This window comes from Oncorhynchus mykiss, chromosome 14 (genome assembly GCF_013265735.2).
Source record: "Oncorhynchus mykiss isolate Arlee chromosome 14, USDA_OmykA_1.1, whole genome shotgun sequence".
Lineage (NCBI taxonomy): Eukaryota > Metazoa > Chordata > Actinopteri > Salmoniformes > Salmonidae > Oncorhynchus > Oncorhynchus mykiss.
In genome coordinates, this window is record NC_048578.1 from 19883088 (window position 1) to 19955176 (window position 72089).

Sequence of the window (72089 nt, forward strand, 5' to 3'; positions counted from 1 at the left end):
ACGTCTGACTGCTACGCCATCTTGGAAGTATAAGGAGTGAAAGAAAGTGGAGTCTGGTTGTTTTTTGGCCTTCCCTGCTTTATTTTCCCTTGTGGGTTTTAGTCCAGTGCTTGTCTTGTTTGATGTCTTTCCTGAGTGTGTCCCATCCATTACGCTGCTGATGGCCTCCCATTTTATTTTCTTCCACAGGCCATGATTTAGTTTTGTCACCATGTCCTCAGAATGTAATATGTGGAGTTGTTGATGAAGACTTGTAGTTTATTGATTAGGGGTTGTGTGGATTTCCATGTTTTGCAGATACTGTATAAATAACTGATTTTACATGTGTGTTGAAGTTGTGAAAGTGCCTAAATATTATCAGGAAATCTTTTATAACATATTTATGTAAGAAGTGAGACAGGATTTCCCTTAAAAAAACACAATTTAGAATGAAACAATATAACCATCATGTAGAAATGTGACCTCGTAGAGAATGTCACTGTATGTTAGGACTTTACAAACGTAATTTTTCCGTGTCATACCTCATAAGAATTTTTGGTTCATAGGTCTTATCAAATGCTCAAATTGGTAGTGATAGTTCTAGACAATGATTAATCTGTGTGTGTGTGTGTGTGTGTGTGTGTGTGTGTGTCATCTCTCAGTATGGCACAGGCCAGGGGCTCTGAACACACGTTCCTTCTCTCTTTCCCTCACAGCCTTGTCAGCGATGTCATGGCTGCCAATCCAAATGCCTCTCTCCTGCATCAGAGCGGTGGGATATCACTCATCAGCGTCGACGTGTGTTGGCAGACAGACTGCTTGCAAGAGACCCGGGTCACAGCAGGAAAAAGGGAGGAGGAGTGGAGAGAGGCGATGGATTGGTGGAGCAGAAGAGAGCTAAAACGAAGGGATGGAGTGGTGAAGAGGTGGAGGAGAGGGATGGAGGAGTGGAGAGATGGAGGGTAGAGGGATGAGGAGTGGAGAGGTGGAGTAGAGGGATGGAGGGAAGGGATGGATTGAGGGTAGAGGAATGAGGAGTGGAGAGGTGGAGTAGAGGTGGAGGGGTGAAGGAAAGGGAGGGCGGGTAGAGGGATGGAGGAGTGGAGAGGTGGAATAGAGAGGTGGAGGAAAGGGATGGAGGTGTGGAGGGGTGGAGTGGTAGAGGGATGGAGGAGTGGAGAGGTGGAGTAGAAGGATGGAGGGTTGGAGAGGTGGAGTGGTAGAGTGATGGAGGAGTGGAGAGGTGGAAGAAAGTGTTGGAGGAGTGGAGAGATAGAGGACAGGGTGGGAAGGGTAGAGGGATCGAGGAGTGGAGAGGTGGAGTAGAGAGGTGGAGGAAAGGGATGAGGGGTAGAGGGATGGAGGAGAGGAGTGATGGAGGGGTAGAGAGGCTAATGGACTCCTGACAGGGCAGGATTATTGGAAAGTGGAGGTGGGTGACGACCTTCCACTAGGTGGGAGATCTATAGCCACGTGACCTCTTCATCTCCAGTCTTTAATTAAGCATGATTTAATCTACAGTACATGTATGTGGTCCATTTTAGCTATATGCATGAATAAACCAACTTAAAATAATTATGTAAAGCCTATTCAAAAAACACACAGTGCCTTGCGAAAGTATTCGCCCCCCTTGAACTTTGCGACCTTTTGCCACATTTCAGGCTTCAAACATAAAGATATAAAACTGTATTTTTTTGTGAAGAATCAACAACAAGTGGGACACAATCATGAAGTGGAACGACATTTATTGGATATTTCAAACTTTTTTAACAAATCAAAAACTGAAAAATTGGGCGTGCAAAATTATTCAGCCCCTTTACTTTCAGTGCAGCAAACTCTCTCCAGAAGTTCAGTGAGGATCTCTGAATGATCCAATGTTGACCTAAATGACTAATGATGATAAATACAATCCACCTGTGTGTAATCAAGTCTCCGTATAAATGCACCTGAACTGTGATAGTCTCAGAGGTCCGTTAAAAGCGCAGAGAGCATCATGAAGAACAAGGAACACACCAGGCAAGTCCGAGATACTGTTGTGAAGAAGTTTAATGCCGGATTTGGATACAAAAATATTTCCCAAGCTTTAAACATCCCAAGGAGCACTGTGCAAGCGATAATATTGAAATGGAAGGAGTATCAGACCACTGCAAATCTACCAAGACCTGGCCGTCCCTCTAAACTTTCAGCTCATACAAGGAGAAGACTAATCAGTGATGCAGCCAAGAGGCCCATGATCACTCTGGATGAACTGCAGAGATCTACAGCTGAGGTGGGAGACTCTGTCCATAGGACAACAATCAGTCGTATATTGCACAAATCTGGCCTTTATGGAAGAGTGGCAAGAAGAAAGCCATTTCTTAAAGATATCCATAAAAAGTGTTGTTTAAAGTTTGCCACAAGCCACCTGGGAGACACACCAAACATGTGGAAGAAGGTGCTCTGGTCAGATGAAACCAAAATTGAACTTTTTGGCAACAATGCAAAACGTTATGTTTGGCGTAAAAGCAACACAGCTCATCACCCTGAACACACCATCCCCACTGTCAAACATGGTGGTGGCAGCATCATGGTTTGGGCCTGCTTTTCTTCAGCAGGGACAGGGAAGATGGTTAAAATTGATGGGAAGATGGATGGAGCCAAATACAGGACCATTCTGGAAGAAAACCTGATGGAGTCTGCAAAAGACCTGAGACTGGGACGGAGATTTGTCTTCCAACAAGACAATGATCCAAAACATAAAGCAAAATCTACAATGGAATGGTTCAAAAATAAACATATCCAGGTGTTAGAATGGCCAAGTCAAAGTCCAGACCTGAATCCAATTGAGAATCTGTGGAAAGAACTGAAAACTGCTGTTCACAAATGCTCTCCATCCAACCTCATTGAGCTCGAGCTGTTTTGCAAGGAGGAATGGGAAAAAATGTCAGTCTCTCGATGTGCAAAACTGATAGAGACATACCCCAAGCGACTTACAGCTGTAATCGCAGAAAAAGGTGGCGCTACAAAGTATTAACTTAAGGGGGCTGAATAATTTTGCACGCCCAATTTTTCAGTTTTTGATTTGTTAAAAAAGTTTGAAATATCCAATAAATGTCGTTCCACTTCATGATTGTGTCCCACTTGTTGTTGATTCTTCACAAAAAATACAGTTTTATATCTTTATGTTTGAAGCCTGAAATGTGGCAAAAGGTTGCAAAGTTCAAGGGGGCCGAATACTTTCGCAAGGCACTGTATATATATATATATATATATATATATATACACACTGTCGCTGCAGTTTGTGTTCATCTGTTTCACACCATCTGTTCCTTCCTGCCTTTATTGCAGGTCATTGAGGGATACCATTGAATTTGAACTCGATTTTTATCCACCGTGACCTAATTGCGATATCGGCACACTTACTCAGTCATAATAAACATTCTAAAACATGGTTGTCAAACATGGCTGTTTGTTGAACGCGGTTATTAGTGTGGACAGGACTAGGCTATACAACTTGGCTGCACTGATCCAACACTTACACAGGCTGCATCGCAAATGGCTCCCTATTCCCTATGGCCCATGGTCAACCAAGGTATCATCATGCTGTATGGTTGTGTGCAAGGACACACTGGGTGATTTAAAATGCTTATAGCTGCGATCCAGAAACAGCGAACCATTCATCAGCTACATCAGCATTTCTCATGCTGTTTTTACATTGGGTAATTACACTATCGATCGCCTGATAACATCAAGCAGTACATTATTTCCATAAAACCTCATCAACTATAGATGGTCTTTAAATTAAATTCATTATGTGGTGATGGGAGAGACTATTTAGTGCTGGTAGTCTTTCTGATTTTTAACTCGTTGTGCTCTTTTCTTAATGAAAGTTATTTTTCAAAGCTTGTGTCTGAGCTTGTGAGGCACCTTCTTGTGTGTGGAAGCACAGGCTTGCATTCATCAGGTGAGCAGTATCAGGGATGTTTTCATTAGCCACCAAACGGACGAAAACTGACTGAAAAAAAATGGAGGGACTACCTGGACTTGTCCAATAAGAAACGTTCATTTTCGTTTTCCGTTGCAAAATATTTTGCTACAGTGTTCCCTAATGAACATGACCCAGATGTGCCTCTGCATAACATAAAGAGAGCGCAGAGGGAGTAGACACAAACCTGTCATCTAAAATTGACAGGACAATCACACACGTTGACAAGACAATTGGAAAAATATGACTGAAGAACTAAAGCAATCGACAGGGTAGGAGGCTACTAACTGCATAAGCCACAGAGATAATGCTTGTCTGTTGCTCTCACCTCTTTGCCATAAAGATACAAAAGGAGTGTCTAGAGACATCTAGTGGCCAACGTGAAGCGTGTTTCCAGAATTCCTTGCACTAATGCCAAAGGTGTATTTGGATGAGGAAAGGCCATTTGCATTGTCAATACATACAATCAAATATTACTTATGTTCTCCTACTATTACTTTGTGATCTTGAGCTGATGACTATCAACAGAGATGTTAAAAAACACTGTCTGAAGATAGTGAGTTCTGCAGACAAGAGACAAACAGGGGAGAGCAGTACGAACGGGTTCAAGTTCACTTTTGCATGAATAGACTGTTCTCTCTGCTTCCGCACGGCAAGCGGTAACGGTGCATCAAGTCTGACACGAACAGGCTCCTGAACAGCTTCTATTCCCAAGCCATGACTGCTAAATTGCTAACCGAATGGCTACACAGACAGTGTAGCCTTGTATTGAATTTTTGCGCTGTCTATATGCACACTCACAGGACTCTACACAAACACGCACACTGACACTCCATCACACACAAACATTTATCCTGACTCTACATACAAGTATACACTCACTCTATCATCATTTATGCTGCTGCTACTGTGTTGTATATCCTAGTCACCTTACCGCTATACATATCTACCTCCGTCACTCCAGTATCCCTGCCCATTTTAAATATGATACTGACCATGTATATAGCTTCTGACTTACCTGTGTTTAAAAAAAAGAAGTTTTTTGCTGTTCTAACTTGTATTTTTGTTAGTACTACATCGATATAACGGCATTGTTGGGTCTGGAGCTGGAAATAAAGGCATTTCACTGTACTTGTGCACGTGACATTAAAACTTGAAACTTGAATTAATGATAGAGTACTCATTCATGTATTAATCTTTGCATGGATCAATGATCCAAAGAGCCATGTGCCCATTAATCAACAAAACAATTTGTCCACTGTCAGTAAACAGATATGTACAGAAAAAGCATAGCCACGTTTGTTGCAAGATATGTTTCAGAGTGATCTGTTGTTTTCTTTCATTTGGTCATTAGTAGACTCTAGGGAGAGCTGTAGCAGTAGACTCCAGGGAGGGCTGTAGCATTAGACTCCAGGGAGGACTGTAGCAGTAGACTCCAGGGAGGGCTGTAGCATTAGACTCCAGGGAGGACTGTAGCAGTAGACTCCAGGGAGGACTGTAAGCAGTAGACTCCAGGGAGGGCTGTAGCATTAGACTCCAGGGAGGACTGTAGCAGTAGACTCCAGGGAGGGCTGTAGCAGTAGACTCCAGGGAGGGCTTGACTGACCTTCATGTCTTAAAGGAATGACACTCCAGACTTGATTGTCCTTGACCAGCACAAAAACATCCTGTGGCGTTCAGCATTAGCATCAAATAGCCCCCGCGATATGCAACTCTTCAGGGAAGTCAGGAGCCAATATAGTCAGTCAGTTAGGAAAGCTAAGGCTAGCTTTCCTAACTGTAAAGTCCCCCCCCCCCCTCTTCTCCTTCACCCAAATCCAAACAGCTGATGTTCTGAAAGAGCTGAAAAATATGGATCGCTACAAATCAGCTGGGCTAGACAATCTGGACCCTCTCTTTCTAAAATGATCTGCCGAAATTGTTGCAACCCCTATGCAGAGGAAGATTGCAGAGGGCCTCAAAAGAGTCCGGACAACAGAAGTTTTGTGTTTTGAACTTCTCAGTGGAGCACCCTTCAAAGGAGTCATCTCAAGGGTGATGACGGGTGTTCAGGTTAAATACCTGAAGAGAATTCCTGGTGTGGGTGGTGCCCGGTGTCCTAACCGCTGGGTGAATGGAGAAGAATAAGAAAGTCTGTTGGTGCTGTTGTGTTTTGATAAAGAGCAAATACCTACGCATGTGAAGCTTGGTTATGTAAGATACGCCTTAAGAGCTTTCGTCCCCAAACTACTGCAGTGTAAGAATTGTGAGGGATTTTGCCATATTTCAAGTGTGTGCAGACGAACAGCTTATACTGAAGAATGGTGTGTAGAAGGATGACAGTGATGTAATTGTGGTGAGGATCATGAATCTGAGTTTCTGGAGTGCCCTGTAAGTGTGAAGTAGATTGAGGTGACAAAAGTTAGTGGTCAATCGAATCTCATATGCGATTTTAAAATAATTGAGAAAACAAGTGAAGCTAGTGAAGACATTGCAGTGGATACACCACAGCCTGTAGTAAATGTTTGCTGCCAGACAAAAGATAAAAGGTGGATTTTGTTGCGTTCATTGCCACAGTTATAAATTGTACAGCACAAGTCTCAAAGAGGTCTAAGAAACAGGACATTATTGTGGCTGCGGCAGAAAACATTTTGGGACTTAAGAATTTTACTCTGAAGACTTGCAAGAGGTACTGCCACCGGAAGACCAGCCCTCCCAGGTTCCCCTTGAGCCTGTGTAGGGATCAGATCTGTTTTACTTTTTTAACAAGAAAGTTGTTTGATTTAGTTTATTTTATAAATTTCTTGGTCGTTTTTTGATAGTTTGTTCAGTTTTTTGGGGGACTCCTGTTTCCATCCCGCATAGTAGGTAACGGGATGCACATTAAATTATGTGATCGCCAATATTCCATAGAAGTAGATGGGATTGACAGGAAATCAGTTGAGAGATGGATTGAGTAGCCTAGCCTCCACTCTTTTGGCAGACCTATTTGTGTTTTCATATTGGTATAATATTTGTCACAATCAAATTAACATAATATAACCTGCTTGGGCTGGCCGAACCAGGAGTCGAAACAGAGCCTGGAACCTGGTAAGTAGCCTATCTACACCATTCCAACTTCAGAGGGTATATTAGTGGTCAGTGGTTCTGATAAATAATGTAATTATTGTCAATTTTTGCACATGCTCTGTTCTACTTCCGGTCTGCGGCAGCATTGGTCCCGTATTGCAAGGCTGATTAGCTAGGACAAACAGGTGTGAAACAGAAGAAAGGAGTGAAGTTGAAGAAGTAATGGTAGTAGGAGTAGAGACACAAGATGATGTTCCTTGTCAGAGGGATCCTGACGTGCTGCAGGTTAAGAAGGTGGACTTTCTAGCATTTATTATTTTGGTTAACTGCACAGAGCAAATGAAGAAGAAATTGAGAAAATAGGCAACGTTGTGAGCGTTTTTTGTGACTCAGGAACTTTTCTGCAGAAGTCTTACAAGGAATCCTGTCGATGAATGCTCTGTCCTCACAGGCACCTGATCCTGTGTAGGGACGTGATTTGAACTGTAACTGAAGGAGTGGGATGTTTGATTTATTTTAGTATTTTGTATTTTCCTCCTTCCCGCAATGAAATGTATTATTTTTATTTTGTTTCAAAAACGTTGGTCCGCTTACATGCTAAAAACAGACATTGAGGTTAGCCTACATACCAGTCAGGCAGCCCTCGGACCCACAGACAGTGATATTAGGTTCATCAGTAGGCTGGACAGTTAGATTTGTATTGAACTGTGATCAAATTGAACTCGATGTGCAGATTGATACTGTGACACAGAGATCAATCGTATTTTGGTCAGCATACCTTCACAATTTGTCTTGCTGTTAGCAATACGTCAAAACAATTCTAACCTATCATTAGGTTATTTGAAGCAATTACAAAATTGCCTGAATACTCTCCGATCTACAGTAGTTGCCTACATGACGTAATATGAAGTTAATTAGAATTGATTGTCCTTATGTGTAGTGCGTATTGTCATGTGTACATACAGTTAATTCGGAAAGTATTCAGACCCCTTGACCTTAACCTCATTTTGATACATTAGCCTTAATTCTAAAATGGATTAAGAAAAAAGTATCCTCATCTACACACAATACCCCATAATGACAAAGCAAAAACAGGTTTTTCAATTTCTTTGCAAAACTATATATTTTTTTATAGAAATGTAACATTTACATATAGTACCAGTCAAAACTTTCGACACCTATCAGGACACAAGGCGAGACCCAGATGCAGACACATGAGGTAGATGGTTGGAGTCTTAGATGTGTATTGATCCAAAAAGGAGTAGAGCGACATCATTACATCATTGATATATACAGAGAAAAGAGCCCTGTGGCACCCCCATAGAGACTGCCAGAGGTCCGGACAACAAGCCCTCCGATTTGAAACACTGAACGCTATCTGAGAAGTAGTTGGTGAACCAGGCGAGGCAGTCATTTGAGAAGCCAAGGCTATTGAGTCTGCCGATAAGAATGGGTGATTGCCAGAGTCGAAAGCCTTGGCCAGGTCGATGATGACGGCGGCACAGGAATGTATTTTATCGATGGAGGTTATGATATCGTTTAGGACCTTGAGTGTGGCTGAGGTGCACCCATGACCAGCTCGCAAACCAGATTGCATAGTGGAGAAGGTACGGTGGGATTCGAAATGGTCGGTGTTCTGTTTATTAACTTGGCTTTCGAAGAGTGTCTCCCCCTTTGAAGAGGGGGGATAACCGCAGCAGCTTTCCAATCTTTGGGGATCTCAGACGATACAAAAGAGAGGATGAATAGGCTAGTAATAGGGGAGGCCCTCTGCAATCTTCCTCTGCTCTTCAGAAATGCATTTCATCAAAATAAGATAATTCCGAGTCACTCTGACTCCACTTTTCCAAACGCATACTTCACCATTTTCAACACTTTAAGCGGGTGTCCCACATTTGCATCCTTACTCAACAAACAAATCCCAACAAGAAGCGATTCAGTATCATTCACACACTTATCCTCCACTCCAATTTTAGTGGAGGATACGTCCTCTGCCCTCTCTCTCTCCCCTGTCCTCCGTGACCCAGAAACCTGTAGGTGGTCGAGTGGTCGAGGAGAGTATGGCCTTTTCTCAACTGGATTTGCTCAACTCCTGCGTACTCTCCCCTCCATTATCTCCGAACCTACTTTTTGAAAAAGATCAAAAGTAATCGATGAGAGAAGATGAGGAGAGGGGAAGTGGATTAAAATGCGCTTGTCTGCAATGAGGCCTTTTCTCATTTGGGCAAAAGCATGTCCTCCGTCCTCTCTCCGCTGTCTTCCATGACCCGGAAACTGAGTGGTCGAGGAGTGTGTCAATTCGTTAATAGGCAAATGAAAGACGGTCTTCCCCTCTGCCACACCCCCTTTGAATCAGATGTTGTATTGTCAGTTGAGAAAAGCACACACACATTTGAAAACAATATGCTACTTATCCTTTTATCTATAAAATGTCCTGCACAACTAACTTAATTTAAAAGTTGTCTGAGATGAATATAGACTATTTTGAGGAAGTGTACTTATCATGGCGCCGGAGAAGATGTCTGACGTATTACGTGCTCCTAACCGAATGTGTTTTTGTTAGTTTTTTTGCGTTGTTTGTAACTTGTTTTTTTACTTATTCTGTACATAATGTTGCTGCTACCGTCTCTAATGACCGAAAATTGTTTCTGGACATCAGAACAGCGATTACTCACCACAAACTAGCAGAAGCTTTTTTTTCCTTTAACAAATCGTACGAGCCCGACATGAAGGACATACTGCTTTCCCAGGAACAGGCCCAAATACCCGTCATTTGCGTGAAGAGAAGACAGAGAAAAAGAGGACGGAGGTCGGGCTGCATTCTGAGAATTCGAAGGCGATCCCCACCCATTGTCTTCCATTATACTATCTAACATGCAATCATTGGACAATAAAATCAACGACCAACAAGGAAGATTAAACTACCAACTGGACATTAAAAGCTGCAATATCTTATGCTTCACGGAGTTGTGGCTGAACAACAACATTATCAACATACAGCTGACTGGTTATATGCTGCATCGGCAGGATAGACAGCAGCGTCTGATAAGACAAGGGGGGCGGAATATGTATATTTGTAAACAACAGCTGGTGCACGATATCTAAGGAAGTCTCAAGATTTTGCTCTCATGATAAGCTGTAGACCACACTAACTACCTAGAGAGTTTTCATCTGCATTTTTTTGTAGCTGTCTACATACCACCACAGACCGATGCTGGCACTAAGACCGCACTCAATGAGCTGTATTCCGCCATAAGCAAACAGGAAAATGTTCATCCAGAGGCGGCGCTCCTAGTGGCCGGGGACTTTAATGCAGGGAAACTTAAATCTGTTTTACTACATTTCTATCAGCATGTTAAATGTGCAACCGGAGGGAAAAAAACTCTAGACCACCTTTACTCCACACACAGAGACGCGTACAAAGTTCTCCCTCGCCGGAAGCACCAGTGACTCGGTCAATTAAAAAGTGCATTGATGATGTCGTCCCCACAGTGACCGTACGTACATACCTCAACCAGAGGCCATGGATTACAGGCAACATCCTGACTGAGCTATAGGCTAGAGCTGCCACTTTCAAGGAGCGGGACTCTAACCTGGAAGCTTATAAGAAATCCCGATATGTCCTCCGATGAACCATCAAACAGGCAAAGCGTCAATACAGGACTAAGATCGAATCGTACTACACCGGCTCCGACACTCATCGGATGTGGCAAGGCTTGCAAACCATTACAGACGACAAAGGGAAGCACAGCCGAGAGCTGCCCAGCGACCCGTAGCACTCATGTCTGTAACCATGAAGTGCTTTGGAAGGCTGGTCATGGCTCACATCAACACCATTATCCCAGAAAACCTAGACCCACTCCAATTTGCATTACGCCCAAACAGATCGACAGATGATGCCAACTCTATTGCACACCACACGGCCCTTTCCCACCTGGACAAAAGGAACACCTACATGAGAATGCTATTCATTGACTACAGCTCAGCATTCAACACCATAGTGCCTTCAAAGCTCATCAATAAGCTGAGGACCCTGGGACTAAACACCTCCCTCTGCAACCGGATACTGGACTTCCTGATGCCCCGCCCCCAAGGGGTAAGGGTAGGCAACAACACATCCGCCACACTGATCCTCAACACAGGGACCCCTCAGGGGTGCGTGCTCCCTGTTCACTCATGACTGCACGGCCAGGCACAACTCCATCACCATCATTAAGTTTGCCACAACAGTGGTAGACCTGATCACCGACAATGACGAGACAGCCTATAGGGAGGTCAGAGACCTGGTTGTGTGGTGCCAGGACAACAACCTCTCCCTCAACGTGATCAAGACAAAGGAGATGATTGTGGACTACAGGAAAAGGAGGATCTAGCACGCCCCCATTCTCATCGACAGGGCTATAGTGGAGCAGGTTGAGAGCTTCAAGTTCCTTGGTGTCCACATCACCAACAAACTAACATGGTCCAAGCACACCAAGACAGTCGTGAAGAGGGCATGACAACACCTAGTCCCCCGCAGGATACTAAAAATATTTGACATGAGTCCTCAGATCCTCAAAAGGTTCTACAGCTGCACCATCGAGAGCATCCTGGCTGGTATACCAACTGCTCGGCCTCCGACCGCAAGGCACTACAGGGGGTTGTGCGTACGGCCCAGTACATCACTGGGGCCAAGCTTCCTGCCATCCAGGACCTCTATTCCAGGCGGTGTCAGAGGAAGGCCCTAAAAATTGTCAAAGACTCCAGCCACCTTAGTCATAGACTGTTCTCTCTGCTACCGCACGGAAAGCGATACCGGAGCCCCAAGTCTAGGTCCAAGAGGCTTCTAAACAGCTTCTACCCCAAAGCCATAAGACTCTTGAACATCTAATCAAATGGCTACCCAGAGTATTTGCATTGCCCCCACCCCCTCTTTGACGCCGCTGCTACTCTCTGTTATTATCTATGCATCGTCACTTTAATAACTCTACCTACATGTGCATATTACCTCAATTACCTCAACTAACCGGCACATTGACTCTGTACCGTTACCCACTGTATATAGTCTCGCTATTGTTATTTTACTGCTGCTCTTTAATTACTTGTTCCTTTTATTTGTTATTCTTAATCAGATTTTTTTAACTGCATTGTTGGTTAGGGGCTTGTAAGTTAACAATACCTGTTGTATTTGGCGCATGTGACTAATACAATTTGATTAGATTTGTTGCTATGCCGTTTCAAGAGGCACAAACAGTTATATTGCTGTATTTTGGAGAAGAAGCTTCTCATTTAATTTGAGCGCATTTTCTGCCACAATCACTCTTCTCGCTGCCTCTCTTCGATTACCTTTGACCTTTTTCAAAAGGAGGCAAGAGAGGATGGAGGAGAGGATGCAGTTGAGCAAAACTTATTGAGAAAAGAACTGAGTTGTTTGTTTTCTGAATTGTCATGATTATATCTAACCACTAGGTGGAGGCACCTGACACGGCCACACAATACTCAACGCTTTTAGACAAATTACCAAAACTCAGAGTTCAAAATGGGAAACCCACATCCTCAGATCCCAGTCTCACACCCACACACATAGTTAGATACAGTACAATGGTACATCCAAGGGTGAAAGGTTCTACCTGGAACTTAAAAGGGCTCTCCTACAGGAACAGTCGAAGAACCTGTTGGTTCTAGGTAGTCTAAAGTGTAGCCTTTGATGACATCATTGTTGTTACAAGGCTCTACCCAATTAAGCATTATTACAGCCTGCTGTATCTGGTCTCAGCTATTAACTGATTAGAAACTCAGAAATTATGTAAGTCTATAAATGGTTATCAACCCCTGTCCCTGGGACTCTTTATTAGAGACATAGAGATAACAGATGATCAAACAATGAGACAATTCTTATATTTCCAGTTAAATAAAAGAACATTGGAACATCAAACATTTGCTGAGGATGTCAGGGACATGAATGCTATCAGTTGTTGACAGTCGTTATGAATTCACGAGACTTTGTTAATGGCTACATCCTGCTCTGCATCTCTTCTGTGTGTGGGCAATAACTTACGTAAGTGTCATTGATGTGGAAAAGTGAGCAAACAAGGGAACAAACATGGGCCATTAAATGTCTGTCTTTAGAACATCTGGTTTTATGATGGAGGTTTATATAACTGGAAGGATATCTTGGCATTCTATGTGATTCTGCATGTTCAAATTACAGGTTAAGGGATTCACCATGAAAATCATGTGCAAACGCTATCAATAATAAACATTTATCATTGATATAGTTTTTTTGGTGAGAATTGTCATTCAGTTATCAGAAATACAATTATTTAACATACAAAGAACCTACATGGCATAACCTACAGTATTCCAGAGTATGTTTTATATAAATCAATTAATTAATTGTTTTTCAATTAATATTAATCCCTGATTTTACCTCACTGTTTAGAGAGGGTAAAACGTTCTAAAAGCCTACATCCTGACATCCCAAGTGACATTATGATTAAAAAAACAACTGTGAATGATGATATCGAATGAAACAATAAACTCAAGTTTAAAACTACTCATCGATGGTGGCCTCTGACAAGTCATAAATTGGCTGATTGAAATAGACAGAATCCCTGGTGGTGATGATGTAGACAGAATGGTTCCCGCTCTGCTTGTTTACTATCTCCGGTCCAGCCCTTCCAGAGGATCTGCCAAACCCCATCCCTTCTCTGACTCTTCTAGTTCCTTTACGACTCTCTCATCCTCACTGGAGTTCCTGCTGATGCTCTTTAAGCATGGGTTATGCCCTGCACAGATCTCCTTCTGTTCTGATAGAATTTGCTAATTTGCCTAAATTGTGAAAATGGGCATTTTAAACCAATACTGACCAATACTGATCAATACGATTTTTCCATAGGCTAATTTTATTATGAAAGATATAGATTTTCTACTGATGCTTTTCTGTTCAGGAGTAGGCTAACATCTGTGTGCTTTGTTCTCTATGGAGAATGCATATTACAGACACAATTATGTTCTTTGTTGTTTTTTTTATTGACAATGATAATAGAGACTCTAGCCTAGAGTAGAACACAATAGAATAGACCACAGTAAAATAAAACACAGAATATAACACAATAGAATAGAACACAACAGAATAGAACACGGTCAACTAAAACACAATAGAATAGATCACAGTAGAATAGAACACAATAGAACAGAACACACTCTAAAAGGCCACTCTAAAATGTGCAGTTTTGTCACACAACACAATGTTACAGATGTCTCAAGTTTTGAAGGAGCAATTGGCATGCTGACTGCAGGAATGTCCTCCATAGCTGTTGCCAGAGAATGTAATGTTAATTTCTCTATCATAAGTCGACTCCAACATTGTTTTAGAGAATTTGGCAGTATATCCAACTGGCCTTACAACCGCAGACCACGTGTACGGCATAGCGTCAGCGACGGTTTTTCTGATGTCAACGTTGTGAACAGAGTGCCCCATGGTGGCGGTGGGGTTATGGTATGGGCAGGCATAAGCTATGGACAACAAATCCAATTGCATTTTATCATGGCAATTTGATTGCACAGAGATACTGTGACGAGATCCTGAGGCCCATTGTCGTGCCAATCATCCGCCGCCATCACCTCATGTTTCAGCATTATAATGCACGGCCATGTCGCAAGGATCGGTACACATTTCCTGGAAGCTAAAAATGTCCCAGTTCTTCCATGGCCTGCATACTCTCCAGACATGTCACCCATTGAGCATGTATGGGATGGTCTGGATCGACACGTACAACCTTTTTTTAAGGTATCTGTGACCAACAGATGCATATCTGTATTCCCAGCCATGTGAAATCCATAGATTACAGACTAATTTATTGATTTAAATTGACTGATTTCCTTATATGAACTGTAACTCAGTAAAATCTTTGAAATTGTTGCGTTTATATTTTTGATTGGTAGCGTAATATCCCAATGTTTCAAATAGAGAACTCAACCTCCTTTGTTCCTTGCTTTCTGTACTGCCCCTTTAAAATAAGACATTTTAATCTAGGCGTGTTTCCTGCACCCATTGATTAGAAACGAGACAAACTCGCATCGCGTCTTGCGGGAAATCAAAACCATTACACCTTATTTAGGCAACGATTATTTATGATATAGAACTATTGTTTTTTTTTTTGCTTTAAAAAAAATGTATTATGTCTTACTGAATAGACTAATATCAACATAAACCAAGCGATGACTGTCATGTGCGCGCATGTATTATCAGTTTTATGGATGTCACTCGGTCAAGGTCCACGCTCCTGATGCGAGTAGCAAGACTGGATTTCTTTCCTTTGGGCCAAAAAGATCTGACTCAAACAAATTCCGTTATTAAAGGGGAGAATTTAAGATACTGATTACTGTTCTACTCTAGAATGGAAGCCTTCTGGCACTGGAAGGATGTGGACGCACTGAAACGAGGAGAACTTTGATTGCCGAAAATATGGATAGATGCATGGATTTGTTCAAATGAATAACACGAACGACATGTGCTTCACAATCATGTCATTTCAGAACAACTAACGTGGAGTGTGTATAGGAATACGCATATTTGTGAGCTGAATCGCCCGTATAAAAGGTGAAGGAAAAAAACATCTCACGGATATTTCCTGTCACAGGGAAATGTACTTTACCGTATAATTTTCGTTTTGAAAGTCAAGTAAATATTGTAATTTACCTACAGTGGCCTATAAACATTATATGTCACTATAGCTTACTGAGTTGATCAAAACCTGTCAGTATGTCGGCGGTAATGATGACACGGAAGGTACGAAAATGGGAAAAGCTCCCAGGGAAAAACACTTTCTGCTGTGATGGACGCGTAATGATGGCCCGGCAGAAAGGCGTCTTCTATCTAACCTTATTTCTCATTGTTGGCACCTGCTCCTTGTTCTTCGCATTCGAGTAAGTAGATCTGTTTATCCATTGTTTATTTGGGCGATGCTCAAACAACCAAGCAAGCTGTCAAAATAATTCGGCCGTGTTTTCTCAATAAATTCTGAACAAATCAATGTCCCATGATGTTTCCTTAGGTGTGTAAAATGTTTTCTAGGGTGAGGTACTTTTAGGGCCGCAAGTCCGATGAAACTAATAACATGTAGTAGGCCTAAAATAGCTTTTATTTACCCTGTACCAAGCTATGCATTAAGTGATGAGGCATATAAAATATTGAAGAAAAAAAATTCTCCCCACAAAAATCGTTGGCTGAGTGGTATAAGACAGAAACCATTATTGATTAATATCTAGTCTTGCATATTTAATTCCCTTACTGTCCTGTTAAAGGGGCCCTTGCTAAACATTAAGCATTGCCTTTCAGAACATAATAATAAAACGTCAAACCTAGCTTTACAGCCTGGTCTCATAGACGACGTAACATAGTAAGTGTACATCCGTAACACTCAAATGAGTATTATATGTTTAGGAGAGCTACATATGACATGTTGATTGTGGTGGATGAAAATCTAGGTAACAAAGGTTGCGTGTTTGAATCTCATCATGGACAACTTTAGCATTTTAGCTAATTACCAATTTTTCAACTACTTGCTACTTTGCAACTACTAGCATGTTAGCTAACCCTTCCCCTGACTGTAACCATTTAACCTAACCTGCACCTGTATTGGACTTGGCAGGTGGAGCTAGCTGGCCAGGTGTTTTACAACTGAGGTTTCAGAGTGAAACCATAGCCCCCCCCAGAAACAAAGAGCAGTTCGGGCAATGCCTTGTCAGTGTGCCTGTCTAAATATGTTTTTGTTTGTTGCAGATTTATCATTAATTAATAAAAAAATAATAATGGGGGCCTCAAGGAAAAGTGGTCCAGTGTCCAGGCTGATGACAAAATGTTTCCCTCCATGAAATGTAATGCATGATATTCTAACAGCTGGAATCAAGTTTTACCAAGTAATTCTACTGGACAGGGACTGTCACTGCTAGGCTTCTTGGCCTAATGTAATTATCCAGTGGACTGCTGAGGAGCTACAGCAGTGGCTGCAGACTGTAGCTCCCTGGGGCCTCTGGCCTTACAGTAAATGTGCAGCCCTTTCCATCTCTGTGTGCGCTCAAAGGGAGTCTGGGTCGTGTTCATTAGGCACCAAATGTAAGAAAACAGACCGAAACAGGGAGGGGCTGTATCTGGAATCGTCCAATCAATAACGCTCAATTTTATTTTACGTTATTGAAACATTTTGGCATAATGAACAGAACATGTTCTCTGAATCTCCACATAGGGAACTGTTGTCTCGCCCCGGGGCCAGAGTGGAGACTGATATTGCTGATCCCACTAGTTTAGCGCCTGAGGTTGGACCAGGCCCAACAGTAACTAATGGCCAGATCGCCGTTAGCACACTACGTTCGTATTACAGTTGCCCCATAATTATCTCTCATGGGGAGGCCAGAATATTAACATAGAGATTGAGCTGGGGAACAAGGGCTGTAATTCAAAACTCTCCATTACGGAGCAATTTGAGCCATATCAGATCTAGCCCCTTGACAGGCTAATGACAATTTGCTGAAGAAAGAGGCACAGTGGTTTTCATGCTTTTCAGGAGGCATGTTTGAGAGAGTAGCTCACTACCACTAACCAACATCTAGTCACTCCTCTATCAGAAACTGAAGTGATATCTGGGATCTTTCACTTCCACTATACTATATCTCAAAAAATATTAAATGTCCTAACACAGTGGTTCCCAAACTTTTTATAGTCCCGTACCCCTACAAACATTTAACCTCCAGCTGCATACCCCCTCTAGCACTAGGGTCAGCACACTCTCAAATGTTGTTTTTTGCCATCATTGTTCGCCTGCCCCACACACACACTATAAAATACATTTATTAAACTTAAGAACGAGTGTAAGTTCGTCACAACCCGGCTTGTGGGAAGTGAGAAGGAGCTCTTATACGTAGGACCAGGGCACAAATAATAATAATCAATAATTTTACTCTTTATTTAACCATCTTACATATAAAACCTTATTTGTTTATTGACAATTGTGAATAACTCACCACAGGTTAATGAAGGGAGTGCTGGAAAGGATACACATAACTCTGCAATGTTGTATTGGAGAGAGTCTCAGTCTTAAATCATTTCCCCCACACAGTTTGTGCCTCTAGTTTTCATGGTAGTGAGGGCCGAGAATCCACTCTCACATAGGTATGTGGTTGCAATGGTCATCAGTGTCTTAACAGTGCAATTTGCCAAGGCAGGATACTCTGAGCGCAGCCCAATCCAGAAATCTGGCAGTGGCTTCTGATTAAATTCAATTTTCACAGAACCGCTTGTTGCAGTTTCGATGAGGCTCTCTTGTTCAGATATCGGTAAGTGGACTGGCATGAAAGGGATAATGAATCCAGTTGTTTGTCATCTGTTATATCACATTTGACATTGTCTGTAAGCTTGAGTTCATTTGCACACAAAAAATCATACAATGATGGAAGGCCTTGTTGATGCGGACAGAGAAGAGCTCCAACTTCTTAATCATAGCCTCAATTTTGTCCCGCATATTGAATATAATTGCGAAGACTCCCTGTAATCCTGGATTCAGATCATTCAGGCGAGAAAAAGCATCACCCAGATAGGCCAGTAGTGTGAGAAACATCATGCAAGCAGTCAGACAAGTGAAAATTATGGCCAGTAAAGAACTTTAAGTTCGTGTCAATAAAAAAAAAATTTAAAAACGTGTCAATATTTTGCCCCTTGATAACCAGCGCAATTCTGTATGTTGTAAAAGCATTACATGGTCGCTGTCCACATCATTGCATAATGAAGAAAATACACAAGAGTTCAGGGGCCTTGCTTTAACAAAGTTAACCATTTTCACTGTAGTGTCCAAAACCTATTTCAAGCTGTCAGGCATTTCCTTGGCAGCAAGAGACTTTGTGGATGCTGCAGTTTACCCAAGTGGCGTCGGGAGCAACTGTTTGCACGCGTGTTACCACTCCACTATGTCTCCCTGTCATGGCTTTTGTGCCATCAATACAGATACCAACACATCTTGACCACCAAAGTCAATTTAATGTCACAAAGTTGTCCTGTACTTTAAAAATATCCTCTCCTGTTGTCCTGGTTTCCAGTGGTGTGCAGAAGAGGATGTCTTCCTTAATTGACCCCCCATAAAAGTAACGGACATATACCAGGAGCTGTGCCAGGCCCGCCACGTCTGTTGACTCATCCAGCTGTATTGCAAATAATTCACTGGCTTGTATGCAAAGCAGTGATTGTTTCAAAACATCTTCTGCCATGTCACTAATGTGTCGTGAAACAGTGTTGTTTGGTGAAGTCATTGTCTGTATAGTTTTTTGGCCTTTTCCCCCACGTTGTCCCAGCCATATCCGCAGCAGCAGGAATAATTAAGTCCTCCACAATAGTATGGGGCTTGCCTGGCTTAGCCACACGGTAGCTCACCATATAAGACACTTCTAGCCCCTTATTAATGGGATCTGTTGCTTTTATACATGTCTTACTACTCGAAAGTCGTCTTAATTCTCACTCAAACTCCCTCGGCTTATTTTTCAAAATGGCATTTTTGGTTTCTAAATTTCTGCGCAAGAGTGAAGGTTTCATCGAGTTGTGAAGGTTTCATCGAGTTGTGAAGGTTTCATCGAGTTGTCAGATAGTACTTTTGCACATAAACTCAGCAAAAAAAGAAACTTTCTTTCAAAGATAATTAGAGATTATCTGTAGAGATGTAGTAGAGATGGTATGTGTCTCTGTGGATGCGGGGCTAAATTTTATTTAACCATTTATCAATTTTCAAGTAAATGGAAAGAGCAGCAGCTACGGAATTATGGAATTGGAATTATTTGACTAGGCTACCTGTATTTGACATTGTTATTTCGCTGAACACTAGATGGTTTAATTTTATTTTTGGCAGTGAAACGTGGCTACTCACATTGGAAAATATAAATGTATGGATTGAAAATGTGGAGGTGAATCACATTTTTACTTGCGGGTACGCGCAATGGGAATACCTGTCCTAACACACAGATGTCTAAATCTTAAAATGATCATGGGCCAGACAAGTCAAAATCACGTAAAAATAGACAGGACTTCTCCAATTCCCATGGATCTGGCCTTGTCCCATGAGCTCTTTGGACTGTATGTACAACACGAATCCAGACGTGAAAGGCTAAAGGAGGAGAGTGATAGAGTGCTGCATCAGATGACCTGGCCTCCACAGTGTTATTTTATAGTTTTGATGTCTTCACTATTCTACTATGTAGAAAATAGTAAAAATAAAGATGAACCATTGAATGAGTAAGTGTGTCCAAACTTTTGACTGGTACTGTATGTCCATTATGGACTGTATGGCTTGACAATAGGCGTTGGCTACAGCACATGGAGTTATGGAATGAGGTTGCCATGGATCATCTATGGGACAGATTCTGCAGCTGGACACAGAGGGTCTGTGATTATCTGTTGTATCTGGCGACAGTTTGACATTCCTCATTTAGCAAGAATGTTACTAATATTGTAGACTAAACTACTAGTCTTATATGAGTAAGGAAACAATGATGGAAACCACTTTTGATGGCTGTACTTTCATGGTTTACACCAATAGGATACTGGTCAGGATAATCATCGCTGGTGTAGCATCCTCTTTACTAGAGGTCGACCGATTTATGATTTTTCAACGCCGATACCGATTTATTAGAGGACCAAAAAAAGCTGATACCGATTTAAAAACTTTTTTTTTTTACATTTTAGATTTTTTTATTTATTTAAAAAATATATATTTATTTGTAATAATGACAATTACAGCAATACTTAATGAACACTTATTTTAACTTAATATAATACATCAATAAAATCAATTTAGCCTCAAATAAATAATGAAACGTGTTCAATTTGGTTTAAATAATGCAAAAACAAAGTGTTGGAGAAGAAAGTAAAAGTGCAATATGTGCCATGTAAGAAAGCTAACATTTAAGTTCCTTGCTCAGAACATGAGAACATATGAAAGCTGGTGGTCCCTTTTAACATGAGTCTTCAATATTCCCAGGTAAGAAGTTTTAGGTTGTACTTATTATAGGAATTATAGGACTATTTCTCTCTATACCATTTGTATTTCGTTAACCTTCTTATAGGCACTTTAGTAATGCCAGTGTAACAGTATAGCTTCCGTCCCTCTCCTCGCTCCTACCTGGGCTTGAACCAGGAACACAACGACAACAGCCACCCTCGAAATAGCGTTACCCATCGCTCCACAAAAGCCGCGTCCCTTGCAGAGCAAGGGGAACAACCACTCCAAGTCTCAGAGTGAGTGACGTTTGAAACGCTATTAGCTCGCACCCCGCTAACTAGCTAGCCAGTTCACATCGGTTACACGAGCCTAATCTCGGGAGGTGATAGGCTTGAAGTCATAAACAGCAGAGCTGCTGGCAAAAAGCACTGAAGTGCTGTTTGAATGAATGCCGGAAGGTTGCAAGTTCAAACCCCTGAGCTGACAAGGTACAAATCTGTCGTTCTGCCCCTGAACAGGCAGTTAACCCACTAGGCTATCATTGAAAATAAGAATTTGTTCTTAACTGACTTGCCTATGTAACAGTATAACTTTAGACCGTCCCCTCGCCCATACCCGGGTGCGAACCAGGGACCCTCTGCACACATCATCAACAGTCACCCTCGAAGCATCGTTACCCATCGCTCTGGCTACCATTGCTCAGTCAGACTGCACTATCAAATCATAGACTTAGTTATAACATGAAAACACACAGAAATATGATCCTTAGGTCATTAATATGGTAAAATCCGGAAACTATTTTATTTTTTATTTGACCTTTTATTTAACTAGGTGTAACGGATAGCTTAGTTAGCGGTGGTGCGCGCTAAATAGCGTTTCAATCGGTGACGTCACTACCTTGAAGTAGTGGTTCCCCTTGCTCTGCAAGGGCCGCGGCTTTTGTGGAGCGATGGGTAACGATGCTTCGAGGGTGACTGTTGATGATGTGTGCAGAGGATCCCTGGTTCGCACCCGGGTATGGGCGAGGGGACGGTCTAAAGTTATACTAGGCAAGTCAGTTAAGAACAAATTCTTATTTTCAATGACAGCCTAGTGGGTTAACTGCCTGTTCAGGGGCAGAATGACAGATTTGTACCTTGTCAGCTCAGGGGTTTGAACTTGCAACCTTCCGGTTACTAGTCCAACGCTCTAACCATTTGGCTACCCTGCCGCCCCAACTATCATCTCGAAAACAAGACATTTATTCTTTCAATGAAATACGTTCCGTATTTTATCTAACGGGTGGCATCTATAAGTCAAAATGTTATGTCATAATTACATACAATTCTGGCAAATTAGGCAGCCCAAACTGTTGCATATTCACTGACTGCGTGCAATGAACACAAGAGAAGTGACACAATTTCACCTGGTTAATATTGCCTGCTAACCTGGATTTCTTTTGGCTAAATATGCAAGTTTAAAAATATATACTTCTGTGTATTGATTTTAAGAAAAGCATTGATGTTTATGGTTAGGTACACATTGGAGCAACAATACGCACCACATCGATTATATGCAACGCAGGACACTAGATAACTACACATGGTTGATGATATTACTAGTTTAACTAGTGATTATGATAGATTTTTTTTTAATGCTAGCTAGCAACTTACCTTGACTTAATGCATTTGTGTAACAGGCAGTCTCCTCGTGGAGTGCAATGAGAGGCAGGTGGTTAAAGCTTTGGACTAGTTAACTGTAAGGTTGCAAGATTGAATCCCCCGAGCTGACAAGGTGAAAATCTGTCGTTCTGCCCCTGAACGAAGCAGTTAACTCACCGTTCCTAGGCCGTCATTGAAAATAAGAATGTGTTCTTAACTGACTTGCCTAGTTAAATAAAAGTGTTAAAAAATACATTTTTTAAATCGGCCAAATCGGTGTCCAAAAATACAGATTTCCAATTTGTTATGAGAACTTGAAATCGGCCCTAATTAATCAGCCATTCCAATTAATCGGTCGACCTCTACTCTTTACACGGAATATATGTAGTTGTTTTCAGAGGGGAGACAGATCTAACCATGGGTTCGTTCTTTAGGCACCAAACTAAAGAAAACCGTCTGAATCCGAATCCGAAACCGAATGAGTTCAACTGAGCGGTCCTATCTGAGCTTGGCCAAGAACAAAGGCTCGTGTTCATTTTCCATTTTCGTTTGCACACTGTTCTGCTTTATGTACCCTAACAAATCACAACCCAGTTCTGACAGCTCAGGGTCAACAACTTTAGAGGAATCCTACGATTACATTACTCTAGGAGATCCAGCTTAGTTCTCCTCCCACTAATTATATTGATGTTTGTCCATGAAGATCCAACACACACATCTTCCTTGGGAATCAATTCACTGCATTAGGGCCAGGTTCCTTTCATGTTAGTTTTTGGATTAAAAAGTAGCAACAGGGCATAGATTGGAGGACAGAGAGGCAGTGTCCTCCTGAGCAGGCTGGACCCAGTCCAAGAACAACCAACCAACCAACTGGGTAAACCTCTACTTATCACCACTGATAAGCAGTGTAGTGAGGGAGGCTCCCCCTGAAGAGTAGCTGCCCTACTAATGAGCAACACCTACACAAAACAGATGAGCCAAATTGGTAGAAACAAATTGTAGGATGAAGCGATCTCCATGCTTTTGTTCCTTGTTCCAGCATTGATTCGTACAATAGGATTGTGTGGTCTCTGTATGCTTTGCAACAAACAGAAATGAGCATTTCTTATTGGTCCAGGTCCCTAATTTTCTGTATTTTTTTCTTCTGTTTGATGCTAAATGAACAGGCTCAGGCTTTGATAGTCATTTGGCTCTGTGAACTGAAGGCCTGGCTGTTGCAGTACAAGTCCTCATGGGGGTGGCTAGTCTAGCAGAGAGGCCCTTGGCTTCTCCCGGTCAGATCCCTCAAATATTGTGTGTGTGTGTGTGGCTCGGGAGGGGGAGAGATTGCACTGCCAAGTGCTGACCTTAGTGTGACTCTGGCCAGAGGATATCTAGTAACAGACCTGAGGTCCCCCCGGGTATCCAGCTTCCCCTCTGTGTGTGTCTAAATCAGCAAATTAAATGTGTTTTATGATTGAACAGGTAAAGGTAGTCTCCCTGGTTGTCTGTTTTCTTCTTAATTTTGGTGTCTAACGAACACAACCCAGTCAGTGCCCTGATTTCATATTCAGAACAACTGTATCTATTTCCAATTATCATAAAGTAGTCTTTCTTCCCTAAAATATTTGTTTAAGGTTTTGTTTATAGGGAGAGTGAATTTCAGTGAAATTATCCTGTTCATAACTGTACTTCAAGTCCAGGAGGTGAGCTAGGGGGAGAGACTTTACATGTTTTTCACCTCCATTCCCAAGTGCTTTGAAATGGAAGACACATGCCACCATTCTCCCATGAGATGTCTGTCATCTCTATAAAGGACTCAGGTGTGCGGTACTGCCTCATAGCCACTCTGGCAGCATTTTGGGTCTTACGGTTTCGGTCCCTTCTCAATTAGTAGATATTGATCTACTGGGCCCTGGTCAGAAGCAGTGCACTATAGGGGAAAGGGTGCCATTTGGAACGCAGCCGTTGTATTGCAGTGGCTTGTTGGGTCCTTATTGATTCTCCACACTACTATGTTCCTTTTTCCTCTCTGTCAGAGGTCACTGGTGTGGTATTTCGTGTAATCACATCGTTGTGATCTAATTTATTAATGAATCACTTTGTTCTGCTCCACTGTTACAACTTGTTTCTGAACATTAATATCAGACAGTTTTCAATTCCAACTGGTTTATTTGATTGTCCTTAAGCTGAGTAACCAATTGTAGTGTTATTTTTTTTAAACTGCACCCTTACTGTAGGTTGGGGTTTCTTTCTTATTGTTCAAAGGGCAATGTCCAGACAGCACTTTTAGTCTTGTGGCCATTCTTGGTCTCAAGCCAATATGTCATGAAGACAACCGGGCACAAACCTTGGTAAGTTCAGATAGGAGATTTATGTCTAGAACAAACATGACATGTAGAATAAGGAATCACATACTACCTGCAGAACATGCCCCAGTTGTTGCTGAGATGACTGTGACTTAGAGATCACTAGGGACTCTGGTCAGAATATACAGCGGTGAATATTATGGAACTCTTTCCTGGGTCAGAGAACTGTTTACTGTGTGTGTGTGTGAGAGAGAAAGCTTACAAAAGAGAGAGGTTACACAGCAGGCCTACTGCAGATCTGCTAGCGCAGCAGTATAGTACATAATTCACTTCTGCTTTCCAACAGACAGCTAGCGCCGGTGTTATGCATTCATAAAGGCTTGGTATGAGATACTCAGTGAAGGCAAATGTCAGGAGTGGCAAAGCTAAGGCATGACATATTCCTTGGTTCGACTTTTTTTTAAGGCTGCAACGTCTCCGCCTCTCCTCATCTCCACTCTTGAAATACATGATCGGCCCGTTTCCCAGACACAGATTAAGCCTAGTCCTGGGCTAAAAAGCAGGAAATTGGGCAGATAAGTCTCAAACTGAGAATTGCTCCCAATTTCATGGACACCTCAACAAAAAAATATAATTTCTTAGTTCTTGTTACTTAACAAGTCCTGTACCTATCCTCTTATCAGTGTTGAGTGTGAAGTTAAATGGTTTAAAGTCTAGATTAGAGAGCCCTCAATCAAATGTCCCTCCCCCTCCAGTTAAAATGTAACAGTAAAGTGTTTACTCTGCATCTGTTACCTATTATAATTTATACCAGGTAGAGCCAGTGGTTGATATGTTAGCTCTGCTATCAATGTATTCAAAGAACTGGCTGTTACAAGCCTCATGTGTTAGGAAAGTGTGTGACAAATTGTACAGGTTCTATGGCATGCAGGTTGGGCTCAAGGCCCAATTTTAAAGGGATAGTTAAGAGAAATTACATATTTAGATTTCTTAAAGGAATTTTGTTGCTCAATGACTTGGTTTGATGTTATTTTGAGATGACCTGAGGGCATAAATATAGTCTACTTTGGGGAGCCATTCTCACCGATGATAACGAGGGAGAGAAAGAACAAACAAGGAATATATGACAACATATTAAAGGCCCAGTGCAGTCAAAAATTGAGATTAGCTGTTTTTTTATATATTTTTCCACACTGAGGTTGGAATAGTATTGCTAAATTGTGAAAATTAGGATAATGCTGATTTTTTAAGTGTAAGATCTGTTTGAAAATAATGCCTGTTTTGGAGGGATGTAGTTGTGGCCTGCCTTGTGATATCCCCAGGTGGTAAATTAGGTTGTGTCTACAGTTACATGCGACTTCGGCTATCAGAACACAAAGCTTGCAATGAAAAGACTGGTCTAGACCCACAAGTTGCTTTGTGGTCTGATTGTGTTCAGATCTGTCTGACCACTTCAGGAGGTGGTCAGGGTTGCATTGTGTGGAGATTTCTCCTCAATCTGGATTCTACCAGAACTCCATTATCAGAATACTAAAGCTGCATGAACTGTCAGGTCCAGAGACATCCTTAGTTAATAGACCAATAAGAGTTCCAAACCCCTCGGCCAATAACAGCTAGTTTTCAAGTTTTCCCCTCCCCACCCAGACAACTCCCAGACAGTCCTAGCAAAATTCTTGCTTGAGAAATTGCTATTTTTGTTTATTTTTCACCACGTTATCAATTTTAAAAATCACAGTAAGGTGCTTAATTATAACCCAGCAAGGATTTGATGTTGAGACAAAAATGGCTGCATTGATCATATTGAGAGATTTTCAGAAGGCAAATAATACTGAACACAGAATCTGACAATGAGTGTTGAGTCTGAACGTGATTAATTACGCTGTTGATGAAAACTGAAACAGCAAAATGAAAAGAGCCATGCTTAAATTTGACTGGTTTATCGCATTTTTTATTTAAAACAAATATATAGCTCAGTCCATCTGCCTCAGGGCTTAATCTAGTGGAAATGTATATTGATTGGCTGGATCTCTGCTCCTTTTAATTTTTCCATTAGTGTTGAAAATGTAGCCTGTTCCCAGATCTGTTTGTGCCATCTTTCCAACTCCTATGGTCATTGTCAAGCAAAGGAGTTGGACACAGCGCAAACAGATGTGGAACCAGACTATTAAACAGGTACTGGGTGGAAACGTATAGCACCTGTATGCAGACTTACCTGTCCAATCTACATAGTGCCTTTTGCCCCACTAAGTTCAAAGTAATAAATCCTGAAGTCAAGTCAATCTCCATAATGTGAAAGGAACAGGTAGACTTTGTCACCCTGTGTTTTGTTGACTCACTCTTGTACACTGTAGCTACACCCCTCCCTCTTACCGAACATTTTCACTATGATGTATGAGTATTTGAGTCAGCATAAAATGGCACCCAAACAAAAAGAGGAAATTCAACATTTTTAAATGGGAACTGAATATGACAGAACCAGCCTAACCAGTCAGTGTCTGGGGCTTCCATCATAAACGTGCCTTGTGCATGGGTACCAGACTGATTTGGGAGAAAGTTTGTTTTTCAACTAGAACGCATTTTCTTGGATTGATTATGTTTGGGATTTTGTAGGAAGATCCACCATCTTTATACATCAGGATCCACAAAAAATCAGGTGTTTTTTTAAATAATTTCCGTTTGCATAATCAAACCTATATCCTGTTACACTAGTTACACTGTGAAATACACTCAAGACTCATCAACCTGTCCAACATGGACATTGGCCTGTACTGTATGACCAGATGTGGTAATACTTTCCCATTTTGTCGTCATATGGAATTATATGCGTCATGTATAGCTCATAAGGCGTAATACATGTGCTTATGCATTATGAAGAGGGTGTTCATAGGACATGTTATCATAATACATCTCTCCACATGGGGAGCAGTACATTATAATGCATCATGCACAGCTTATATGGCATTACAAATGTGATTATTATGAAGAGGGAGGTGTTATATATTAGTACTAGTCAAGATTGGACACACCTACTCATTCAAGGGTTTTTCTTTATTTTCACTACTTTCTACATTGTAGATTAATAGTGGAGACATCAAAACTATGCAATAACACATGGAATCATGTAGTACTGAAAAAATTGTTCAATCAAAATATATTTGAGATTATTCAAAGTAGCCACCCTTTGCCTTGACAGCTTTGCACACTCTTGGCATTCTAAACCAGCTTCACCTGGAATACTTTTCCAAAAGTCTTGAAGGAGTTGCCACATGCTGAGCACTTGTTGGCAGCTTTTCCTTCATTCTGTGGTCCAACTCATCCTAAACCATCTCAATTTGGTTTAGTTCAGGTGACTATGGAGGCTAGGTCATCTGATTCAGCACTCCATCATTCTCCTTCTTGGTCAAATTGCCCTTACACAGCCTGGAGGGGTGTTGGGTCATTGTCTTGTTGAAAAACAAATGATGGGATGGTGTATCACTGCAGAATGCTGTGTTAGCCATGCTGGTTAAGTGTGCCTTGAGTTTTACATAACTGACAGTGTCACCAAGAAAGCACCATCACAACACCACCTCCATGCTTCACTATGGAAACCACACATACGGAGATCATCTTTTCACCTACTCTGCGTCTCACAAAGACATGGCGGTTGGAACCAAAAATCTAATTTGGACTCAGTCCAAGAGGACAGATTTCCACCGGTCTAATGTCCATTGCTCGTGTTTCTTGGCCCAAGCAAGTCTCTCTTATTCTTATTGTTGTCCTCTAGTGATGGTTTCTTCGTAGCAATTTGACCATGAAGGCCTGATTCATGCAGTCTCCTCTGAACTGTTGATGTGTCTGTTACTTGAACTCTGTGAAGCATTTATTTCGTCTGCAATTTCTGAGGCTATTATCCTCTGCAGCAGAGGTAACTCTGGTAACTCTTCCTTTCCTGTGGCGCTCCTCATGAGAGCCAGTTTTTCATCATAGCACATGATGGTTTTTGCGACTGCACTTAAAGAAACTTTAAAAGTGCTTGACATTTTCAGAATTGACTGACCTTCATGTCTTGAAGTAATGATGCTGCTGTTTCTCTTTGCTTATTTGAGATGTTCTTGCCATAATATGGAGTTGGTCTTTCACCAAATAGGGGTGGTATACAGAAGATAGGGCTATCTTGTCACAACACAACTGATGTACAATGTAGAATATAGTAACAATAAAGACAAACCCTTAAATGAGTAGTTGTCAACTTTTGTCTGGTACTATAGATATATATTCTTACATTGTGGATGTGTGATCTCTCCACACGGGGAAGAAGGAGAGCAGCTTCTCTATTAATAGTTCAATGCAGTGGCCTGTGGTGCTTGCCAATCTGCCGCAGCACTTTACAGAATGCCTTTGCCACCATGACAGGAAAAGGGGATTTTTTTGTTGTGGGGCGTCCTGGCTGCAGAGTGGCGTCCTGAGTCTATTGGCAGTTTTACAGTTTAGGCGTGCCAATTGGACTCGTGTTAATACTGCTCCTCCCCCCTCCGGAGGGTGAGAGCGTTTAGAAGTGTAAACATGGTCTCCGGCTGTTGTTGATTCTTGGGCCATGGCTGCAGTGTGTGTGAAGCCCTAGGGAAGGGTTGCAGACCAAACTGTTTTAACTGCATGCTGTGTCAGTAAACAACTTCTGAACACCGTTCTACAAGGACGTGTAGAGGCTTGTTTCTTAGTGCCGACTGTTTGTGCAGCGCTTTCGTTGACAATTAGGGGATTCTAATAGTCTCATGTGTAAGACGAGGGCTTCTTCAACCTCTGGTGTAGTTATCTTCTCAGCCGTATTATTGTGCTGCCACAGATTTGCTCCTGGGCCATGTAAATACATATTTTTTCTAATCAGATATTGAGTGTGTTTTGATGTGAAATTCAAATGTTCCACTCACAATTCATGAGGATTTGCATCATCATAACTAAACAGAATAATCACATGGTACTGTAACTACCCTGCTTTAGCTTAATGTTTCACGAGTCAATCACATTATCAAATCAAATGTATTTATATAGCCCTTCTTACATCAGCTGATATCTCAAAGTGCTGTACAGAAACCCAGCCTAAAACCCCAAACAGCAAGCAATGCAGGTGTAGAAGCACGGTGGCTAGGAAAAACTCTCTAGAAAGGCCAAAATCTAGGAAGAAACCTTGAGGAACCAGGCTATGAGTGGTGGCCAGTCCGCTTCTGGCTGTGCCGGGTGGAGATTATAACAGAACATGGCCAAGATGTTCAAATGTTCATAAATGTCCAGCATGGTCAAATAATAATAATCACAGTAGTTGTCGAGGGTGCAGCAAGTCAGCACCTCAGGAGTAAATGTCAGTTGGCTTTTTATAGCCGATCATTAAGAGTACCTCTACCGCTCCTGCTGTCTCTAGAGAGTTGAAAACAGCAGGTCTGGGACAGGTAGCACATCCGGTGAACAGGTCAGGGTTCCATAGCCGCAGGCAGAACAGTTGAAACTGGAGCAGCAGCACGGCCAGGTGGACTGGGGACAGCAAGGAGTCATCAGGCCAGGTAGTCAGTCCTGAGGCATGGTCCTAGGGCTCAGGCCCTCCGAGAGAAAGAAAGAGAGAATTAGAGAGAGCATACTTAAATTCACACAGGACACTGGGTAAGACAGGATAAGTACTCCAGATATAACAGACTGACCCTAGCCCCCCGACACATAAACTACTGCAGCATAAATACTGGAGGTTGAGACAGGAGGGGTCAGGAGACATTATAATCACTCACTATGGAGTATTCAGTCAACATTGAGAGAGTTGTGTGGTGCTGGAATATTATTAATCTATGGTCCTCTTGTCACATCTGCAGGTGCCCATACCTGGCAATCCACCTGTCCCCTGCCATCCCGGTCTTCGCTATCCTCCTCTTCTTTTTCGTCATGGCCATGCTGCTGAGGACCAGCTTTAGTGACCCGGGCGTGTTGCCGCGCGCACTCCCCGAGGAGGCCACCTTCATCGAGATGGAGATCGGTGAGAAAGTTTACCCTACCTGTGTTATCATCCTTCCATTGGCCCTGTATAGAAACAACCCCTAGGCCATATCCCATGTATACACTGAACAAAAATATATAAACGTGACATGTGAAATGTTGATCCCATGTTTCATGAGCTGAAATAAACGATCCCAGAAGTGTTCCATACACACACACAGCTTAATTATCAACAACAACAAAAAGATTGTGGCATATCAAGAAGCTAATAAAACAGCATAATAATTGAACAGGTGCACCTTGTGCTGGGGATAATAAAAGGCTATTCTAAAATGTGCAGTTTTGTCACACAACACAATGCTGCTGATGTCTCAAGTTTTGAGAAAGCATGAAATTGGCATGCTGACTGCAGGAATGTCCACCAGAGCTGTTGCCAGAGAATTGAATTCCCATTTCTCTACCATAAGCTGTCGCCAACGTAATTTTAGAGAATTTAGCAGTACGTCCAACCGGCCTCACAACCGCAGACCATGTGTAACCACGCCAGCCCAGGAACACCACATCTGGCTTGTTCACCTGCGGGATGGTCTGAGACTAGCCACCGGAAAGCTGATGAAACTGTGGGTTTGCCCAACCAAAGAATTTCTGCACAAACTGCAAGAAACCATCTCAGCGAAGCTTATCTATGTGCTCGTCGTCCTCACCAGGGTCTTGACCTGACCACAGCAAATGCTCACCTTTGATGCCCACTGGCACGCTGCTGTGAGTCCTGGTTTCAACTGTACCGTGCAGATGGCACGGTATGTATGAATGTATGTCGTCGTGTGGGCGAGCAGTGTCAATGTTGTGAACAGAGTGCACCATGGTGGGGTTATGGTATGGGCAGGCATAAGCTACAATTGCATTTTATCAATGGCAATTTGAATGACAATGATCCTGGGGCCCATTGTCGTGCCATTCATCTGCCACCATCACATCATGTTTCAGCATGATAATGCACATCCCCATCTCGCAAGGATCTGTACAGATTTCCTGGAATCTGATTGGTTTTCTGATCCATGTCCCTACCTTTAAAATAAAATGCATGCATACATACATACAGTACCAGTCAAAGTTTGGACACCTACAGATTCAATTCTGTATACATCTGTCCCTTTAGATACTGTGTTAACAAACCACTGTCGTGACGTTGTATTAGTTAATGTCACTGTTGCTCATCGAATGGTTACATGTTTCTAATTACATGATTAACTGAATCAAGCAATTATTAACCTGGGGCACCATGGGAAAACTAGTTTTTATTGAGTTTCTATTTCCCAAATTAACTCCATAGAATATCAGAATATCGATTTTACAACAGCCGCTAATTAACCAGTTGCCTCTGAACAATCTCGTTCTGAACCCGTGAATCTGCACGGACCCGGGTCCCACTAATGAATTCGTACCACACCAATCTCAATTGAATATTTATTTATTAAAAAGCTAAAATTATGATAAAAGATACACATAGACAAAACACATTATAGGCTATTGATTAGAACTTAGTATAACGGGCCAACACATTATGGCGTGTGTTACCCACAATGGGAATTTCAAAAGAGAGAGAAAAAGAAAGTACACGAGAATATACATTTGGGTGAATTTGTCAGCTATGCTATTCTAACCCTAGCCTTGCCCAAACTGCCCCTCTTATGGGTCAGAATATAAGGATGTAATTACGTGGGGACGATCTCCGGGGATTCTCTGCGTGGACCGTTCCGTTGTTCGATGACTCACCTCTCCTGCGCACCTCCCTGCTCGTCCTCCCGGTGTCGGTGTATCTTTTTGGCTTAGGAGTCTGTTCCCTTACCCCTTTCTCTGGAAGGGGTCTTTTGAGGACAGACAGCTCTGTAGCTCAGAGCTCACAGCATAGGAATGAAACCCTTTAGATACCCCGATTCGATGAGGAGTGGAGGCTAGGTGGTTCGACTTGAATTCACCCGCTTAGACACAGCTACTCATCCGTAGCTTGGGTAGAAAAGGATTTCTTTGTCCTCAAACTTGCGTTGCGTTCTGGGTTGGTTAACTTTTTCAGACCCTGCTGCAGCTGGGGTCACGTATTCCTGTTGTAAATTCTATACTCACAGGTTTTATACCCTTGGGTCAGAAGTGGGCGTAGCCACCTTTAGGGCAATTCTCTGGGCGTACCAAGTTAATGAGGCAACGCCTAGGTTTTTCTCAAATCCAATTTTAGACAACTAACTTCACCTTTCATCTTCCCCAAAACATTCTCTTTGATTTGGATATTTTCCATACAGCGTAGAATGTATAAACATCAAACATATACTAGGAAAAGCCTTCACATTACAATATTTTCGTAATAACGTCATCTATTAACCTTTAATAACAGAACAAAAATGACATACATTTTCATAGTCCATCTATCGTCATGACCACCATTGTGGCTGACGGAAACCATTGTTCCAAAGTCCCTTTATTTCATGTTTAATGTTCTGAGGCTGGTTCTCCGTAGTAACAGGACAAAGGAATTTGTCTGTGGCCTGAGATTTACCAGGGCCGTAAGGGGCCATAAACCCCCCCGCATCTTCAGACCCTTAGATCTCTCCTCCTCTGTTGGGGTTGAGAGATAATCTGTAGGGTTGGGGTCTCCTGTAACCTGACCTGATCAAGACAGTCATGACACCACCAAACGAGCTTCAACGCCATACAACACTCCCTCCTTGGCCTCCAACTGCTCTTAAATGCTAGTAAAACGAAATGCATGCTCTTCAACCGATCGCTACCCGCCCGCCCGACTAGCATCACTACTCTGGGTGGTTCTGACTTATGTGGACAACTAAAAATACCTAGCTGTCTGGTTAGACTGTAAACTCTCCTTCCAGACTCACATTAAGCATCTCCAATCCAAATATAATTCTAGAATTGGTTTCCTATTTAGCAACAAAGCCTCCTTCACCCATGCTGCCAAACATACCCTCGTAAAACTGACTATCCTACCGATCCTTGACTTCGGTGATGTCATTTACAAAATAGCCTCCAACACTCTACTCAGCAAACTGGATGCAGTCTATCACAGTGCCATCCGTTTTGTGACCAATGCCCCATTAACTACTCACCGCTGCGACATGTCTGCTCTCGTTGGATGGTCCTCGCTACATATTCGTTGCCAAATCCACTGGCTCCAGGTCATCTATAAGTCTTTGCTAGGTAAAGCACCACCTTATCTCAGCTTACTGGTCACCATAGCAACACCCACCCGTAGGACGTGCTCCAGCAGGTATATTTCACTGGTCATTCCCAAACCCTACCTTGGTCGCCTTTCCTTCCAGTTCTCTGCTGCTAATGACTGAAACGAATTGCAAAAATCACTGAAGTTGGAGACTTATATCTCCCTCACTAACTTTAAGCGTCAGCTGTCAGAGCAGCTTACCGATCGCTGTAGCTGTACACAGCCCATCTGTAAATAGCCCATCCAACTACCTACCTCATCCCCATATTTGTTTTTGTTTTTCTGCTCTTTTGCACACCAGTATTTCTACTTGCATATCCTCATCTGCACATGTATCATTCCAGTGTAAATTGCTAAATTGTAATTACTTTGCCACTATTGGCCTATTTATTGCCTTACCTCATTTCATTTTCTCACACTGAATACAGATTTTTATATTGTGTTATGATTGTACATTTGTTTATCCCATCTGTTTTTGTCGCACTGCTTTGCTTTATCTTGTCGCAGTTGTAAATGAGAACCTGTTCTCAACTGGCCTACCTGGTTAAATAAAGGTGAATAAAAGGGGTTTCTTTATTTGTACTATTTTCTACATTGTATAATAATAGTGAAGACATCAAAACTATGAAATAACACATACAATCAAGTATTAAACAAATATTCTATATTTGAGTTTTCAAAGTAGCCACCCTTTGCCTTGATGACAGCTTCAAATCAAATTAAATGTTATTTGTCACATACACATGGTTAGCAGATGTTAATGCGAGTTTAGCGAAATGCTTTGCACACTCTTGGCTTTATCTCAACCAGCTTCATGAGGTAGTCACCTGGAATGCGTTTAAATTAGCAGGTGTGCCTTTTTTAATTTGTGGAATTTCTTTCCTTAATGCGTTTGAGCCAATCACTTGTGTTGTGACAAGGTCGGGCTAACTCCATATTATGGCAAGAACAGCTCAAATAAGCAAAGAGAAACAACAGTCCAATACTTCAAGAAAAGTTCAGTCAATCTGGAACATTTCAAGAACTTTGAAAGCTTCTTCAAGTGCTGTCGCAAAAACCATCAAGCGCTATGATGAAACTGTCTCTGAGGACCGCCACAGGAAAGGAAGACCCAGAGTTACCACTGCTGCAGAGGATTAGTTAATTAGTTACTAGACTCAAAAATTGCAGACCAAATAAATGCTTCAGAGTTCAAGTAACTGACACATCTCAACATCAACTGTAAAGGCCTTCATGGTTGAATTGCTGCAAAGAAACCACTACTAAAGGACACCAATAAGAAGAAGGGACTTGCTTGGGCCAAGAAACACAAGCAATGGACATTAGAGTGGAAATCTTTCCTTTTGGTCTAATGAGTCCTAATTGACAAAGATTTTTTTGTGGTTCCAAACACTGACTTTGTGATGCAAAGTAGGTCAACTTGTGATCTCTGCACGTGTGGTTCCCACCATGAAGCATGGAGGAGATGTGATGGTGTAGGGGTGCTTTGCTTGTGACACTGCTGGTGATTTATTTAGAATTCAAGGCACACTTAAGCAGCATGGCTACCACAGCATTCTGCAGCGATACACCATCTCATCTGGTTTGCGCTTAGTGGGATCATTTTGTTTTTCAACAGGACAATGACCCAAAACACACCTCCAGACTGTGTAAAGACTATTTGACAAAGGAGAGTGATTGTGCTGCATCAGATGACCTGGCCTCCACAATGACCAGACCTCAACCCCCATTTGCATAGTTTGGAATGAGTTGGACCGCAGAGTGAAGGAAAAGCAGCCAACAAGTGCTCAGCATATGTGGGAACTTCTTCAAGCCTGTTGGAATAGCATTCCTCATGATGCTGGTTGAGAGAATGCCAAACCAAGTGAGTGCAAAGCTGTCACCAAGGCAAAGGGTGGCTACTTTGAAGAATCTCAAATATAAAATACATTTGGGCTACTATATGATTCCATATGTGTTATTTAATAGTTTTGATGTCTTCACTATTCTACAATGTTGAAAAAATAAAGAAAAACCTTGAATGAGTTGGTGTCCAACTTTTGACTAGTACTGTATATCTATGACCAACAGATGCATATCTGTATTCCCAGTCATGTGAAATGCATAGAATAGGGCCTAATTAATTGTTTTCAATTGACTGATTTCCTTATATGAACTAACTCAGTAAAATCTTAGAAATTGGTTGCAATTTTTTGGTCAGTGTTTGTAGATTTGAAACCCAAACTGAATCAATGTAATGTGACATTTTCTGTAGCTCTGAAATAATTTTTAGAGGTTAAACAATATTGTGAGCGTTCCATCTAGCCTATCAGAGGGCAAGGTAGAGCTACTGTCATGCTGCTCAGGCCTATCTAATCCTCTCCGATGTACATGAAGTGCCTAAGGGGGAGGGGCAAGCAAAGTCTCTTCCGGATGTGGGGCCTAGGAGGACTGTGGCCCACCACCCGAGGCGATTTAAGAAGCAAGTGAAGTGTAAAGCATTTTAGAGTCATGAATATTGCAGCAGACGTGTGTGTCAAGCAGCAGTGTGGAGACCAGAGCCCCTGCCTGTTGGTTAATTCATGTTTGTTATGCTTTATGCCACTAAAGGTTAGCTAATCATCCATGTTGTTCAGAGCTTATCCCCTAGTCAAACCCCTGCATTGTTACCAACTTTTTCTGCAATTTGAGGTGTACTGTTTCGAGCCTTGATGACGTCTGAATTCATCAGTTTGGCCCTCCATGCCGTTCTCATTACCTAGACAACATTAGTATGCATTCATTATTATGACGGCACAACCAAATACGAGGGTTTTGCAGACGTGTCCTTCCTATGTTCCCACGTATAAGCTTGCCAGATGTGGCTCTTAATGAACATGCTGTACATTGCTGCACTTGTAATGGCCTTTGTTTTTGATAACCTTACCACTCCCTAGTGGACTATCCACTCTTTTAGCCAGACTCTCTTTCCTGTCCATCTCTTGAGGGAAAAGCCTGTCTGCTCTGCAGTAGCCCTGCCACAGCCCAACCCTTTCTCCCTCTCTCTCTAGCTGTTCAATGTGCAGGGAAGATTCACAGTGCCCTTCATGCATCCCCCATATGGTCGAGAGGCTTGGGTGGGGGACTCGTCAGAGTTCCTCTACAGATGAGCGGTCTGGAAATGATTTGCCTATCCTGCAGGTGGTCCACTGAGAGTGCCTTTGCTGGCAGTGCTCCTTTTTTGTCACGGCTCTGACTCAAGCCTTCCAGTCAGAATGCATAGAGATGCTAACATGCTAATGGTTATTGCTTGTTGGACTGATTTGCTTCCTTTGTGATGGCTCTGACTCAGGCCTTCCAGTGAGACAACAGTGAACCATGCTAAAGGCGATTGCCTATTAGGATAACATGTGAATTGTTATTGCCTGTTCGGCTAATGGCTATTTAGCTAACATGCTATTGGGCTAACATATTAATGGATGTAGGGATTTTGTCTAACAATGGCCGTAATGGCATTACTTAGAACAGCAAGGCCGTTCAGTTTGTGTGACATGACCTTGTTTAGTATTTTGAGTCACAGATTGCGTTTGGTGTTCTGCAGCAGGATCCTGCCCTCAACCTATTTTGCTCTCAAACTGGTCTTCCTCATCGTACACTAGTCTCAAAAAATCTGACCCTAGGCAACAGTGACTTGGGTCTGTGTTCAATTATATACTTTTTTGGCATAGAGGAAATACGTCACTGCCTACAGTACGTCACTAGTTTATCCGCTTGAATAAAATACAAAATAGTATCTAGCAAGATGGAGATCAGAGGTTATTTTTAATGAGTGCATTTCGCAAGTGACTCATTTGCATCAACTACCTTAACTAAAACCACTGCAAAGGTTTTGCCTGCAAACTTTGATTTTGAATCGTGACGTTCTAGCATGCCTGCCTCGTTTTATTCGTAGAGTCGCCAGAATAGTTTTCATCTTGCCTTTACATCCCCAAAATGTCTTTAATGTGCCATCATTGGCCAGCGTGGCAATCGGTGGGGTCTGTGATGGGAATGTGGGGTGTGTTAAAGGGAGACAGGCAGGTGCAGATGTGTAGGCTCTAGAACCCAGGCTGCCCGGCATATTGATGAAGGCTCAGCTGTGGTGCTCTGTCACTTAGACCCGTTAGTAGCTGGCTCCTGGAGGACAACTTATCGGATGAGAGCCTATCCTCCTGGAATATATAATGGGCCGACCAGGACCAGCTCTTCACAAAGGACCGCATGTATGGTCTCATTCACCGCTGGAGTGCTCCCTTAATTAATTAACAAAGCAATGGTTTTAAGTGGAAAGTGGTTTGATATAACTTACTGTGATTCGACATTGTGATTTGTTAAAAAGCCTGGTGTTTCTTTAAACATGTTTTGCAGCGTTTGATGAAGCCATTTGACCACCGTATTGTGTCCTGTACAGTAGACTGTGTTGATTTGTCCTGTACACGGTGTTGATTTGTACATTTTTCATCAATGGTGGTAGCAAGATCCTTTTAAACTGTATACTGCTTTCTTGCAGAGCCTCTTCAATCATACAAAGACTGTGGGGGTGGTATGGCCTCTATGCTTTTAGAGCAAACTGTATAAATGTTTGATTTGGTTCAAGTTGTGATGTCTCTCCACCTATCCTAGCATTCATTCCCCCTGGCAGTATTCAGTAATGTTATTTGAATAATTAAAATACAAGTGATTTACACTACATGCAGTTGAAGTCGGAAGTTTACATACACCTTAGCCAAGTACATTTAAACTCAGTTTTTCACAATTCCTGACATTTAATCCTAGTAAAAATGTCCTGTCTTAGGTCAGTTAGGATCACTACTTTATTTTAAGAATGTGAAATGTCAGAATAACAGTAGAGAGAATGGTTTTTCAGCTTTTGTTTCTTTCATCACATTCCCAGTGGGTCAGAAGTTTACATACACTCAATTAGTATTTGGTAGCATTGCCTTTTAAATGGTTTAACTTGGGTCAAACGTTTCAGATAGCCTTCCACAAGCTTCCCACAATAAGTTAGGTGAATTTTGGCCCATTCCTCCTGGCGTAACTGAGTCAGGTTTGTAGGCTGTCTTGCTCGCACACGCTTTTTCAGTTCTGCCCATGAATTTTCTATGGGATTGAGGTCAGGGCTTTGTGATGGCCACTCCATTGACTTTGTTGTCCATAAGCCATTTTGCCACAACTTTGGAAGTATGCTTGGAGTCATTGCAAACAGTCGTCTGTTTTTAATGGCTGTTTTAGAACAGTGACTTCTTCGTTGCTGAGCGGCCTTTCAGGGTATGTCGATATAGGACTCGTTTTACTGTGGATATAGATACTTTTGTACCTGTTTCCTCCAGCATCTTCACATGGTTGTTGTTCTGTGATTGATTTGCACTTTTCGCACCACAGTATGTTCATCTCTAGGAGACAGAAGGCTTCTCCTTCCTGAGCGGTATGACGGCTGTGTGGTACCATGGTGTTTAATACTTGCGTACTATTGTTTGTACAGATGAACGTGGTACCTTCAGGCTTTTGGAAATTGCTCCCAAGAATGAACCAGACTTGTGTATGTCTACAATTATTTGATTTCTTTTGAATTTCCCATGATGTCAAGCAAAGAGGCACTGAGTTGAAGGTAGGCCTTGAAATACATCCACAGGTGCACCTCCAATTGACTCAAATGATATCAATTAGCCTATCTATTTGTCAGTTTCTTCTGAAACTCGTCAGTCTATTCTTGATCTAAGAAATTAAGGCTATTACATGGCTTTTTTTCTGGCCACTCTTCTGTAAAACCCAGCTCTGTGGAGTGTACGGCTTAGTGGTCCTACGGACAGATACTCCAATCTCCGCTGTGGAGCTTTGCAGCTCCTTCAGGGTTATCTTTGTTGTGCCTCTGATTAATGCCCACCTTGCCTGGTCTGTGAGTTTTGGTAAGCGGCCCTCTCTTGGCAGGTTTGTTGTGGTGCCATATTCTTTCAAAAACAATTATAAGGGATTTAATGGTGCTCTGTGGGATGTTCAAAGTTTTGTATATATTTTTATAACCCAACCCTGATCTGTACTTCCCAACAACTTTAACTTTGTCCCTGACCGGTTTGAAGAGTGCCTTGGTCTTCATGGTGCTGCTTGCTTAGTGGTGACCCTTGCTTAGCGGTATTGCAAACTCTGGGGTCTTTCAGAACAGGTGTACGGTCGTGGCCAAAAGTTTTGAATGACACAAATATACATTTTTGTTTGTATGATGGCAATTTGCATATACTCCAGAATGTTATGAAGAGTGATCAGATGAATTGCAATTCATTTCAAAGTCCCTCTTTGAAATGCAAATGAACTGAATCCCCAAAAAACATTTCCACTGCATTTCAGCACTGCCACAAAAGATCAGCTGACATGTCAGTGATGACAAAGACAAGGCTGGAGATCACTCTCATGCTGATTGAGTTTGAATAACAGACTGGAAGCTTCAGAAGGAGAGTGGTGCTTGGAATCATTGTTCTTCCTCTGTCAACCATGGTTACCTGCAAGGAAACATGTGCTGTCATCATTACTTTGCAGGAAAAGGGCTTCACAGGCAAGGATATTGCTGCCAGTAAGATTGCACCTAAATCAATTTATTGGGTCATCAAGAACTTCAAGGAGAGCGGTTCAATTGTTGTGAAGAAGGCTTCAGGGCGCCCAAGAAAGTCCAGCAACCCCCAGGAACGTCTAGGAAAAACATCAAGGGGGATGAATACTTCTGCAAGGCATTGTAGCACGTGAAAATCATCTATCATCGGTTGCAACACTCACTACCAAGTTCCAAACTGCCTCTGGCGGCAATCTCAGCACAAGAACCGTTTGCCGGGAATCTCATGAAATGGGTTTCCGTGGCCGAGTAGCCACACACAAGCTTAAAATATCACCATGCGCATTTTGCTGGTGTGGTGTAATGCTCGCCGCCAGTGGACTCTGGAGCAGTGGAAACGTGTTCTCTGGAATGATGAATCCCGCTTCATCATCTTGCAGTCAGACGGACGAATCTGGGTTTGGCGGATGCCAGGATAATGCTATCTGCCCCAATGCGTAGTGCCAACTACAAAGTTTGGAGGAGGAATAATGGTCTGGGGATGTTTTTCATGGTCCGGGATAGTCCCCTTAGTTCCAGTGAAGGGTAATCTTAACGCTGACTATGACATTCTAGACAATTCTGTGTTTCCAACTTTGTGGCAACAGTTGGGGAAGGCCCTTTTCCTGTTTCATTATGACAATGCCCCCGTGCACAAAGCGAGGTCCATACAGAAATGCTTTGTCGATCGGTGTGGAAGAACTTGACTGGCCTGCACAGAGCCCTGACCTCAAACACACCAAACACCTTATGGATGAATTGGAACGCCGACTGTGAGCCAGGCCTAATCGCCCAACATCAGTGCTCGACCTCACTAATGCTCTTGTGGCTGAATGGAAGCAAGGCCCCACAGCAATTTTTCCAACATCTAATGGAAAGCCTTCCCAGAAGAGTGGAGGCTGTTATAGCAGCAAAGGGGGGACCAACACCATATTAATGCCAATGATTTTGAAATGAGATGGTCGACGAGCAGGTGTCCACATATTTTTGTACATCTAGTGTTTGTAAAACAGGACTATATACTAGAGGTCGACCGATTTTAATTGGAATGGGCGATTAAATTAGGGCCGATTTTCAAGTTTTCATAACAATCGGTAATCAGCATTTTTGGACACTGATTATGGCCGATTACATTGCACTCCACGAGGAGACTGCGTAGCAGGCTGACTACCTTTTTACGCTAGTGCAGCAAGGAGCCAAGGTACGTTGCTAGCTAGCATTAATTTTATCTTATAAAAAAAACAATAAATCTTAACATAATCAGTAGTTAACTATACATGGTTGATATTAATAGTTTATCTAGCTTGTCCTGCGTTGCATATAATCGATGCGGTACCTAATTTATCATCGGATCACAGGCTACTTCGCCAAACGGGTGATGATTTAACAAGCGCATTCGCAAAAAAAGCACTGTCGTTGCACCAATGTGTACCTAACCATAAACATCAATGCCTTTCTTAATCAATACACATGTATATATTTTTAAACCTGCATATTTAGTTAATATTGCCTGCTAACATTAATTTATTTTAATGATGGAAATTGTTTCACTTCTCTTGCGTTCTGTGCAAGCAGAGTCAGGGTATATGCAGCAGTTTGGGCTGCCTGGCTCGTAGCAAACTGTGTGAAGACCATTTCTTCCTAACAAAGACCGTAATTAATTTGTCGGAATTGTACATAATTATGAAATAACGTTGAAGGTTGTGCAATGTAACCCCAATATTTAGACTTGGATGCCACCCGTTCGATAAAATAGGGAACAGTTCCGTATTCCACTGAAAGAATAAACGTTCTGTTTTCGAAATGATAGTTTCCGGATTTTACCATATTAATGACCTAAGGCTCGTATTTCTGTGTGTTATAATTAAGTCTATGATTTGACAGAGTAGTCTGACTGAGTGGTGGTAGGCAGCAGCAGGCTCGTAAGCATTCATTCAAACAGCACTTTCCTGTATTTGCCAGCAGCTCTTCGCTGTTTATGACTTCAAACCTATCAACAGAGATTAGGCTGGCAATGCTAAAGTACCTATTAGAACATCCAATAGTCAAAGGTATATGAAATACACACAGAGAGAGAGACAAATAGTCCTATAATAACTACAACCTAAAACTTCTTACCTGGGAATATTGATGACTCATGTTAAAAGGAACCACCAGCTTTCATATGTTCTCATGTTCTGAGCAAGGAACTTAAATGTTAGCTTTTTGCATGGCAAATATTGCACTTTTACTTTCTTCTCCAACACTTTGTTTTTGCATTATTTAAACCAAATTGAACATGTTTCATTATTTATTTGAGACTAAATAGATTTTATTGATGTATTGTATTAAGTTAAAATAAGTGTTCATTCAGTAGTTGAAATTGTCATTATTACAAATATATATAAAAATCGTGCGATTTTATTTATTTTTAAATCGGTATCAGCTTTTTTTGGTCCTCCAATAATTGGTATCAGTGTTGAAAAAATCATAATCGGTCGACCTCTACTATATACCCTGACACAGCAAGACACATCGTCCCAGGTCCAGGCTAATAAATGACAATAACATCATGATTTTTAAAATTTTTTAATATATGTAATTCACTGACATTCTTAAGGTTCAACTATTCTGGTGTGTGTACTTCCAAAGACCTTCATCTTTATCAGCCGGTGTGGCTCAACTCATAGCTTTACTATGTAGATATTCAACACAATAGGAACCTTGATTTCCACCGGCTTTGAATACAATTCTTTGAAGTGGAGCTGGCAACAGGCAGTGGAGCTGGCAACAGGCAGTGGAGCTGGCAACAGGCAGTGCAAGATTCTCATTACATAAACTACTATATATTTGTCTAGTAGAGGCACTGTGGGTCAATGAAAAATGTATCCTTTGGTTTAGTCTGGTATATTTAGTCGACTGAAAATGTGTACTGCACAAAAATATAAACACAACATGTAAAGTGTTGGTCCATGTTTTATGAGCTGAAATAAAAGATCCCAGAAATGTTCTATACGCACAAAAGCTAATTTCTCTCTAATTTTGTGCACAAATCTGTTTACATCCCTGTTAGTGAGCATTTCTCCCTTGCCAAGATAATTAATCCACCTGACCGGTGTGGCATATCAAGAAGCTGATTAAACTGCATGATCATTACACAGGTGCAACTTGTGCTGGGGACAATAAAAGGCCACTCTAAAATGTGCAGTATTGTCACACAACACAGTGCCACAGATGTCTGTGTGTAATTGGTGTGCTGACTGCAGGAATGTCCACCAGAGCTTTTGCCAGAGAATTGAATGCTCCTTTCTCTACCCTAAGCCGCCTCAAGATGTTCGGCAGTATGCCTAACCGGCCTTACTACCACAGACCACGTGTAACCATGCCAGCCCAGGACCTCCACATCTGGCTTCTTCACTTGAGGGATAGTCTGAGACCAGCTGATGAAACTGTGGTTTTGCATGACTTAAGAATTTCTGCACAAACTGTGAAACCGTCTCCGTGAAGCTCATCTGCATGCTCGTCGGCCTCACCAGAGTCTTGACCTGACTGCAGTTCGGCATCGTAACTGACTTCTTCAGTGGGCAAATATTCCCCTTCGATGGCCACTGGCACACTGGAGAAGTGTGCTCTTCACGGATGAATCCTGGTTTTAACTTTACCTAACCTCCATGTTTCAGCATGATAATAATGCACGGCCCCATGTCTCAAGGATCTGTACACAATTCCTGGAAGCTGAAAATGTTCTAGTTCTTCTATGGCCTGCATACTCAACAGACGTTACCCATTGAGCATGTTTGGGATGCTCTGGATCGACGTGTACGACAGCGTGTTCCAGCAACTTCACATAGCCATTGAAGAGGAGTGGGACAACATTCCACAGGCCACAATCAACAGTCTGATCAACTTGATGCGAAGTAGATGTTGCGCTGCATGAGGAAATGTTGGTCACACCAGATACTGACTGGTTTTCAAATCCATGGTGACCAAAATATGCATGTCTGTATTCAAAAATCCATAGGGTCTAATGAATTTATTTCAATTGACTGATTTCCTTTTGAACTGTAACTCAGTAAAATATTTTGAAATTGTTGCATTTATGTTTTTGTTCAGTGTAATTTCCCTGTGGTCTGTGACTCCTAAATGTGACCAACCTTGATTAAAACATGACTGAATAAAAATTATTATTCCTGGTTAAAATACAATTTATACCAAGAGTAGGCTAAACCTGTATTTGTGAAACTTGCATTACACAGTATGATAATGACTAGATTGTTAACTGAGTTTAAACCAAAATGGGCACCTTTTGTTGATGTCTCCTTTCCCTCCGTTTTTCACAGAGGCGACCAATGGGAACGTCCCGGCTGGGCAGCGACCTCCACCTCGGATCCGCAACGTCCAAATCAATGGGCAGATCGTCAAACTGAAGTACTGCTACACCTGCAAGATCTTCCGACCACCTCGTGCCTCACACTGCAGTATATGTGACAACTGCGTGGGTAAGGGAGAGCACTCTTCTCCCTCCTGCTCTCTTCATTTTTTAATTAATTTTGTTATCATAGAAGAATTCACTCTGACACTGGGTATTGTGTTGGGGACTAGCTTTTCTTTTATCAGTGGGTGAAGGACACATTCTACAGAAGTTTTTAAATGTTTGCTCAAGACTTGACCTTGCCTACATTGATTTGTCAATGTTGTTAAAACCAGACAACAGGGCAGTTCCATGGAAAACGCCTTCCTTCCAGATAATAACCACACCCACTAGTTTTATTCAAAATGTGATTTTGATTTTTTTTTTACAAAAAAAATTCAGTGAAATACAACATAGACTTGATTGCATTGAGGAAGAAGTAGTGTGTTTTTGTTTCGTCTTGCTCCTGGGCAAAGCTGTATGTACATCAAACCCTCTCCCTTCCTTGATAGTATAGAGCACTTAGTGCAGAGTATCCTGTAAGGAGACAGGCTGCTGTGTCATGATGGGGGTGTGTGACCCAGACAGACTGTAGCAGGTGCGCTGGCCCCACACAGACGGCCCTGTGTTCTAACCATGACTGTGCATAGAGGCACACACTGATCCTCCACCGTCTTCTCTATCCTCACTCTGTACTTGCGGGCATGTGTGCCATATATGATTTAGTAGTCTATTATCTACACGATGCTCATATACCGTACATCAACAGACCATGCGTATATCTGATGGTTCTTCCTCATTGTTATTATGCTCCAATGCAGAAGTCTTCCCACCTGCATGCTGTCATAATTTTCATTTAAATAATGTTGTGAAACTATCCAGGGCGTGCTTGTTATCTGCCACAGGGAGAACCGTTTAAAGCAAGATGTTTTGCCTCGGAAGCTATCTGACCCGGCATTGACTCTGGTAATAATGAGATGGGGGTCACTATATTCAGACCAGAGGGAATTATAAGGAAACGGCTCCTATTGCTTGTAATAACCATGCACTCGTCTTTGAGGGTTAGTGACCTTTTGTAGCAGAGGACATTTGGATAATGGCTGCTTTACCTTTGTTGAACAGGTTGTTGTCAGAATTAGTTGTCAATGTCTACCTAGCTAAACGCGTGGAAGGCAATGTGATGCCAATATGTTGGTCTGCCAAATTCATTACTGGTCTGTGTGTGTGTGTGTGTGTGTGTGTCTCTTTGTTATAGCCTGCAGTTTACTCTTTGTTAGTCAAATGTCTTTTACTATCTTTGATACATTAAACCAGCAGAACTTTGGGGAAGGGTCTATCCTATGCATTCATTGGCATCTCCAAGTTAAATTGAACTAAGTTCGTTTTTTTTGTGTCTATGATGGAGTGACGTTTGAACCCATGGCCCCAGAACCTCTTCCCATCGGTCTTTAACCTCATTGGTCTTTAACCTCATTGGTCTTTAACCTCATCCACCTCGGTCTTTAACCTCATCCCCCTCTTCTCTACAGATCGCTTTGACCATCACTGCCCCTGGGTGGGCAACTGTGTGGGCAAGAGGAACTACCGTTACTTCTACCTGTTCACCCTGTCCCTGTCTCTGCTCACCATCTACATCTTCACCTTCAATATCGTACATGTGGTGATGCGTGAGTATTCTCCTGGAGCTACAGGGAGGAGGGGGGGGGGGTGTGTATGTGTGGGGCTTGGCACGCCGGAATGTTACTGTTGTGTCACAGCCAAGACCAGAGGAGCTTTTGGTATTATATTCTAAGGTAGGTCCAGGTCAGTTTCAGACCATGACAGATTTCCAGACATGGTGTTTACAGATTGGTGGACAGGAAATGCACAGGTTTGCGGGAAGCTGTCACTATTGACAGTTGAGGGAATGTAACCAAACTGGGTGGGGCTTGTCAAGTGAGTGATGTGGGCTAAATATGGTGATAAGTGACGAAACCGAGACCTAGTTCAGCTGAGGCTTGACTAAAGCGTGAAGTGACATGCAACGCTAACTGCCTGGATGACACACACTCTCTTTTGTGTTCCTATATGGGCCTTTACAGACAGCAGGAGGGCAGGGAAAAGCATAGAGCATTTAAAGTCAGAATAATTAGCTCCAGGCTTCTGAGCTTAATTCAAGCCTCAGTCAACGTGCTGTCAATGTTGTCCCTAATTTGTATTAATATATATATTTTTTAATGGTGTAGTGGAGTGAGTGAGAGGGGAATATTTAAGGGCATGTCTTAGAGTGTATTAGATGTGTGTGGTGTGTTTGAGAGCTTGAGTGTATCACAGAAACCCTCTTAACTATGTACACGTCTCTACAGGCTCGGTGAACTCCGGGTTTGTGAAGACACTACAGGACACACCTGGGACATATCCTTTCAGTTCCACAAAGTTTGGGGTCACTTGTTTTTGAAAGAAAAGCAAAAAAAAATGTCAATTTAAAATAACATCAAATTGATCAGAAATACAGTGTAGACGTTGTTAATGTTGTAAATGACTATTGTAACTGAAAACTGCCTCAATACCATCTGTTTATTGACCTTTAGGGCCACTGTAGCTTCCCCCTTAGGGCCACCGTAGCTTCCCCCTTAGGGCCACCGTAGCTTCCTCCTTAGGGCCACCGTAGCTTCCCCCTTAGGGCCACTAAAAGAAACGAAGACACTATTAATAATACAGTCAAATTGAGTTATAAGCTGAATCGTCACTGGGACATGGAATGTCAAAAGACCTAATAAATCATTAGTGATTGCAATAATGTCATGAAAGACCTATCCTTGACCTGTGGACTTTGAGAGCTTGCAGTGCAGTATCTGTGCTGTTGTTTCCTTAACCTGATCCCACTGTGCTGGAAGTGCTGGTGTGCTTCTTCACCTTGTGGTCAGTGGTGGGACTGACAGGCTTCCATACTTACCTGATCTCCCTCAACCAGACCACCAATGAGGACGTGAGTATCTATATTCTCTACCATTCTCTATATTATGTCTCAATAGTTTAAACTAGCGTCCTCTATCACTGGTGATTTAAAGAATGGAGATATGGAAAGGGAGGACATTTTAGATTAACACAGCTGGTCGTCTTGAAAATATTAGACCTAGGGCAGCAGCACTAGGTCAGGGAATCATGATGGATTATCTTGGTCAATTAGATTTAACAATAATAATAATTAGTCTGTGGAGTGTCCTTTTCAGACAGACAACTCTTATAACAAATCACAAGTTTGGGTAGACAGGGCTTAAAATTGTGCTCATTAAAAACTCTTACCATAGCCAGTAGGCAGACCTGCCGGAATGTTGCGATATAAAACCAAAGTTTGCAGGCAAAACCTTTGCAGTGGTTTTAGTGAAGGTGATTGATACAAACTAGCCACTTGTGAAACTCACTCTTGCTAGTTACTATTTTGTGTCCGGGGGATGTTTACGCTAGGGCAACAAGTGGATAAGGCAATGTTGTAAGAAAGCCGGATGTCTCCACTCTGCCCTTTCCTCTCTGCCAAACCACGTTTAAGTACAGGCGGGTATGCTGGAACATTGGTGCATTGCGGGAGGCAAGCCGTCTCTCTAGAGACACTACACAGCTGGACACTTGAGTAAAAAGTTTTTACATGACCACAGATCTGGGTTCAGATGAACCCTAGTACTTAAGGAGCTGCAATAAGATCGAACCCTGTGTCAGTTGTTAGGATCTTCTTCACTCCAGGGTACTGTTAATGCTAAAAGGGGAGTACTAACATGGCGGGGCTTCATGTGGCTGGAAAGATACACACTTAGGGTGGGTAGTGTAAACATTACAGTTATACCACCTGTCACCTAGGCAACCACACACCCTTTTTGTGCTTTGCAGTCTTAGTTGGCACTAAAAGGCTGGAATCAATCAAATCCGTCATAGCAATATTTACTTTATATGACCACTGCGTATGAACGGCAATGCAGGAGTGACTGAAGTTTGACACCTGGCACTCTTAGATACTCAAATCCGTGGGTATTACATAAACAAAACCATTAAAAAAAATAATCATAATTAAAAAACCTTTTGAATATTGAGGCATTTGACAAGTTTGTCAGTGTCGCTACCGCCTCCCCTTGCCCTCACTCCCAGCTGACCTTGTGTTGGTGTGGCGGGAGGATTCTGCTCTGCAGTAGTGTCCTGTGTATGCAGCCGTACAGTGCCTTCGGAAAGTATTCAGACCCCCTGACCTTTTCCACATTTTTGTTTACGAAATAGTTTTTCCCCTCATCAATCTAGACACAGTAGCCTATAATGACAAAGCAAAAACGGGTTATTAGACATTTTTGCAAATTTATAAAAAATAAAAAAATCTGATCACATTTACATGAGTATTCAGACCCTCTCATCAAGTGTGCTTGGGTATGACACTACAAGCTTGGCACACCTGTATTTGAGTTTCTTCCAATCTTCTCTGCAGAACCTCTCAAGCTCTGTCAGGTTGGATGGGGAATGTTGCTGTAAAACTATTTTCAGGTCTTTCCAGAGATGTTCAATTGGGTTCAAGTCCGGGCTCTGGCTGGGCCATTCAAGGACATTCAGAGACTTTTCCCGAAGCACTCCTGCATTGTCTTGGATGTGTGCTTAGGGTTGTTGTCCTGTTGGAAGGTGAACCTTCGCCCCAGTCTGACGTCCTGAGCGCTCTGGAGCAGCTTTTCATCAAGGATCGTTGCCTCGATTCTGCCTCGTCTCCCAGTCACTGCAGATGAAAAACATCCCCACAGCATGATGCTGCCACCACCATGCTTCACCTTAGGGATGGTGTCAGGTTTCCTCCAGATGTGACGCTTGGCATTCAAGCCAAAGAGCGCAATCTTGGTTTCATCATACCAGAGAATCTTGTTTCTCATGGTCTGAGAGTCTTTAGGTGCCTTTTTGGCAAACTCCAAGCGGGCTGTCGTGCCTTTTACTGAGGAGTGGCTTCTTTCTGGCCACTCTACCATAAAGGCCTGACTGGTGGAGTGTTGCAGAGATGGTTGTCCTTCTGGAAGGTTCTCCCATCCCCACAGAGCAACTCTCAAGCTCTGTCAGAGTGACCATCGGGTTCTTGCTCACCTCCCTGACTAAGGCCCTTCTCCCCCGATTGCTCAGTTTGGCCATGCGGTCAGCTCTTGGAATATTCTTGGTGGTTCCAAACTTCTTCCATTTAAGAATGATGGAGGCCACTGTGTTCTTGGGGACCTTCAAATTTGCAGACATTTGTTGGTACCCTTCCCCAGATCTGTGCCTCGACACAATCCTGTCTCTGAGCTCTACGGACAATTATTTTGGCGTCATGGCTTGGTTTTTGCTTTGACATGCACTGTCAACTGTGGGACCTTTTTATAAAGACAGGTGTGCCTTTCCAAATCATGTCCAATCAATTGCATTTACAGCAGGTGGACTCCAAGTTAGAAACATCTCAAGGATGATCAATGGAAACAGGGCACACCCGAGCTCAATTTTGAGTCTCATAGCAAAGGGTCTGAATACTTATGTAAATAAGATATTTCAGTTTTTATTTTTAATACATTTGTAAAACATCGGTCTTAAAACCTGTTTTTGCTTTGACATTATGGGCTATTGTGTGTATATTGCTGAGGATTTTTATTTAATACATTTTAGAATATGGCTGTAACAACAAAATGTGGAAAAGTCAAATGGTCTGAATATTTTCCGAAGGCACTGTATGTCTGTATCCAAGTCTCTCCCAGATGTGCTGGCAAGAGGCAGAGATGGCAGTAGTAGCTGTTGAGAGCTGCAGAGCTCTTTCTCTACTTTAATGTTTGTATCTTTCCTCTTCTTTCTCCCCCTGCGCGCTGCCAGCCATATTTTTACTGGTATTGAGCAGTGTGAGCAAAATGAGCCACTGTCACTTTGGTAGCAACACAGCACCGTGGCTGTCAGCCCGCCATCAGGCTAATAATAGACATATCAATACCTGCAGGACCTTGGCCTGCAGCCAAACGTGTGTCATAATGTGACTATCATTAATGCGATGACATGCTATTTATCGAATAATGAACTGTAATTATTACGTGATTAATTTAATCATGTAACGATCAACTCATTAGTAACCTGGGGTACCATGGAATAAGTTTGAGTTACCGTTTACCGAATTAACTCAAGAATAGATCAGAATATCTCTATCATAGCAGTCAATCATTTGCTCATATCAATCTTATTCTGAACGTCGCATAATCCATTAAATCTGCACGAACCCTAGTCCACATGACTCAGCGATAGACACATTGGCTTAGTTAGTAAATAAATAATTAACTAAATAATCACACTTAATTACATAAACACACCCACGATAGATTATACATTGATTACTAACAATGCGATAAAAAAAAGTCCCTAGTGGACTAACCCGGTATGACGTCTGGTTACACAATGAAAGGGGTGGGGAGAGAAGGAGAGACAAAGGAATTCAACGATCGTACATACAGTTGAATAATACGCACATCGAACATATGGATATTTAGCACCCTAACAACCGCTCATTTGTAATTAGAAATGCAATGTACATATTTTTCACTTGTATGTCTTTGTCGTCTCTCTGAAATCACCTGATCCGTCTGTGACGAATAGTTTGACGGTGTCTGTTTGTATAAGTCTCTGGTTGTCCACCAGAGGTCACCATGTCCTTAGTAGTTGTAGTAGTAGCTTTCTTTGTTCTGGAAGTGTTCGTTAGACTGGATACATCAGACATTTCTATGGTCCTTGGATAGGGAAATGTGCTTCTTTTCTCGTCTTCGGTCGAATTTCCTTGTCTTACGTTACATGCTGAGCTGCAGGTGATGCATGTCTAGTCTTCTCTGAGTTTGAGGGTCTTACCATTTTCTGGTCTTGATGGGTTTTTAAAAAAAAAAAAAATTGTAAAGTGTGGACCAAACCCTCACATTCTATGGCCTCAATGGTGGATTATTCAGGGTACAGCTAGAACCACTCTACACATCGGCAGCAACCCGGCATGTTTTGGTCTAATGTAAAGTCCTTTATAAGCACTCTATCATCCTTATGACATAATGCCTGTGCTCATGTGGGTGTGGTTACTGACTGGGTAAAACTTTTTATACAACAACAATTATCTCATTTAGAAGGCTAAAATCACATTTCATCTTCACAAAAGTTTAGCAATTCTGACATACACATTGTGAAAGCTCTTAAAGTTACAATGTTTTCGTTAAACCGTCTTTAATGACATCACAAATGATACAATCATTGTTTGCATCCCCACCGACAATTTCCCACTTTCTTTATGTTAGGAATAATGTTTCATTATCCACTTTTTGATGTTGAAGTTCTTTTGGCAAGAGTCTATACAACTCAGACATTCCATTATTGGAAAGGCAGAGGGAGAAAGTTAGAAACCATTTACGACTGGTCGTTAAGTCATAAAACCAACCCAACTTCAGGTCTCTCTCGGTAAGAGTGTTTGGAATCTGGCTGAAGCAGGGTTGGGCTAGATTCCATTCCAATTCAGTAGATTCCAGAACTGAAATTCCAATTTCCTCATTTAAAAAGAAAGATTTGGACTTGGATTGAAATGGAATTGACCCTAGGTGGAATAGATGACACAATACATGTGTACCTTGCTATATGTGTTTCTACTGTATTTTTTTTTAAACGGGTGACTGTATTTTGTGTTAAACAGATCAAAGGCTCGTGGTCTGGAAAGAACCGGGTGCAGAACCCCTACAGCCACAAGAACATCATCAATAACTGCTGTGAAGTGCTGTGTGGGCCTGCATACCCCAGGTACTGTACTGTGCTGTAGGACCACTAGTGCTGTGTGGGCATGCATACCCCAGGTACTGTATTGTAGGACCACTAGTGCTGTGTGGGCCTCCATACCCCAGGTACTGTACTGTACTGTAGGACCACTAGTGCTGTGTGGGCCTGCGTACCCCAGGTACTGTACTGTAGGACCACTAGTGCTGTGTGGGCCTGCATACCCCAGGTGCTGTGCTGTCGGACCACTAGTGCTGTGTGGGCCTGCATATGTCAGTTACTGTGCTGTTGGACCACTAGTGCTGTGTGTGCCTGCATATGTCAGTTACTGTGCTGCAGGACCACTAGTGCTGTGTGGGCCTGCATATGTCAGTTACTGTGCTGCAGGACCTCTAGTGCTGTGTGGGCCTGCATATGTCAGTTACTGTGCTGTCGGACCACTAGTGCTGTGTGGGCCTGCATATGTCAGTTACTGTGCTGTTAGACCACTAGTGCTGTGTGGGCCTGCATATGTCAGTTACTGTGCTGTAGGACCACTAGTGCTGTGTGGGCCTGCATATGTCAGTTACTGTGCTGCAGGACCACTAGTGCTGTGTGGGCCTGCATATGCCAGTTACTGTGCTGTAGGACCACTAGTGCTGTGTGGGCCTTCATATGTCAGTTACTGTGTTGTAGGACCACTAGTGCTGTGTGGGCCTGCATATGTCAGTTACTGTGCTGCAGGACCTCTAGTGCTGTGTGGGCCTGCGCTGTAGGACGTCTAGTTGCCTTGTCTCTGCTCAGAGGATGAACTAGTGTGGAAAATACTCTGCTTCTGTGTTCTTCTCATGGTCTCTCTCTTTTTTTCTCTCTTGCTAACTTGTCTCTGTAATATTCTTCTTCTCTGTAGCCACCCTCTGTCGTCTTCTTCCGACCCTCACCCATGCCTCCCTAGTCTCTCTTTTTATTCCCCTCATACCGTAGCCTCTCTTCATCCTCCTCCCTCCCTCCCTTGTCTCTATCTCGTTCTCTCTCTCCCTCTCTGTTTCGGTAGTGAATAGGGTGTTGTTGATGACTGATTTGTCTGTCTTCCCTTGGCAGTGTCTTGGACAGAAGAGGGCTGATGCGGGATGATTTGCCTGTTCCCACATCCGCTGCCGAGCCTGCCACCAACAGCAATCCAGTGCCACAGACCACAGTAAGCACACACACACACTAACTTACTGTGTCTGGCACTAAAATCGTTCCAGCTTGCCAGACACAAAGCATAGTACATTGAGCGTGCATAAAATATAGCCTAAATCAATAGAGCGAGAGGGAAGAGAGAAGGAAAGCAAAGGTGTACAGGGAGAACAATGTACTGTAGAGCAGAAACTGATTTCCTTTTTTATAGAGATAGTATTAAAGTACTCTGCGTGCGCATTGTTCTGTAGCCATTTTCTGCCTCTGTACAGATGCCATTTTGCACCTTGCAATGTCTGCAGTTGCCATTCCGTGCCTATGTATAGCTTATCTACTGTTGCACCTCACTATGTCTAGCTATTTTGTGCCTCGCTTTGTGTCTGTATATTTCTACTGGTGCAATGTTTTGCCTTTTCACTTGCCCTGAATTCTAATACAGGCCAGCTATCAATAGTTCCTGGTCTTTGGTTACTATTAGAATCTTCTTATGGTGCCATGTTCCCTCTGCAGAAAACTACAGCTCCACTCATCCCCAACGAGCACACCCCTGATGACGCCAAGCCCAGCATGGCAGACTCTGCCATCGCTCATGCAGAGAAAAGAAGCCCCTCCCCCAGGGAGGAGAAGCTGCCCAGTTTACCCAAATCCTCGCCGACTCTCACCAAAGTCCCGCCCTTGGCCTCACCTGAAACTGACGCGGAGGCCTCAATAATTGCCAAGGATAAGGCACTCTAGCTGCATGGTGGGGTTTTTTCCTTGCCCCTCCCACAGTCAGTCACAACCTTTCCCTAAAGCGCTCTGTCTGGACCTGTGAGGGAGACACTTTAATCAGCTGCTATATGAGTGAGAAGCATCTGCCTGTAATGAGTGGAGAATAACTGCAAGGCTCTGACTCCCTGCTCATTCCACCAGATATGCAGAGTTGGTGCCCCCACCAAACCTGCATCCCCCCTAAGTTAGTGACTGCTTGATTGACATTTACACTCCAGAAGGATGGTAGCTCGGCACCTTTCTCCTCCCCCTGAACATTGCATGGAAAACACAGATAATGGGGAAACTAGGAACTGTGAACCCACTGGATGCAGGTGACTGTATATCCTGGGTAGTGTTCGGCTGAAGGGGTCCTAAAGTACCCAGGCACCTCTGGATCGTAGCTACCAGTGGACTCTGATTGTTAATGCTACTGTTTCTCTGTCTTTTGTTTTATAGCTGTGATGATTTTTTTAATGTGAAGAAGCCAGTTCTAAAATACTTAGCATTGCAAAATATCTGACAAATACACTTATTGTAAAGCCTCTAACACATCCACACTATTAGTCTGTTCTCAGAACCACACCGATCAGGCCCCTATGCAATCCATGGGAAGCTGGGCAGTTGGCACAACATTTATTAGGATGATGAGGAAATAAGGACTGACAGCTAGTTTAGGGTGTGTTGAACAGTAAAACATGGCAGAGAAAGGAAACCCTAACCATTGTTTATGGTTGAGGTACAGAGGCAAACATTTTGTCTCTCTTCAGTAAGTGATTCTAATGAACATCTCTAGAAATGTTGAGATTAAGGTGCCACCTTGGCTACTATCCTTCCATTTGTCAGACACACACACACACACCAGGGTTGGGTGCCGTCATTATAAATTCAGTCAATTCAGAGGATAAACTGAAAGGGGAAAAAAAGGTTGAATGATCGTCTGAAATGGCAGGCTGTTTCCAGGGGTACCATCAGAGTTCCTGTATCTAGCATTAGAAGCAGCCACTTTAGTGTGTCCCAGAGAGGGGGGGTGTGTGTCATTGTTGGGGGCATTTATTTCAATTCAGTCCATTCAGAAAGTAAACTGAAATTCCTTTTCCAAGTTTTTAAAAAAATCTGAGGAATTTCCGTTGACCCTCTGAATTGACTTTATTTATAATTACAGCCCCAACTTGTGTGTGTGTGTGTGAGAGAGACAGAATGCCTGATTGCTGTTGATACTAGTTACAGTGCCTTATCAAAAAGCTGCGCTGTCACATGCAACTATAACTAAGATGGTCTAGCTACAGAGACCCTTAGACTCCAGGTCGAGCTACAGAGACCCTTAGACTCCAGTTCATGACTCAGCACTCCAAATCGTACATGCCAACTGTAAATAACGTCCCATTTTATACAGTTACAAATGAGACTTAGAGACAGCAGAGAATGAAGTAAAGCCATTGTTTAAATGTAAATAATATATGTAGGTGTTGAAAAAACTATTTGGTCTATTGCTGATGAAAAGGGAAGATTGAGAGAAGAGAACCAGGTCGTCTCTGTTTTTGAGTGTATGTGGCCAGTGTTAGATTTTTGCCTGTGAATGAACATCCACCCTGCTTCTTGCAAGTCATGCAACTTTTTAATTTTTCCTCTTAGCTTCCACTCTCAACTTGGTGCCCTTGCTCCTTATCATCCACCTATTGCAGAGGACAGCTTTCATTATCTCCATTCCTCTTCCTCTCTGTTTCCCAGGGAAGATATTCAGTACACCAGCCATCTGTGGCGGGCTCATTATAAAACTGGAAAAGTGAGACGGCAGCTGCTTTCTCTTCTCATCTGTTCATTTCACACCAAACGGAGCAGAGGATTGAGGGTTTGTGGGAGGCGGGCAAGGTGTGTGAGAATTTCAGCTGCTTTTCAACTAGGCTAGGATTCACAAATGACGGTCAGTGACAATTGGGGGGGATATGTTAAACTGCTATTGGTTGACAATGGAGAGAGTTTGTATTACTCATTGTGTTGTATGTAAGGCAGAGTAATTGTGCTGTATACTTATATAGAAACTCTAGTTAACAATGTTGAGTCTTTCAGCCATCTGATCATTTATACATCAATAGAATAATACTTTAGTAATCTGATTTAATTCATATAAAGGATTGCAGCGCTACTGTATATGGCCAAGCAGTATGTTTAAACTTCTGTTAATTTGATTTGATTTCACAAATATTATCCGTTCCAGTGTATTTGAATTAGGAATGTGAGTAGGGGAGTTACTAGTTGTTACAATTTACACTCAATAACATTACAACAGTAACCCAGACTCTATCCTGATTTGAACTGTACGTAAACACAACCATCTCGGCCCTTGCAGTGTTTTTATCACTATTTTAACTGTGCTCAGAAGGTGTAGGGTGAGGTTTCCCTAGATGCAGATCTTGATTCAGAATTTTACTTACTAATGGTTAAGGTTAGGATTGGGGGACGGTAAGCTGATCCTAAATCTGTACCTAGGGGAGATTTCACCCCAGAGCTGCCGATAATGTAAGCTGCCTTTTTGAAACAGACAACAAAGGGATGTTTTAATCAAAAAGTGGTAAAGATAATTTTCTGAATTTCTATGTATGCAATTGTGAGAAGGCCTTTCGGGAAATGTCTTCTATTGTAATCATTTTTTTCCCCCCAAAATGTTTTTTCATCTTTCGGAGCAGTTCTTAGGCTTTACCCTCAAACCAATCTTCCTATCAATTGAAGTTGAAAGAGTTTTTGTCCCTGAATAGTTTTCGGTTCTGGACAGTTGTAAAGATTCGCTCTCGATAGATAATTCCCTGCTGTATTGCTTCAATGGAGAGTGCGACTGTACTTGTGATTGTGATTAACAAATGACAAGGGGAATGTTCATGTTAAAGTTTAAGCTGGTTGAAGGCTAATTGAACGGATCGGACCCTTTTACTATATGCTATCTCTATGGGTATATAGTATATGACCTGAGACGTTTATCTCAATGTTGAGTAAACGTTTGGATGTATGATTTGGATTTATGTTACATGTGCACTACGAGGGTCTCCGATCAGAAGGCTCTGATCTAGATATGAGAGTACATAATGCATACAGTACAGATACAATACCACTGATGGAATTATATTTATGTTCACTTTGTTTAGTAAAAGCACTGTGATTATTTATATTTCATGATATTTCCCTCACTTTTTACATGATTGATTGGCGTATCTGGTAATTAAATGATATTGTCTTATTAATAATGTTGTCTCTGAATAATTGCATGGAAAGGATTTTGTCTGCTTGAAACAATCTGTCAAATAATTTGCATACAGGGAGGGGCCAGGAAATCTGTTCACAATCCAGACTCAGTGGAAGGGACACATTTAAATACCATGTTTAGAAGCAGAAAACGTAGAACAGCTAGTAATTGTGTCATCTTGATCAGATCATGAAAACCACGTTAATGCAAAGTGTAAATGGGGCTATAAATAGACATTTTTTTGAGAAAGAGAATCTGCAACATTAGAACATGTGACCTTCTGATCCCTATCTCAGTGACTACTTTTTAAACATGTGTATTTGTGCATATCAACTCTCTTTTTCAGGACCCTGTCTTTCAAAGATAATTTGTAAGAATCCAAATAACTTCAGATCTTCATTGTAAAGGGTTTGAACACTGTTTTCCATGTTTGTTCAATGAACCATAAACCACAAATGAACATGCACCTGTGGAACGGTCGTTAAGACACTAAACGCTTACAGACGGTAGGCAATTAAGGTCACAGTTGTGAAAATTTAGGACACTAAATAGGCCTTTCTACTGACTCTGAAAAACACCAAAAGAAAGAAGCCCAGGGTCCCTTCTCATCTGTTTAAACGTGCCTTAGGCATGCTGCAAGCAGGCATGGGGACTGCAGATGTGGCCAGGGAAATGAATTGCAATGTCCGTACTGTGAGATGCCTAAGACAGGGAGACAGGACGGACAGCTGATGGTACTCGCAGTGGCAGACCACGTGTAACAACACCTACACAGGATTGGTACATCCGAACATCACACCTGTGGGACAGGCACAGGATGGCAACAACTGGATTTAAAATGGTGCTGGAAGAAATGGCAGCAGTTTTACGGGCACCCAACCAATTGTGCTATTATGTGAGTTTTTTTGTACATAATGTTTCTGCAACCGTATCTTACGGCAAAAAAAGAGCTTCTGGATATCAGGACAGCGATCACTCACCTCTGATTTTTTTCTTCAAGCAGGACGTATAGGACATTACTCGAACACCTGACAAGGCCAACATCCCAGTTATTTGCAAGAGGAAGAGACGCAGGTACAGAGGACACAGAGCGGGGTGCCTCGTAAACATCTGCAGAAGGCGAGTGGGAAAGCAGCTGTTACCGTCAATATTACTCGCCAACATGCAATCATTGGACAATATATTAGACTAAGTACGATCACGAATATCCTACCAACGGGACATCAAAAACTGTAATATCTTGTGTTTCACGGAATCGTGGCTGAATGATGACATGGATATTCAGCTTGCGGGATATAAGATAGAACAGCACAATCCGGTAAGACAGAGGGGGGGGGGGGGGGGGGGGGGGGCGGTTTGAGCATATTTGTAAACAACAGCTGTTGCACAAAATCTAAGAATCTCTAGATTTGCTCGCCTGAAGTAGAGTATCTTGTGATAAAATGCAGAGCACACTATTTGCCTAGAGAGTTTTCAGCTATACTTTCGTGGCTCTTTATTTACCACCACAGACAGATGCTGGCACTAAGACCGCAGTCAGTCAGCTGTATAAGGAAACCGTTCACCCATAGGCGGTGCGCCTAGTGGCCAGAGACTTTAATGCAGGGAAACTTAAATGAGTTCTACCTAACTTCTATCAACATGTTAAATGTGCAACCAGAGGGGAAAAATTCTAGATCACCTGTTCTCCACACACACAGATGCGTACAAAGCAGGAAGCATCAGTGGCTTGGTCTATAAAAAGTGGTCAAATGAAGCAGATGCTAAACTACAGGACTGTTTTGCTATCACAGACTGGAACATGTTCCGGGATTCCTCTGATGACATTGAGGAATACACCACATCAGTCACTGGCTTTATCAATAAGTGCATCGAGGACATAGTCCCCACAGTGACTGCACGTACATACCCCAACCAGAAGCCATGGATTACAGGCAACAGTCGCACTGAACTAAAGGGTAAAGCTGACGCTTTCAAGGTGTGGGACTTTAACCCGGAAGCTTACAAGAAATCCTGCTATGCCCTCCGATGAACCATCAAATAGGCAAAGCGTCAATACAGGGCTAAGATTGATTCGGCTCTGACGCTCTTCTTATGTGGCAGGGTTTGCAAACTATTACAGACTACAAAGGGAAGCACAGCCATGAGCTGCCCAGTGACACAAGCCTACCAGACAAGCTAAATCACTTCTATGCTTGCTTTGAGGCAAGCAACACTGAGGCATGCATGAGCACATCAGATGTTCCAGACGACTGTGTGATCATGCTCTCCGTAGCCGATGTGAGTAAAACCTTTAAACAGGTCAGCATTCACAACGCTGCGGGGCCAGACGGATTACCAGGACATGTGCTCCGGGTATGTGCTTACCAACTGGCAGGTGTCTTTACTGACATTTTCAACATGTCCCTGATTGAGTCTGTCATACCAACATGTATCAAGCAGACCACCATAGTCCCTGTGCCCAAGAACACAAAGGCAATCTGCCTACAGACCCGTAGCATTCACGTCCGTAGCCATGAAGTGCTTTGAAAGGCTGGTAATGGCTGACATCAACAACATTATCCCAGAAACCCTAGACCCACTCCAATTTGCATACCGCCCAAACAGATCCACAGATGATGCAATCTCTATTGCACTCCACACAGCCCTTTCCCACCTGGACTAAAGGATCACCTATGTGAGGATGCTATTCATTGACTATAGCTCAGTGTTCAACACCATAGTACCCTCAAAGCTCATCACTAAGCTAAGGATCCTGGGACTAAACACCTCCCTCTGCAACTGGATCCTGGACTTCATGACGGGCCGCCCCCAGGTGGTGAGGGTAGGTAGCAACACATCTGCCACGCTGATCCTCAACACTGGAGCCCCTCAGGGGTGCATCCTCAGTCCCCTCCTGTACTCCCTTTTCACCCACGACTCCATGGCCAGGCACGACTCCAACACGATCAATACATTTGCAGATATCACAACAGTGGTAGGTCTGATCACTGACAACGAAGAGACAGCCTATAGGGAGGAGGTCCGAGACCTGGCCGGGTAACAACCTACCCCTCAATGTAACCAAGACTATGGAGATGACTGTGGACTACAGGAAAAGGAGGAACGAGCACGCTCCCATTCTCATCGACAGGGCTGTAGTGGAGCAGGTTGAGAGCTTCAAGTTCCTTGGTGTCCACATCAACAACAAACTAGATTGGTCCAAACACACCAAGACAGTCGTGAAGAGGGCACGACAAAGCCTATTCCCCCTCAGGAAACTAAAAAGATTTGGCATGGATCCTCAAAAGGTTCTACAGCTGCAACATCGAGAGCTGGCTGACTGGTTGCATCACTGGTTGCATCACAGCCTCTGACCGCAAAGCCCTACAAAGTGGTCTTCACTGACGAGTCGTGGTTTTGCCTCACCAGAGGTGATGGTCGGATTCACGTTTAACGTCGAAGGAATTAGTGCTACACCGAGTACACCTGTACTCTGGAGCGGGATCGATTTGGAGATAGAGGGTCCGTCATGGTCTGGGGCGGTGTGTCACAGCGTCATCAGACTGAGCTTGTTGTCATTGCAGGAAATCTCAACGTTATGCATTACAGGGAAGACATCCTCCTCCCTCATGTGGTACCCTTCCTGCAGGGTCATCCTGACATGACCCTCCAGCATGACAATGCCACCAGCCATACTGCTCGTTCTGTGCGTGATTTCCGGCAAGACAGGAATGTCAGTTTTCTGCCATGGCCAGCGAAGAGTTCGGATTTCAATCCCATTGTGCATGTCTGGGATCTGTTGGATCGGAGGGTGAGGGCTAGGGCCATTCCCCCAGAAATGTCCGGGAACTTGCAGGTGCCTTGGTGGAAGAGTGGGGTGCCAGTTCTTGCTGTGAGATGTAACATCTGGTGCAGTCCATGAGGAGGAGATGCACTGCAGTACTTAACGCAGCTGGTGGCCACTCCATATACTGACTGTTACTTTTGATTTTGATCCCCCCCCCCCCTTTGTTCTGGGACACATTATTCCATTTCTGTTCGTCACATGTCTGTGGAATTTGTTCAGTTTATGTCTCCGTTGTTGAATCTTGTTATGTTCATACAAATATGTGTTAAGTTACACATGTTAAGTTTGCTGAAAATAAACGCAGTTGAGAGGACGTGTCTTTTTTGGCTGGGTATACAGTATATGTACAGTACCAGTCAAATGTTTGGACACACCTCCTCAAGGGTTATTCTTTATTTTCTACGTTTTAGAATAATAGTGAAGACATCAAAACTATGAAATAACACATATGGAATCATGTAGTAACCAAAAATGTGTTAAATAAATCAAAATATATTTGAGATTCTTTAAATAGCCACTATTTGTCTTGATGACAGCTTTGCGCACACTTGGCATTCTCGCAACCAGCTTCATGAGGTAATCACCTGGAATGCATTTCAAATAACAGGTGTGCCTTTAGTTAATTTGTTGAATTTCTTTCCAACTTAATGCATTTGAGCCAATCAGTTGTGTTGTGACAAGGTAGGGTTGGTATACAGAAGATAGGATAGGCGTCCCGTCAACGGGACAGCTGTAAATCATGTTGCGCCTTGTGTCATGATCGCAGATTTTATAGAAACAACACGTTACATATGTACCCTTGTCTTATATCATCTGGAAGCTTAAATGATTGTTAATATAACTGCACTGTCCAATTTACAGTAGCTATTACTGCAGAAAAATGCCATGCTATTGTGAGGTGAGCTCCTAATAACAAAACACTTTTTTTCACCGCGATAGGTTTGATAAATTCACCTCTGAAGGTGAAATGTGTACTTACATGATGAAATCTTGCTCTGATTTATCATCCAAAGGGTCCCAGAGATAACATGAAGTGTCGTTTTGTTCGTTAAAATCATTTTTCATATCCTAAAAAGGTCCATATAGCATTCACGGTCGATTTTTGTATTTCCACTCGTTCAATTTGCAAAGAAAGGAATCTGTGAAAATGTAACCCTAAATGTTTCAACCAGCCAAATCACGTTCGTATGTATTCCTCAAAGATCCTAGAACGTTACCAGACTTCTATATCATTAGGGGTGTAGTATATCCCATAGGACACCATATTTGGTCAGAGAGCTACACCTTCAAGGCACACCGACTTTGTCAAATAAGCACCAATCGGAGCCAAACAAAGCTAGCTAGATAGCCAATGAGGAATGAAGCAACCCTGTATATGTTGTAAAATGTAGCTACTAACCTTGTACAACAGCATGCATTTTCCTTTTGGACAACACTTATAGGGCTACTAATACTGGAAAAGCTAAAGTCCAAGTATAAAGATTTGACGATATTCTTGCAGAAAAATGTAATATGAATGCAAATGTACCTTTCACGATTTGCCCATATGTACCTGGGTGACTTCACACTAAATGTCATGTAGCTTGCTCATACTTCAAGTTATCCGTCTGATACGTTGCACATACACTGATGCCATCTTGTGGACACCATCGGAACTACAACCGGAGTGATGGCTGGAACTGGGACCTTTCTCTTGCATTTCAAAGATGGTAGAAAAAAACGGTTTGTGTTATATTCTCCTGCATCCAATTCACATTTCCACAACCTTCAAAGTGTTTCCTTTCAAATGGTACCAAGAATATGCATATCCTTGCTTCAGGGTCTGAGCTACAGGCAGTTAGATTTGGGTATGTCATTTAGGCAAAAATTGAAAAAAAGGGGGCTATCCTTAAGAAGTTTTAACAAAAGAGCAATGACCACTTCAATAGAATGTCACTGCAACAACTGTTGATAGATGTAGCTGGTAAATTCACTCTGGCCATCTTCTCCAATTTCAGAGCACTCGCCTCTGTCTGCCAGAGTGCAGCTGAACTGACAAATTTACAAACGCTCAACATCTGTTGAATATGGCCAGTGTCAGTAACTGTTGGTAAAAAAAAGTGTAAATTGTTGCCAGCAGTACAGTTGCAGTCACCATCGATCTGCGTAACATCAAAAACAGCCTAACCAGCTCTGCTAGGGTGAATAAAATGGTCAGTGAGCTGTTCTCTCATTTGTGTCTGGAAGTAGCTAGCAAGCTAGCTAAAGTTATCCAGTTAGCTTCGGTGCTTGATTGTTGTTAGGACAGAAGGCTCGGCTCAAACCTTAAAGAGATGGGTGGGACTAAAGCTTAAGAGGTTGTGAATGATGCTGAATGGGTGTAGACAAAGAAGAGCTCTCCAGTACGTACCAAAACATTCAAAGGCTATTTTCTCAAAAGTGAGGTTACAAGCTTATCAAAATTAGCAGAATTACTTTGCCATTGTTCCTCAAATGCAGTGTATGATATACATTTTGTAGCCCTGCGTCTCTACTTTTATCCAATGTAAAAAACACAATTTCAATTTTTGCTACCTAAGATCAGATCAAGGCGGTAGGTCACAGATAGACTTGGTCTTTTACCAAATATGGCTTCTGTATACCAACCATACCTTGTCACAACACAACTGATTGGCTCAAACACATTAAGACATGTAGCTAGGTAAACGATTAACCATAATCCCATCTCCTGACGTTACCAACCTGCATGAATCTGCAGGTGGCTAACCCACCAGGTTCAATGTTAGCTAGCTAACATTAAGCTATAACTAGCAAAGCAAATGGCTCTGAGATACGAATTATAAGATTCGACCTGGTGACATATGCTGCGTTTAGACAGTCTGCCTGAGTCTATTTTACCACTAATTGGTATTTTCTGAAAAAGATCTGTGATTAGTCAAAAATATAAATTTAGTGTAAAAAAATAATTGGTCTGGCTGTCTAAACGATCTTTTTCAGAGCTGATCTGTGATTGGTCAAAAATATAAATTTAGTGTAAAAAAATAATTGGTCTGGCTGTCTAAACGATCTTTTTCAGAGCTGATATTTTTGGTCAAAAATATAAATTTAGTGTAAAAAAATAATTGGTCTGGCTGTCTAAACGCAGCCCTTGTGTGTCACAAATGGTGTTTAACACCCTCAACCCTACCTCCAACCTTCTTCCCTGACCCCCCACACTACCTCACTTACCCTCCAACCTTCCTCCCTGACCCTCCACACTACCTCCAACCTTCCTCCCTGACCCCCCACACTACCTCACTTACCCTCCAACCTTCCTCCCTGACCCCCCACCTGACACTAAGCTCTGCCCACTAAGCTTTTATCCAACCAGTGCGCTGCCCTATGGGACTCCCAATCATGGCTGGTTGTGATACAGCCTGGATTCGAACCAGGGTGTCTGTAGTGACGCCTCTAGCACTGAGATGTAGTGTCTTAGACCACTGCGCCACTCGGTAGCCCTTTAGCTTTGGTGGTGTCAAATGTGTAATCAGTTATACAGTCCACATATTGATGGTTTTATTTCAGTTTATTTCCCAAATAACGGATGAAAAAACATGAATGCAAAAAAACATTACAACACAATTAAAATGTTAAAAATGAACAGAGAACTTGACAGAATAAAGGATTTTTTAAAAAGTTACAGAAAATGTATATTTCCTACCTATCCGTTGATGGGAATATGAAATACGTGACCATATCAGGTCAAAAACACATTGAAGAATATTACAATTTGTATGTCCTCACTAAGGTCTAATAGTAGCCTGGAAAGATGACAAGAAGGCTCTGAGTTTATACAAAATCCTCTCAGGCCTGCTCAAATGACATGGTATCAGTGAAAAGGATGACACTTGCGCAATCAATTCATATTTACAGCTTGACCACACCAAGCTTTCAAAAGTCTTGTATTCTTCCAAAACATTTCCAATAGTTACTGGTGAAGCTCCGGCTGCTGCCTTGTGACCTTTGTTTTAAAAGTGTGCAGGCCACAAATGAAAAGACACTCCCTCTCAATATATATGGCTTAATCCTGACTATCACTCTATCCTGATAGTTTGAATCAATCAACCAATTGTCGTTGGCTTTTGATAAAATGTCCATCAGTACAGTCAACCAACCAAGGCTCATCAATTCCAGAGCCTCTCTTCAGTTTTCAGGTGACCACCACGTCCACTGTAAGCTCCTGCAGTTGCTCCTCAACAGAACTCAGCTGCCCCTCTTCAACCTGGTGCTGCTCTGGCTCCTGGTTAGACTTCTGCTCTGTACCTGGCTCTCCCTCTGGTTCATGGCGCCCGTTCTCCAGGTTTTCTGTGCTCTCGAAGCAGCCCGAGTCCCTGGGTACATCACCCTTCTCCTCAACGCTACTTACCTCCTCCTCTGGCTCAGACTCATCATCCGCTGAGAGGGACAAAGACAGGACAACCATCACCTCAAGTGTTGGTACAAATGCCATTATTTCAGTATGTGCCTCTAACGTTTTGACTTGACTTTTAAATTGCCTTTAAAAGTCAAGTGCAGAGCGGTCAGTGCAGTGTGGTTTGTTTGAATCCTGGCCATAGTGTATGTAATTAGAACAGGGAAGCATGTCGGAGCTGCTAGCCCCTCAGGCTAAGGGCCAACCAAGTGGTTATGTTCCAAGCAGAGGAAACAGCTAGAGAAAGGTGTTTAAATGAGGGCTAATGATCTGGCTGGAGGAAAGAGAGCTTCCATATCAAAAGTGTTTCTGAGGGCCAAATGGGGTTTCCTACAGGCCAATGAGCACAACGAGAAAATGTGAGCGGAATGTTGTACCATTACTGTACAGTGAGCCTCATAATATTAAGCTAATTAGCTAACAGTTTTCCCGGAAAGGAGAGAAAGCTGGTGATAGCACTGTACAGAGAAAAGAGTACCCTTCTAGGCCCTGCTGAAAATGTCCTGCATTACATTACATCTTGAAGTACCACATGAGAGGCTATGAGGGAGGCTCCCAAGTAGAAGGTAAAATTGACTGTATATACAAATAAATATATACAAATTGCTGACTGATTTCAAGTACATTATTGCATCGACTAGCTGCAGTAAATAATCTGTGTGTGGTGGGCCTCCTGTAGGTGTGTTTATGTGTGATCATGGGCCTCCTATAGTGCGAGTACGTTGTTATATGGAATGGATAGTGGACCTACATTCACGCAGCAGCTCAGTAGCAGTCAGGATCTTTGTACGTTGTTCAGCATCTGTGATGTTGAGCTCATTGAGGTGGGACTCCTTCAGTCCGCTAAAGTCCTCCAGGCTCTGGAAGCCATGCATAGACAGCAAAGAGCCCAGCTCCTGAACGACAGGGAGAAGCATCACATTAGCATTAGCATTACACAAAATCCAAAAGAAAGGTTAATTGACAGGGAATTATGAGTGCTTCGAATGAATTGCAATTATGTGAGATGCGTGGTCAGGTATTTATCCAATTTCACTAAGGTCTTTATACAGCTCTCAGTGTTTAAACTCTTCCCAACTCAACTGATCCAAGTTAGTAATGATTGCTCTTTGATTGCGTTCTCTAAGCCACCTGTCTATTTGAATCTCTGAGATTAAGAGGATATGATTGTCTTACGGTGAGACCGATCCTCTCCAGAACTTCCTCCAGGGTCTGGGGCTTGTCTTTGGCCATGGAGCGGCGGTTCTTGCCGGAGCACCTCTTCCTCATGGGCGGTGTGGTCTCGTCCGGTAGGATGTTGACGTAGATGAACTTAAAGGTGCCCACCTTGTTGTTGAGCTTCCCCGTCCATGTGCCCACAGGGTCTTTCTCAATTATCTGGATGATGTCACCTTTCTGCAGGAGAAACAGTGAATGATGACTACCTCCATCCAAACACGATCTGCATTCCAGTTACATAAACAGTGAATGATGACTACCTCCATCCAAACACGATCTGCATTCCAGTTACATAAACAGTGAATGATGACTACCTCCATCCAAACACGATCTGTAGTTACATAAACAGTGAATGATGACTACCTCCATCCAAACACGATCTGCATTCCAGTTACATAAACAGTGAATGATGACTACCTCCATCCAAACACGATCTGCAGTTACATAAACAGTGAATGATGACTACCTCCATCCAAACACGATCTGCATTCCAGTTACATAAACAGTGAATGATGACTACCTCCATCCAAACATGATCTGGCACGACTTCAACACCATCATTAAGTTTGCAGACGACACAACAATGGTAGACCTGATCACCGACAACGACGAGACAGCCTATAGGGAGGAGGTCAGAGACCGGGCCGGGTGGTGCCAGAATAACAACCTATCCCTCAACGTAACCAAGACTAAGGAGATGATTGTGGACTGGAGGACCGAGCACACCCCCATTCTCATCGACAGGGCTGTAGTGGAGCAGGTTGAGAACTTCAAGTTCCTTGGTGTCCACATCAATGACAAACTAGAATGGTCCAGACACACCAAAACAATCGTGAAGAGGGCACGACAAAGCCTATTCCCCCTCAGGAAACTAAAAGGATTTGGCATGGATCCTCAAAAGGTTCTACAGCTGCAACATCGATCCTCAAAAGGTTCTACAGCTGCAACATCGAGAGCAGGTTGCATCACGGCCTCTGACCGCAAAGCCCTACAGAGGGTAGTGCGTACGGGGCCCAGTACATCACAGGGGCTAAGCTGCCTGCCATCCAGGACCTCAACACCAGGTGGTGTCAGAGGAAGGCCCTAAAAATTGTCAAAGACCCCAGCCACCCCAGTCATAGACTGTTCTCTCTACTACCGCATGGCAAGCAGTACCGGAGTGCCAAGTCTAGGACAAAAAGGCTTCTCAACAGTTTTTACCCCCAAGCCATAAGACTCCTGAACAGGTAATCAAATGGCTGTTTGCGTTATGTACCTCCCAACCCCTCTTTTTACGTTGCTGCTACTCTCTGTTTTTCATATATGCACAGTCACTTTAACTATACATACTACCTCAATTGGGCCGACCAACCAGTGCTCCCGCACATTGGCTAACCGGGCTATCTGCATAGTGTCCCACCCACCAACACTCTCTTTTACGCTACTGCTACTCTGTTCATCATATATACATAGTCACTTTAACCATAACTACATGTACATACTACCTCAATCAGCCTGACTAACCGGTATGTATGTAACCTCGCTACTTTTATAGCCTGTTGTTTTATTCCTTTACTTACCCATTGTTCACCTAATACCTTTTTTTGTACTATTGGTTAGAGCCTGTAAGTAAGCATTTCACTGTAAGGTCTACACTTGTTGTATTCGGAGCATGTGACAAATAAACTTTGATTTGATTTGAGTTACATGCTATAAGATCACATACATTTGTGGTATAGGTCACTCTATACTTCACTGAGCTACTCTAATACTACAGTAATTGTATACTTCACTGAGCTACTATAATACTACTGTAATTGTACCCTACAAAGGGCAATGTCATTGGGATATTTTTTAGACCAGAGGAAAGAGTGCCTCCTACTGACCCTCCAACACCACTTCCAGCTTCAGAAGCAAGCCAGCAGTGGGATGCAGGGTGGTATGCTGCTGGCAATACTACAGTAATTGTACACCTCACTGAGCTACTTTAATTGTATACTTCACTGAGCTACTATAATACTACTGTAATTGTATTCTTCACTGAGCTACTGCAATACTACTGTAATTATGTGATATGTCTAATCTGATCAGCGCTCAGTAAGATTGGCTCCTACAGAGAGTCAGCCATGGATAATGATTAAGGAACCATTCTTTTATTTCACAATCTGTTAACAAGTTCCCTAGGGAGGGTCTTACTTGGTAGTCTGCCTGAACCAGTATAAATGCTGAGTGTACCTTCAGTCTGGTTAAACTAGTATAAATGCTGAGTGTACCTTCAGTCTGGTTAAACTAGTATAAATGCTGAGGCATACTTAAATCTGGTTAAAGCAGTCTACTTACTTGGAGCTTGAGGGACTCAATGTCGTAGGGGCTGGGGATGAAGTCTGTGTGGACGCGGGCGCGACCACAGAAGGGGCCTGTGTAGGGAGGACTGGACTCCTCCAGCCTCATGCTGTCTCTCTGGCTGTAGCCACTGTCTAGGCTCTGGCGGTCCCCACCTGCAGCACGCATAGACAGACAATCGCAGGCATTGTCAGCTTGTCTAACAGCCTTATAGTCCCATGAAGGGTTTCCCTGAAAATAAGAAGCTGAACTATACTCAAAACTTTTAGCCATACCATTCTAATATTCCCAAGCTTGTGGTTGTGCCATGATTGGTAATGGGAGCGCCCAGCAACCCTGGACATGTCTATGATTAAAATTCATATCTACTATGGGCTTCTGATTTAAATGTAGTGGGGGTTAGCTTTATGTACTTGACTTGTTAGACAGGTTCAATAAAATATGTTTTTGTTTACACCCAGAGAGCTGGCGAGAGAGGGGGCTGTAGATGGTGTCCTCTGAGCCTGTGGAGCACACGGAGGTCCTATTGCCTGCTGTCAGGTCTGGCATCCAGTCTGTGGTGGGGGACGGGGAGCCCTCCTCACCACTTTCCCCCTGTACATAGAGGATATTGATTAGTGTTCAACAACAGACAGTGCATTCAGGTCAACATTTGCCCTAACCACAGACATACTGTATATTCATTATACAATATACATATATTTTGTTATATATATATATATATATGGCCATAAAATTAGTCTGTAGTACATATACAGACAGCTTGACAACTGAGGGCCTTACATCAGAAAAGTCTCCAAAGTAGACTTGCTGTAGTGTGGCCTCATATGGTAGAACATCTTGAAGCTGTGAAAGTCTGAACCTTTTTGGGTGCTGTTTGAATGTGACCACTAGGGGGAGACATTGTCAACCTTTTGAAAATGTTCAGGAAAAAGAGGTACTGATACATGTACAGTGCGAAGTCAGAAGTTTACATTGAGTCTGGCCAAGTACATTTAAACTCAGTTTTTCACAATTCCTGACATTTAATCCTAGTAAAAATGTCCTGTCTTAGGTCAGTTAGGATCACCACTTTATTTTAAGAATGTGAAATGTCAGAATAACAGTAGAGAATGGTTTTTCAGCTTCTATTTCTTTCATCAACTTCCCAGTGGGTCAGAAGTTTACATACACTCAATTAGTATTTGGTAGCATTGCCTTTAAATTGTTTAACTTGGGTCAAATGTTTTGGGTAGCCTTCCACAAGTTTCCAACAATAAGTTGGGTGAATTTTGGCCCATTCCTCCTGGCAGAGCTGGTGTAACTGAGTCAGGTTTGTAGGCCTCCTTGCTCGCACACTCTTTTTCAGTTCTGCCCACACATTTTCTATGGGGTTGAGGCTTTGTGATGGCCACTCCAATACCTTGACTTTGTTGTCCTTAAGCCGTTTTGCCACAACTTAGGAAGTATGCTTGGGGTCATTGTCCATTTGGAAGACCCATTTGCGACCAAGCTATAACTTCCTGACTGATGTCTTGAGATGTTGCTTCTATATATCCATATTTTTCCTTCCTCATGATGCCATATGTTTGTGAAGTGCACCAGTCACTCCTTCAGCAAAGCACCCTCACTACATGATGCTGCTGCCCCCCCCCCCCCCCCCCCCCGTGCTTCACAGTTGGGATGGTGTTATTTTGCTTGCAAGCCTCCCCCTTTTGCCTCCAAACATAATGATGGTCATTATGGCCAAACAGTTCTATTTTGGTTTAATTAGAGGACCAGAGGACATTTCTCCAAAAAGTAAGATCTTTGTCCCCATGTGTAGTTGCAAACCGTAGTCTGGCTTTTTTTATGGCGGTTTTGGAGCTGTGGCTTCTTCCTTGCTGAGCAGCCTTTCATGTTATGTCGATATAGGACTCGTTTTACTGTGGATATAGATACTTTGTACTTGTTTCCTCCAGCATCTTCACAAGGTCCTTTGCTGTTGTTCTGCGATTGATTTTCACTTTTTGCACCAAAGTACGTTCATCTATAGGAGACAGAACGCGTCTCCTTCCTGAGCGGAATGATGGCTGTGTGGTCCCGTGGGATTTATACTTGAGTACTATTGTTTGTACAGATGAACATGGTACAGCATTGTTTGCTGTTTGGGGTTTTAGGCTGGGTTTCTGTATAGCTCTTTGTGACATCGGCTGATGTTAAAAGGACTTTATAAATCAATTTGATTGAAATTGGATCGATATGTAGATATATCCATGATCACTCAAATGAAGTGTCTGTCATTTTCAGGGTTAAACTAAATATCTATGCCTAAAATTTTGTTTTTTTATTTCACACATTTAAAACTATATTTGAATATAAATGAATTGTGCAATCATACATTATG

General features: G+C 42.5%; 2 protein-coding genes across 3 annotated transcripts in view; one reads left to right on the forward strand and one right to left on the reverse strand.

Annotated features, from left to right (window-relative positions):
• The first annotated feature begins 15006 nt into the window (after positions 1-15006).
• LOC110488959 (palmitoyltransferase ZDHHC9) lies at positions 15007-57927 on the forward strand. 2 transcript variants are annotated; one of them, XM_036943122.1, is made up of 9 exons: positions 15007-15901; positions 30718-30878; positions 44964-45122; positions 46564-46701; positions 47380-47428; positions 47900-48002; positions 52701-52804; positions 53858-53954; positions 54449-57927. In XM_036943122.1, the coding sequence occupies exons 1-9, from the start codon at positions 15738-15740 to the stop codon at positions 54671-54673; spliced, it is 1200 nt and encodes a 399-aa protein (XP_036799017.1). In that variant the 5' UTR covers positions 15007-15737; the 3' UTR covers positions 54674-57927. The 2 variants fall into 2 exon arrangements, with proteins under 2 accessions (XP_036799017.1, XP_036799018.1); XM_036943123.1 differs by having other exon boundaries at positions 15008-15575.
• A 7353-nt stretch (positions 57928-65280) lies between these two features.
• The window catches only part of LOC110488960 (SAM and SH3 domain-containing protein 3), a 12333-nt gene continuing 5524 nt past the window's right edge, over positions 65281-72089 (reverse strand). Inside the window, exons 4-8 of the mRNA XM_036943125.1 lie at positions 70180-70318; positions 69722-69879; positions 67361-67579; positions 66936-67080; positions 65281-66168 (exon numbers count right to left, since the gene is read on the reverse strand). Of these exons, the coding sequence (XP_036799020.1) occupies positions 65924-66168; positions 66936-67080; positions 67361-67579; positions 69722-69879; positions 70180-70318 (906 nt within the window). The 3' untranslated portion in view covers positions 65281-65923. The remainder of the gene's footprint in view (positions 66169-66935; positions 67081-67360; positions 67580-69721; positions 69880-70179; positions 70319-72089) is intronic.

Bases quoted from the DNA above. Each gene is read 5' to 3' on its own strand.
- LOC110488959 (XM_036943122.1), top strand. From the start codon at position 15,738: ATGTCGGCGGTAATGATGACACGGAAGGTACGAAAATGGGAAAAGCTC. The intron at 45,123-46,563 runs GTAAGGGAGAGC...TCTTCTCTACAG, and splicing joins TATATGTGACAACTGCGTGG to ATCGCTTTGACCATCACTGC. The intron at 53,955-54,448 runs GTAAGCACACAC...TTCCCTCTGCAG, and splicing joins ATCCAGTGCCACAGACCACA to AAAACTACAGCTCCACTCAT.